The 70,939-nt window shown below is 43.8% G+C and overlaps 3 protein-coding genes, 1 long non-coding RNA gene and 1 pseudogene across 6 annotated transcripts; 3 read left to right on the top strand and 2 right to left on the bottom strand.

The window, feature by feature from the left end:
• Positions 1-17,840: 17,840 nt before the first annotated feature.
• On the bottom strand, positions 17,841-27,296 carry TRIM15 (tripartite motif containing 15). The gene is made up of 7 exons (XM_003897289.5): positions 26,742-27,296; positions 23,522-23,617; positions 22,276-22,506; positions 21,543-21,565; positions 19,873-19,988; positions 19,480-19,512; positions 17,841-18,700 (listed from the first exon to the last, which is right to left on the bottom strand). The coding sequence occupies exons 1-7, from the start codon at positions 27,120-27,122 to the stop codon at positions 18,183-18,185; spliced, it is 1,398 nt and encodes a 465-aa protein (XP_003897338.2). The 5' UTR covers positions 27,123-27,296; the 3' UTR covers positions 17,841-18,182.
• On the top strand, positions 18,108-19,111 carry LOC108585412. Of its 2 annotated transcripts, none has more exons than XR_004184537.1 (2): positions 18,108-18,195; positions 18,663-19,111. It is a non-coding gene; the product is annotated as an uncharacterized LOC108585412 (long non-coding RNA). The 2 variants fall into 2 exon arrangements; XR_001901678.2 differs by having other exon boundaries at positions 18,185-18,264.
• A 1,544-nt stretch (positions 27,297-28,840) lies between the features above and the next one.
• Positions 28,841-37,182, top strand: TRIM10 (tripartite motif containing 10). Of its 2 annotated transcripts, XM_009204705.4 has the most exons (8): positions 28,841-30,266; positions 31,436-31,531; positions 32,054-32,284; positions 33,271-33,293; positions 33,607-33,722; positions 34,901-34,933; positions 36,155-36,330; positions 36,870-37,182. In XM_009204705.4, exons 1-8 carry the CDS (start codon positions 29,838-29,840, stop codon positions 36,951-36,953), a joined length of 1,188 nt encoding a protein of 395 aa, XP_009202969.2. In that variant the 5' UTR covers positions 28,841-29,837; the 3' UTR covers positions 36,954-37,182. The 2 variants fall into 2 exon arrangements, with proteins under 2 accessions (XP_009202969.2, XP_003897337.2); XM_003897288.5 differs by having other exon boundaries at positions 36,155-37,182.
• A 5,298-nt stretch (positions 37,183-42,480) lies between these two features.
• On the bottom strand, positions 42,481-54,211 carry TRIM40 (tripartite motif containing 40). The gene is made up of 5 exons (XM_017957732.3): positions 52,857-54,211; positions 44,241-44,336; positions 43,446-43,670; positions 43,113-43,135; positions 42,481-42,919 (listed from the first exon to the last, which is right to left on the bottom strand). The coding sequence occupies exons 1-5, from the start codon at positions 53,199-53,201 to the stop codon at positions 42,664-42,666; spliced, it is 945 nt and encodes a 314-aa protein (XP_017813221.3). The 5' UTR covers positions 53,202-54,211; the 3' UTR covers positions 42,481-42,663.
• A 3,149-nt stretch (positions 54,212-57,360) lies between these two features.
• Positions 57,361-57,457, top strand: LOC116275580 (annotated as a pseudogene).
• The last annotated feature ends 13,482 nt before the right edge of the window (positions 57,458-70,939 follow it).

Raw genomic sequence — 70,939 nt, 5'->3', positions numbered from 1 at the left:
CCTCCAGGATCCATACTCCCACCACAGGCTTTTACAGTCTTAGCAATGAGAGAATTTCTCAATCCTTGTGGGCTTCGAGCCTAACACAGGGAGCTGCCTAGAAATCAACAGAAACATTGCTCCAGAGAAGGAAGTCACGCAGAGTCCCACAGGCATCTGAGCCCACAGCAGCTTCAGTTCGGTGCCATTCTGAGAACCTCGCTGCCTGGGGTCTATGTCTTACCCTGAGGCCAGACTGATGTGGCACTGCTGTTTCTGCTGCTACTGCTGCCACCATGCAAAAAAGAGAGGGGAGACTGAGTACTCCCATGCATCCCCTGGAAAAATCCCATCGCCACTGCTACAGGCTGCAGTGAGACCAGGGCATGAGAAGATAGCACTCCCTGTGGCTACTTGTCCATGCTGTTCCACCTGAGAGGGGTCCTGCCCTCCTGGTGGCAAACCCATAGTCATTATTCTGAGAGCTCAACCACCTGGGTCTGCATTCTGCCCTTGGGCCTGGCTGGGGCTGCTGTCGCCAAGCCAAGTCGAAGTTGAGGAGGGAGAGTAGAGACCGGGACTTCCACACATTCCTAGGACAAATCCCACCACTGCTGCTATGGGCTGCTGTGGACAAAGGTGTGAGCAGACTACACTCCCCACAGCTACTTGCTCATGATGCTCCCGCTGAGAGTGGTCTTCCCTGGTTGCAGGACTACAGTGCAACCACTACAGCCAGCCCACACCTATGCATTCTGCCAGTGGTCTGGGGACCTCCCCATCTCTGCCTATCATAGCTAGCACTTGAATGCATTGCAGGGGGGCCTGAGGACAGGTCTGCTGACCTGATGCCATCCCTCCAGTACACAAGCACATCAGCCAGGGGCCTGGAAATTGCCCAGCCCAATCTACTACCACTGGCATCTGAATCATTCCTGCCAGGGTCTGAGGTCAGCCCAACTCAACCTACCAATACCACCACAGCTGACACCCACCCACACATGCTACCAGTGGGTCAGGGTACTAGCCTGCCCAACTTGTCACAGCCACCACCAACACCAGCACAGACTGCTTAGGTCCTAGTGGGTTGTTCCACCACTGCTACTGCCATTACCCATTTCACACCAGCTGCCCAGGAGAAGTTGCCCACAAGCCTCGCCCACTGCTGCCACTGCTAACATCTAAGCAAGTCACCTGAAGGCCCAAGAATGGGCTGTCCAAGACCCACTAACACTGGTGTCAGTTTAAGCCACTCTGTGGCCCAAGCACAGGCTCATTCAACCCACTGCTGCCATCAGTAGGGCCTGAAGACTGGCCCACCTAACATCTTAGTTCCCAGCCAAACTTCACCACAGCCTTCACTAGTAAGTGCACCTTAAGTCAATGAGGAAGTCACAGATACCACTGATGTTGTATACTGCCAAATAAATCATACAGAGATCACACTACTATAGGCACTCAGAATCAAAGCCAAAGCACCCTACTCAACAAATAACATGTAAAATCTTCAGGAAAAAAAATCCTCCCCTATGAAAGCAATTTCAAAAATGGAAGAAGTGACTGTTGCACTAAGAAGTGCAGATATCAACGTAAGGACACAGGAAACAAAAGAACAAAGAAATATGACACCAACAAAGGAACACAATATCTCTCCAGCTACAGTTATTAATCAGAAAGAAATTCATGAAATTCTAGATAAAGAATTCAAAATACTGATTTTAAAGAAACTCAGTGATATTTAAGAGAATTCTGAAAAACAATAGAAACAAAAATAATAATGTAGGATATGAATGAGGAATTTACTGAAGCAATAGATTGTTCTTTAAAAGAACCAAATAAAAATTCTGGATATGAAGAATTTATTAAAGGAAATACAAAATACATTTGAAAGCTTCAACAATAGAACTAGATTGGGGAAAAGAAAGAATCTCAGAGCGTGAAGGCAGCTCTTTTGAAATAACCTAGTCAGACAAAAATAAAAAATAATTTTAAAAAAATTCCATTTACTTTGCCTAGATAAAAAAAATTAGCAAAGACTTCATGATATTTGGGACAGCATAAAGCAACTGAATATATGAATTGTTAGTATCCCTGAGGATGAAGAAGAAATGAAAGGATTAGAAAATCTGTTTAATGAAATAATAGATGAAAACTTCCGAAGCCTAGCAAGGGATTTGGACATGCAGGTATAGGAGGCTCAGTGTTTCCCAGGCAGATGCAATGCAAAAGGTCTTCTCCATAGCACATTATAATTAGACTGTCTAAAGTCAAAAACAAAGAGCAAATTCTAAAAACAGCAACAGAATAGTGCCTAGTCACCTAAAAGGACAACTCATCAGATTAACAGTGAATTTCTCTGCAGAAACCCTACAGGACAAAAGATAATGGGATGGTATATTCAAAATGATGAAAGAAAATAACTGCCAGCCAAGAATATTAGATCCAGTCAAATTAAACTATAAAGGAAAGAGAAATAAAGTATTTCCCAGACAGGCAAATACTGAGGGAATTTGTTATCACTAGATCAGTCCTACAAGAAATGCTCAAGAGAGTCCTAAACCTGGAAGTGATAGGATGACATTTACCATCATAAAAACACACAAAAGTATAAAACTCTCTAGTAAAGCAATCGCACAAGGGAAGAAGAGAAAGGACTCAAATAGTGCCTCTACAGAAATCCACCAAACCACAATAACATCAAGAAGAAAGGAACAAAGAATATATAAAACAATCTGAAAACAACAATATGACAGGAACAAAATCTCATATATCAATAATAATCTTCAATGTAAATGGATTAAATTCTTCACTTGAAAGATGTAGAATGGCTGGATTTATTTAAAGAGATAATCCACCTGTAAGCTGCTTCAAGAAACTCAGTAAAGTTTCTTACCAGTAAAGACAAATACAGACAAAGTAAAGGGTTGGAAAAAGATATTCCATACAAACGGAGACAAAAAGTGAGAAGGAAGGAGTAGCTATACTTATATCAGATACAACAGACTTTAAGTCAAGAATTGTGAGAAAAAAAAAAAAAAGCCAAAAATGTCATTATATAATGATAAAGAGATCAATCCAGCAAGAAGATACAACAGTTCTAAATATATATACACCAAACACCAGAGCACCAAGATTCATAAAGCAAATATTACTAGCTCTAAAAAGAGAGACAGATTGGAATACAATAATAGTGGGGGACTTTAACACCTCATGCTCAGTGTTAGACAGATTATCTAGACAGAAAATCAACAGAGAAACATTGGATTTTAACTGGACTTTAGACCAAATGAACCTAATGTTTACAGAACATTCTATTCAACGATTGCAGAATATACATTCTTTTCATCAGAACATGGAAACTTCTCCAACATAGACCATATATTAGATGACAAAACAACTCTCAACAAATTTTTAAAAATTGAAATCATGTCAAGTATTTTCTCAGACCGCAATAGAATAAAATGAGAAGTCAATACCAAGAAAAACTTTGGAAACTATACAAATACATAGACGTTAAACCACATGAATGACCACTGTGTCAATGAAGAAATTAAGATGGAAGGCCAGGCATCGTGGCTCACACCTGTAATCCCAGCACTTGGGTGGCTGAGGCGGGTGGATCACCTGAGGTCAGAAGTTTGAGACCAGCCTAGACAGCATGGTGAAACCCCGTCTCTATGAAAAATACAAAAAAACAGGCTGGGCGCAGTGGCTCACGCCTGTAATTCCAGCACTTTGGGAGGCCGAGGCGGGCGGATCACGAGGTCAGGAGATAGAGACCATCCTGGCTAATACGGTAAAAACCTGTCTCTACTAAAAATACAAAAAAAAAAAAAAAAAAATTAGCCCGGCGTGTTGGCGAGCGCCTGTAGTCCCAGCTACTCGGGAGTCTGAGGCAGGAGAATGGCGTGAACCCGAGAGGCGGAGCTTGCAGTGAGCCAAGATGGAGCCCCTGCACTCCAGCCTGGGCGACAGAGCCAGACTCCGTCAAAACAAAACAAACACAAAAAAATTAGCTGGGCGTGCTGGCGAGAGCCTGTAATCCCAGCTACGTGGGAGGCTGAGGCAGGAGAACCGCTTGAACCCAGGAGGCGGAGGTTGCAGTGAGCTGAGTTTACACCATTGCACTCCAGCCTGGGCAACAAAAGCAAAACTCCATTTAAAAAAAGAAAAAAAAAATTAAGATGGAAATTTTAAAAAATCTAAAAACAAATGAAAATGGAAACACAAAAAAACCCTGTGGGATTCAGCAAAGGCAGTGCTAAGAGGAAAGTTTACAGCAATAAATGCGTGTGTTAAAAAAGTAGAAAGATTACAAATTAACAATCCAACAATGGACCTGAAGGAGCTAGAAAAGCAAGAACAAACCAAACCCCAAATTAGCAGAAGAAAAGAAATAATAAAGATCAGAGCAGAAAATAAGAGACTTAAAGAAATACAAAGGATCAATGAGATGAAAATTTGGTTCTTTGAAAAGATATACAGAATCGATAAGCTACTAGCTAGACTAACCAAGAAGACAGAAGACCCATATGAACAAAATCAGAATTGAAAAAGGAGACATTACAACTGACATCACAGAAATATTAAAGATCATCAGAGACTGTTATAAACAACTAGATAAAATTGGAAAACCTAGAGGAAGTGGATAAATTCCTGGAAGCATACAACCTACCAAGACTGAATCAGAAAGAAATAGAAAACCTGAGCAGACCAATAATTAATAGCAAGACTGAATCAGTAATTAAAAGTCTCTCAAAGAAGAAAAACCCAGGACTGGAGGGATTAACAGCTGAATTCTACTAAACATACAAAGAAGAACTAATACCGATCCTCCTGAAACTGTTCAAACAAGTCAAAGAGGAAGGAATTTTCCCTAACTAATTATATGAGGTCGGCATCACCCTGATACCAAAGCCAGACAGATACACCACAACACCAACACAAAGAAAATTATAGGTCAATATCCCTAATGAACATAGATACAAAAATCCTCAACAAAATACTAGCAAACCAAATCCAACAGCACATAGAAAAATACTACATCACAATCAAGTGGGATTTATAGTAGAGATGCAAAGATGGTTCAATATAAATAAATAAGCATGATACATATTATCAATAGAATGTAGAGCAAAAACCATATGATCATCTTAATAGATGCAGAAAAAGCATTTGATAAAATTTAACGTCCTTTTAAGATAAAAACATACAACACAGTAGGCGTAGATGGAACATACCTCAAAAAATCATATGAGCCATATATGACAACCCATAGCTAACATGCTGAATGAGGAAAAGCATAAAGCTTTTCCTCTAAGCACTGGAACAAGGCAAGGATGTCTACTCTCAACACTCTTATTCAACATAGTACTAAAAATCCTAGCTATAAGAACCAGGCAAAAGAAAGAAACACAAGGTATGATTTCACCAAAAAACCCTTAGATCTTGTAAATGAATTCAGTACAGTTTCAGGCTACAAAATTAATATGCAAAAATCAGTAGCATTTCTTTACATCAATAATGATCTAGTCAACAAATAAATCAAGAAGGCAATCTCATTTAGAGATTTTTGTTAACAAAAACAATTTAGGATTGAATTTAACCAAGGAGGTGAAAGATCTTTACAAGGAAAACTACAAAATACTGTTGAGAGAAATTCAAAACGACACAAATGGAAAAACACCCTGTGCTCATGGATTGGAAGGAATATCAATATCACTAAAATGACCATATTGTTCAAAGTAATCTGCAGATTCAATGCAATCCCTAACAAAATACCAACATCATTCTTCACAGCATTTGAAAAAAAAAATCCTAAAATTCATATGGACCAACCCCCGTTCCCCCAAAAAGCCCAAATAGCCAAAGAAATCCTGAGCACCAAGAACAAAGCGTTACATTAAATGACTTCAAAATATATTACAGCCCGGTGCCATGGCTCATGCCTGTAAGTATTTTGGTAGGCCGAGGTGGGAGGATCAATGGAGCCCAGGAGTTGAGACCAGTCTGGGCTACATAGTAAGACTTCATTTCTACAACAAATCAAAAAATTAGCCAGGCATGTTGGCATACACCTGTGGTCCCAGCTACTTGGGAGGCTCAGGGCAGAGGATCAGATCAGTCTGAGGCCAGGAGGTGGAGGCTGCAGTGAGCTGCGATCATGCCACTGCACTCCAGCCTGGGTGACAGAACAAGACCCTGTCTCAAGAAAAAAAAAAAAACAAAAAACAAGGCTATAGTAACCCAAACATCATGATATTGGTATAAAAATAAACACATAGCCCAACGGAACAGAATACAGATCCCAGCAATAAAGCCACATATTTACAGCCAACTGATCTCTGACAAAGTTGACAAGGACTTAAATTGGGGAAACGATGGCCTCTTTAATAAATGGTGCTAGGAAATTTGGATAGCCAGATGCAGAAGAATGAATCTGACTTTATGTCTCAAGACACAAAATGATGAGAAACATTTTGTACAAAATTAACTTAAAATGGATTAAAGACTTAACTGTGAGACCTGAAACTACAAAAATCCTAGAAGAAAACCTAGAGAAAACTCTCCTGGACGTTGGGCTAGGCAAAGAATTTATGACTAAGACCTAAAAAGCACAGGCAACAAAAATAGACACATGGTACTTAATTAAACTAAAACCTTCTGCACAGCAAAAGAAACTATCAACAGAGTGAACAGACAACCTGCAAAACTGGAGAAAGTATTTGCAAACTATTCATGTGACAGAGGACTAATATCCAGAATATACAAGATAATCAAACAACTCAACAGGTAAACAACACATAATCCCATTAAAAAGTGTGCAAAAGATATGAATAGACATTTCTCAAAAGAAGACATGCAAACAGCCAAGAAGTATATGAAGAAATGTTCACCATGACTAGTCACCAGATAAATACAAATCAAAACCACAACAAGATAATATCTTACTCCAGTCAGAATGGTTATTATTAAAAAAGACAAAAAATCGCAGATGTTGGCAAGGAGACAGAGAAAAGAGAACTCATATACACTGTTGGTGGTAATGTAAACTAGTAAAGCCTCTATGGAAAATAGTATAGGGATTTCTCAAAAAACTGAAAATAGAACTACCGTTCAATCCAGCAACCCCACTACTGGGTATCTATGCAAAGGAAATGAAATCAAAATATCAAAGAAATACCTGCACTCACATGTTTATTGCAGTACTACTCACAATAGAAAAGATAAGGAATTAACCTAAGTGTTCATCAGTGGATGAATGGATAAAGAAAATATGCTATATATACACAGTAGAATAATATTTGGCCATTGAAAAGAATAAAATTGGCCAGGTACAGTGGCTCACGTCTGTAATCCCAGCGCTTTGGGAGGGCAAGGCGGGTGGATCACGAGGTCAGGAGATGGAGACCATCCTGGCCAACATGGTGAAACCCTATTTCTACTAAAAATACAAAAATTAGCTGGGTGTGGTGGCATGTGCCTGTAATCCCAGCTACTCGGGAGGCTGAGGCATGAGAATCACTTGAACCTGGGAGGCGGAGGTTGCAGTGAGCCAAGATCGCACCATTGTACTCCAGCCTGGGTGACAGAGTGAGACTCTGTCTCAAAAAAAAAAAAAAAAAAAAAAAAAAAAGAATGAAATTTTTCTTTTTTTTGAAAAATTGAAAATGAAAATGAAAAGAATGTCATTTGCAGCAACATGGATGGAACTGAAGGTCATTATCTTAAATTAAACAAGCCAGGCACAAAAAGACAAACATCGCATGTTCTCACTTATATGTGGGAATTTAAAAATTTGATCACATGGAGGCAGAGTGAAAAGATAGAGAATCAGAAACTGAGAAGGGTGAGCAGGGCAGAGGGAGCGGGTGGATGAAGAGAAACGGGTTAAAGGATGCGAGCACACAGTTAGATAGGAGGCATAAATTCAGCGATTGCAGATTAGAGTTACTATAAAACAAAAATGCATGTGGAATCTGTAAATACCCTAACTTGATCACTATGTACTATATACATGTAACAAAATGTCACATATACTCCATAAAAGTGTATAATCCAAATCTTAAAGAGATATATTTGTTTGGAGAAATTATTGCAGAGGGAGAGAGGACTGAGAGGTGTTTAGTGGCAAGGCTTTTGTGGTCAACCAAGTGAGATGATGCTGGTTTTGACTACAGTGATAGGAGGAGAGATGGAGAGAGGTGAACATATTTGGAATAGGTTTTGAGGGTAGAATCAACAGAGCTTGCTAGTTAGAATGAATAGATTGGAGATGGTCAGAAGAAAAAAAATGGATACCTACTAGATTTGGGGTTTGATCAGGGAGAAAAATATGAAAGTTTAGAATGACTGAAGAATAGGTTTGAAACTAGAGGTGGTAAAAGTAAAGTTCCATTTTGCTCACGTTAAACTTGACATATCTACTGGACATCTAAGTGGAGAAGTTAGGCAGATAATTGGCTGTAAGAGGGCGGAAGTAAAAAATAAGTAGGTGTAACAAAGTGTATAGGTACCGCTTAGGGCCATGGGGTGAGTGTGAAGATCAGACTGGGGCCCGTACTGATCCCTGGACACTCCATCTACAGGCCAGGCAGAGGAGGAGCCAAAAAAGACAACAAGCAGCAACCAGTTAGATAGAAGAAGCCCAGTAAAGTAGGGGATGATCCCCAGAGGAGATGTTTAAAGGAGGAAGTGGTCGGGTCGACTGTGCCAAATACTGCGGAGAGATCATGGGCATAAGAGCAGAAGTGACTGATGGATCTGGCAATATGGAAAGGATGAAAGATGAAGTGGAGAGAGAGCAATTACAACTCATTCAAAGAATTTAGATGAAGGGAGTGCTAATGAATTGGGACAATAGGTGGCAGGTCATGGGGAGGGCTGTGGGATGTGTTGGATATTGTTTGCCACACAAGATTCTCTCCCCCTCTGTGCCTATAAAGATGAGCTCTACGGAATGTAGAGGCTCTCTTGCCTTCTGGCTTCTGATTCCGTTTAGCCAACAGATGGCATCTGCAGAAGATAATAGGACCGGAGTAGAGAGAGACTGGTTGTTCCCCTTCCCTCCGGGGCCGTGGGTTGGCTGATGCCACTGTCTCCTGCCTTACACTGCAGCTTCTGTGGAAGCTACAGCTCTCTCTGGGTTCAATATTGCTTCTTCACTTCCCCTTTCAGGGCTGGGGTGGTAGTTGCTCTTGTTAGCCCAAGAATGCTTCACCATTTCTTGTTGGTTTGCCTTCATCCTACACACATCTTTGTAGCCAGTCTGTCCATTAAACTCTCCTTTTGGGCAATGGCAGTGACAGCGAGCCAACTATTGGTTGTGGGTGATGGGGGAAAGAGGAAGAAAGGAGGAAATGGGATGCTGCTGGGATGAAGCTGTTGGACCTAGGAGACTGAATTGTTATATATATACATTGGGGAGGGTGGGGAGAAAAGGTCCTTAAAGCCTAACCTTGTTTTAATATACCTCTAATTGTCACTACGTTTTTTACTGTTCTATGAAGCTAAGCTTCTTTATTTTTACTCACGCATTTACCAATTTATTTGCTTATTACTGCTTCTTGCATCCCCTCCTGTCCTTCTGGATTTTACTTCCCTCTTCCTGAGTGGTCAATGTTAGCACGTCTCTCAGCAAGTGTTTGTAGTCAGCTACCTTTTTGTCTCTGTAATTTCGTTTCATTCCCAGTCTGTCTGGAGCTATAGTTTTGCCAAGAACAGATGTTTAGTTAAATGGTTATTATCATTATTGTTTTTTATAAGTTTGAAGAGACTATTTCCTGACCTCTTTTGTTGCTGTCCAAAAGTCTGCCTAAGAAAGTTGAATTGCTCCTTGGGAGTAATCCATTTTCTCCCTCAGACTGCTTTTCAGATTTTTATCTTAGTCTTTGTTTTCTTCAGTTCTGTGTGTGTGAGGGGATGTCAGGGAGACATGTAGATTTGTCATTATTTATCCTATTCAGGACTTGTGTTTCTTGAATCTATAGATGGTATCTCTTATCAGTTCTGGAAAATTCAGTCAGTATCACTGTCTTAGTTCATTCAGGCTACTACAGCACAATACAAGCTGGAGAGCTTATAAACAACAGAACTTTATTTCTCACAGTTCTGGAGGCTGGGAAGTCCAAGATTCAGACACCAGCAGATTCCATATCTGATGAGGGCCAGTTCCTCATAGATGATACCTTCTTGCTGTGTCCTCACATGGTGGAAAGGGCAAACGAGCTCCCTCCAGTCTGTTTTATAAGGGCAGCAATGCTATTCATGAAGGCTCTGCTCTCAGGACCTTGTCACCTCCCAAAGGCCTCATCTCCTAATACTGTTACAGGAAAGGGGTCTCAATCCAGATCCCAAGAGAGGGTGCTTGGATCTTGCACAAGAAAGAATTCAGGGTGAGTCCATAGTGCAAAGTATAAGCAAGCTGATTTAGAAAATAAAGTGGAGAAAGAATAGTTACTCCACAGGCAGAGTAGGGTGTTCCCGAAAGTAAAATGAGAAACGCGTCCACCCTAGGTACAGTGCTTGTATATACAGGATAAAAAAGAGAATGGGGAGATGTGCTCTGCTACAAGGGTGTGTGATAAAGGATTAATTTTCTTAATTGCTAGTTTTGCAATAATCAATATTATTATCTCTAAAGCAAAATTAGGAAGGCCTTTCTTTTCAAGATATTGGGATATTAGGACACTCCCAAGTCTGGGTCTGTTTAGTAAACATTATCAATCTGTTCCCTTAACCATAAACATATAGAGCTAGGAACACCTGACTTTCTGGAAATGCAGCCCAGCAAGTCCCAGCCTCATTTTCCTAGCCCTCACTCAAGATGGAGTCGCTTTGGTTCAAATGCCTCTGACAATACCATCACATTGAGGATTAGTTCAACATATAAATTTTTGGGGGACACAAACATTCAGACCATAGCAGAATCACTTAAATTATTGTTCCACCCAATTTCCTTTCTTTTTTTCTCCCATAACTCATATAAGTCATATTTTGGAGCTTCACATTCCATTTGTCCAAATCTCCTAACTTTTCTTCTATTTTCCTTCTCCCTGTTTCTCTGTGCTGCATTTTGGTTCATTTCTTCAGAGTTCAAAAACTCTCTCTGCAGCTGCTTTACTTTGCTCTTTAGCCAAGTCAATAAGATTTTGTTTCATTCGCCATATTTTTATGTGTAGAAGTTCTTGTTGATTCTTTACACTAGATTTTCATGTTATTATTATTATTATTTTTAACATCTCAGTTATTTAATCATTCAAAAATGTTAGTCTCTTTTACAGTATTCTATAGTTGGGGTTTTAGGGGTTGTACTCCTCCAAATTTATGTCTTCTGATGGAGAGGGGGTCATTTCTTCATGTGTTTTTAATAATTTATTTTGAGCTCACCTTCAGCAGGGCTTTCTGAGGACATTCCATGCAGTGCTCCTGCCAGCAAACCCAGGTGCAATACTACCAGTTCAATACAATTTTATGTTTATTGTTTGGCTTGGGCAGGGGATGGGGAGTTTCTACACCACATACCAAAATTCTGTGCATGCCCTAGGCGAGGGATCCTGTTTCTCAGAAGGATTCTCAGGGAAAGCTTCCTTCCTGTCTCCCTGTGACTGAGTGATCTCCCCTAACCTACCCTTTCTCTGACTATGCAGTCCTCACAAGGTCCTGAATTTATGCCAACCTCAGTTGTAACTCCATGCCTATTATTGGTCCAAGGCTTCATGCACTGACCGTTCAAGGTCGGTCAGCCTAATTCCTGAGGCATGGAGTCTGGAGTAAGAGAAAATCACACTTGCTCACTGCAGCCTTAACTCTCACAGCCACTCAGAATTTTTGTATAGTTAAAAAAAAAAAAGGTTCTTTTTTTTCTTTAAAAAATTAAAAAATTCCTTGAGCATGTCACCAGTACTTACCTATATTTTTTTGCAAAACTGCAAACAAATTTTAACCTACCACTTAACTCATAGTACCACTGGCAGAAACAAGTTGTTAACATGGTGGTGAGCTTACAATGTGGTGAAGCTTGTAATGAGTTATGCTCAACTGTAAATTTAATTCAATATACAATATACAAACCCTCAAAACCCCTGCAGCAACTCTGCAGTGGCTCTGTGAACCTGCCCCAGAGGATTTCATAACAAGGAAGATCACGTGATCCTGAGACATGCCCTAGTATGAGAGAAGGAGGCCTTGGAGGAACACCTAGCACCTGGGAACTCTTAATTGCTAGTTTTGCAATAATCTTAAAAAAAAAAAGAGAGATTGCCCTTTCTCCCAGCTCTCATTTATTGGAGGAAATAATTCATTTTCCTCATTATTTAAACTTTCTATGTTTTAATTGCTCTCTCTGTAAAATGGACACCATTAGATATTTGCCTAAAGGCAAAAGTCTGGATCTTATGAACTTTGAGGTTCTTTCCAGCACATCCTCTTCACTAACTGCTTATGCTGTGCCAGGCAATGCACCAAGCGCTTTTACATACATTATCTCTTTTAGTCCTTATAACAGTCCTCAGGTAGGCACTTGTTCCCACTTTTCAGACCAAGAGTCTGGAAGCTCAGAGAGTTAAGTAAACCTCCCTAAGGTCACACAACTAAAACATGTTGGGATTTGAACCAGGGACTTCCTGTTTCTAGAGCCCATGCTTTCACTGTTGGGCACAGAGGTGGGAGGTCATTTCTTTCCCATGAGAACTGTAAGAAAGTATATAAAATTGACCCCCAGTCATATGAGTAACAAGGTGATACCCAGAGGGTATAAGCAGCACCCTCCCTCCCTTAGATGAACAGCTCCTTGAGGTTAGGGTTTAAGTCACAAATCTCAGAGTTAGAAGGGATCCTCAGTGCTGTTTAGGCCCTGAGGAAGTGAGATAATTTTCTCAAGGTCAAAGTCATTGGCAGAGTCAAGACTACAAGAGGCCTTCACATTCACACAGCTGGGCATCTTAACTTGTTTGCATTTACTGTTAATTCTGCATGGTTCTTCTCCCCCAGTCTCAGAACTCCTCCACAAAGAGGCTTCTGTGAGGAGATGATTCTGGTGGCAATGGCTTTATTGTCATAATAAGAATAATTAGCTCCTGTCTTCTAGACACAAGAGTGTAGTGGGGAGCAGGACATTTACAAATAATATTCACTGGTGATAGCCCCACAATCCTTAATTAAAGGCAATCTGCCCTGCAATTTTCATTAGTGTTTTTTGTTTCTCTGTGAATTTGAATACACCTTTGTTTTTTTTAATTCCCTACTCTGGTATCCAGACAATGAAGCCGCACTTCTCTTTGCATTCTAGGGACACCTAGCCCTAGAGATGCAGGGAAAGCTGGCCTTGACCAGAGTCCATCCTTGGCCCCACTCCTTCCTTCGTCTGTTATTCTGAGTATGAGCTCTGCTACCTTGGTTGTCTTTGTCTCAGACTGCTGGGCTATACTTGTGCCAAATTTCAGACTTTGACCACAGACTTCTTGATCACACATAAGAAAAAGAATAGGTAAGAGAGAATTGTTCTGCTCCCAACTAGGTTTTGTTTAGTGCTTGGGGAATTCTTTCTCCATTGCTTATTTTCGTCAGGTTTGTCAAGTATCAGATGGTTATAGGTGAAAATCAAATCAAAACCACAATGAGATACTATCTCGCACCAGTCAAAATGGCTATTATTAAAAAGTCAAAAAGCAACAGATGCTGGCAAGGTTGTGAAGAAAAAGGAATGCTTTGACACTGTTGGTGTGAGTGTAAATTAGTTCAACCATTGTGGAAGACTGTGTGGCGATTCCTCAAAGACCTAGAGGCAGATATACCATTCAGCCCAGCAATCTCATTACTGGGTATATACCCAAAGGAATAGAAATCGTTCTCTATAAAGACACATGCCTGTGTATGTTCATTGCGGTAGTATTCACAATAGCAAAGACATGAAGTCAAACTAAATGCCCGTCAATGATAGACTGGATAAAGAAAATGTGGTATACATATACCATGGAATACTATACAGCCAAAAAAAGGAATGGGATCATGTCCTTTGCAGGGACATGAATGGAACTGAAGGCCGTTATCCTTAGCAAACTAAAGTAGGAACAGAAAACCAAGTACAGCATGTTTTCACTTATAAGTAGGATCTAAATAATGAGAACACATGAACACATGACGGGAGGTGGTGGGGAGCAACACACACTGGGCCCTGTTGGAAGGCAGGGGTGGGAGGAGGGAGAGGATCAGGAAGAATAGCTAATGGGTGCTGGGCTTAATTCCAGGGTGATAGGATGATCTGTGTAGCTGACTACAATGGCACACATTTACCTGTGTAACAAACCTGCACATCTTGCACATGTATCCCCAAACTTAAAAGTTGAAAATTTTTTTTAAAAAAGAAAAACATTAGGGAGTAACTGCCTACGGGAGTGAGGAGAATGGGAATAAAAATTGGAGAGAGAGGAGAAAATACAAATAAAACAATAAGACCTTGCATGAACTGATGATGATCATGTTCCAAGAACCGAGAAGTATGATTGAGTCAATGCTCTACACTGGAAGTCTGAAAGAAGAAAAGAACTGAAAATGAAAGAGAAAATAAAGGCCATGAGTAGAGTCAGGAAGCTTCCTTATAGACAGGAGAACGGACCCCACATCCAGAGCGAAGTAAGCTGACCAGAGAGACAATGCATCTGTCTTGGCTCTAGTTCCCATTACAACCAGCTCACTGTCATCACGGTCCCTGGGCTCCAGAGAGATTCCCTTATAGGTCCCACCTTGGTCCTTACAATAACCCCTCTGGTTCTCTGAGGCACCTCAGTGTGGCTGCTCCTCACATAGTCCAGCAGCCCAGCAGTTCTTTCGTGGGGTCTCTTTTCCTCCTGCCCAGTAGTGGACAGAACTCAGCACCTGGAACTCAGGAACACTTACAAAAAGCATTAGGGGCAAGATAGGTTATGCGGAGGATCCTGTAGGGGAGATAGAGGACAGTTTTACATCACAAACACAGGAACACAGCCCTCCTGCGGCTCCAGCTGGACCACCAAATGAATCCATTTCCTCTGCTTTTCCTTCAGGCAGCTCCCAGTCCTCACCCTGAGGTCTTAGCCACTCCCAAATTTCTTTTGGCTTCTAAATTTCTCTTTCCTTTCTTATGCAGAACAATTTATTAATATAGGCACAGAGCCTCCAAATGTGCATATCCACACTTTTAAATTATCTGGACCGCTCTAAAATTAGAAGTACCAGAGACTTGGAAATACAGTGTGCTTATGGTTCATCGATTCGTCTTTTTTTTTTTTTTTTTCTGTTTCATATGGAACCAAAAATGCCCTGTCTGTCTAAAACGTGAATTCAGTGGGTAGCAAATGAAAGAAAGCCCCTTTGGGATGTGTCTGTTTTAGAAGTCTGAGTGTGGTGGAAAGGTGACTGCGCTGAGCTCCAGGACGGGTAGATTCTACTTCAGCAGGTCACAAGGACCAGCTGTGAAACTTGTTAGACAAGTTCATTTACTGTGTGCCAGTTTTCTCAACCACCAAATGAGAAAAACAAAATAGGTCTTATGTATTTCACAGGCTTGTTGTAAGGTTCAAATGAAGATATAATTAAAACAAATCTGTTTTAACTTTATAGCCTTGTGTAATGTTTGACCAATGTTACAATTAGCATGTGCCGCACATAGTTTTTCTTTTGGAGGGGTTGCAAAGAGTATTTATGGCATAATCTAATTTACGTAAAAAAAAAAAAAAGAAAACAATGTATATTTGTATTCAAAGCTTGCAGGATATACAAAAAATTGATATCAATGATTAACTATGGGGAGTGGCAAGGGGAAGTGTTGAGTGGGTGGGGAAAGAGGTTTTTATCTGTACACTTTGAAAATGTTTGAATTTTCTTAACCATGAGCATATACAACTTTTATAATAAGCACTGGGCAATACTACTACTACTACTACTACTACTACTACTACTACTACTACTACTAGGTTGGACTACCAAGCCACTTAGGTCGGACAAGGATGGCTCTGCTCACCACATTGAGGGGGCAGAAGAAACCCCACATTGTCTGGTTTCTTTTATATCAAGAACCTCTATTTGTCCAACAGTCAAGTTAGGGTTAATTATTTACATCACAATGATTCATGTTACAATTTTTATTTTTATTTTATTTTTATTATTTATTTATTTATTTATTTTGAGACGGAATCTTGCTCTGTCTCCCAGGCTGGAGTGCAGTGGTGCGATCTCTGCTCACTGCAAGCTCCGCCTCCTGACTTCCCACCATTCTCCTGCCTCAGCCTCCCGAGTAGCCGGGACTACAGGTGCCTGCCACAGTGTCCGGCTAATTTTTTTGTATTTGGTAGTAGAGACGGGGTTTCGCCGTATTAGCCAGGATGGTCTTGATTTCCTGACCTCGTGATCCACCCACTTTGGTCTCCCAAAGTGCTGGGATTACAGGAGTGAGCCACTGTGCTCGGCCATGTTACAATTTTTAAATAAAATTCACATATGGTCCAAACTCTTTGAGTGCCTTTGAAACATCTGACCCATGCTTTAGGAGCAGGGCTCACGCAATAATGAAGATGTTCTTTGTTTTGTTTGTTTGTTTGTTTCTTGGAGACGGAGTCTTACTCTGTCACCCAGGCTGGGGTGCAGTGGTGCAATCTCAGCTCACTGCAACTTCTGCCTCCGGGTTCAAGTGATTCCCCTGCCTCAGCCTTCCAAGTAGCTGGGATCACAGGTGTCCGCCACCACACCCAGCTAATTTTTGTATATTTAGTAGAGATGGGGTTTCACCTGTTGGCCAGGCTGGTCTCGAACTCCTGATCTCAGGTGACCCACCTGCCTCGGCATACTGGCATGACCACAACACCCAGCCTGTTTTGTTTGTTTGTTTGTTTGTTTGTTTTTGAGATGGAGTCTCACTCTGTCACTTGGGCTGGAATGCAGTGGCTCGATATTAGCTCACTGCAACCTCTTTCTCCCTGGTTTAAGTGATTCTCCTGCCTCAGCCTCCTGAGTAGCTGGGATTACAGGCGCCTGCCATCATGCCCAGCTAATTTTTATATTTTTAGTAGAGACAGGGTTTCACCATGTTGTCCAGGCTGGTATCGAACTCCTGACCTTAAGTGATCCACCCGCCTCAGCCTCCCAAAGTGCTGGGATTACTGGCGTGAGCCACCGTGCTGACACTAAAGTGTTCTTGCACACAGAGTATTGTCTTACAGTACAGGGAACCTGGATTGGAGTTGAAGGCAGATTTTTTTCAGAGGTTGGGGTGGAAGGATGAGAATGTGAGTATTCAACTTGAGAGGAGAAAGGGTAGGGGTTGGGGAAACCATCACTTGTATAGTGATTCATACTTCGCTTTGTAAAGTTATTTTTACCTGTGGTCTGTTTCTGTGTCCACATAATAACTGCAATAATAACAAATATTTGAGAGGTTAGACCTGAGCAAAAGCCTCATTTTATTAAACAGTGGGGCCTGGTGATTGTCCCATAGTCTGTCATCAGGGGTGTCCTGACTAAAAGAAGGGAAAGGATTGTGTCTTGGTCACAGAGGGATCATCACCCTTCCTCTCTGCTTCTACTCCCTCCAGCCATCTCGGCCCTAAATTGCCAACACAGGCAGCTTCCATTGGATTTAAGCCTTTCCTTCAGTCCCATCAGCACTAATTGGGCATATGGAATCCAGAGGTCTGTGAGTCACACTTTCTTAGGGCACTCTCTACAAGTCTAGAGAAATGACCAGAAGGGGAAGGAAAGGAAGGGGCCCTGGGGTCCACCCAGAGCTGATGAAGAGGCCCTAAGCCGTGCAAAGGTGGAGGCATCTTCAGGTGTGTGTCAAAGTACGAAGTGAACTGTATAAATTAGTGCAAGTCCAGCAACACCCTGGATTTCCCACGATGATTATTTTGAAACAGTTTAAACATTTTATTTTAGATCTCTTTTTCTGTTTTTTCCCCGAAAGCCCGCTGGCTCCTAGGTTGGCTGTTGCCCTAGGCACAGCTGAGCCCGCCAGTGGTTCTGCACTCGGAGGTGCAGAGAAGGCCGGAGCGTCACAGAGAGGCTCAGGACGTCAGGGAGCTGAGGGCCTAAGATAAATAAAGTATAAACAACCGCTGTTCGAGACTCAAGCCCCTGTCCTTTCGCCTCACGCGGGCCGCGCGCTGGCCAGGGGCGGAGCTGGATCCCAGGGAGCCGCTGTCTCCGCTTCGCCGCCTTTCGCGCGCCCCACTTCAGCCTTTCAGGGTAAGGCAGGAACCCTTTTTCCAGACGGCAAAGAAAGGAAAGACTTTGCCGGAGAAAGAGGCAGCGAAGGTGAAGATGGGCTCCTGGGTCTGGGCGTTGAGGAGGGTCACCCGTCCGGCCTCGTAGTCCAGGGCGACGCCCACATAGCGCGGGATCTCGCTCAGCGGCAGGTCGGTGCCCGGGGAGGTGCTGGCCCAGCACTGCTGGTGCGAGATGATCACGGCCCAGACGCCGTCCTCGGCGCTAAGGCCCATCTCCCCCTTCCTCCTCACCCCCTCCCCGGCCACCCCCACGGTGCAGCCGCCGCCGTCGCCGAGCTGCAGGTCAACCTGCCAGCGGTGGCGCCCCGAGGAGAAACCCGGGAAGCCCAGCACCGCCGGGAGGCCGTCGAAGCGCAGGGGGCTGTCTGGCAGGTTCTTCTTCTGCCGGGTGTACCTCACTGACTTCCTGTCTTCCGAGAGAACCAGGCTCCGGCTGGCGGTCTGAGGGTCCAGAGTGATGACCCCTAGAGGGAGGAGAGCGCAGACATCAACAGCGGGCAGCAACCACAGATGTTCCTAGAGCAGGCCACGCGCGTGGGAGGCAGAAGGAATACTGGACTTGGGCAGCCTGCCATTGGGCCACTTCTCTGAACCGCCCTTCTACCTAATCAGCCAGTGGTGCTGTAAGGATTTGCTTCTCAAAGTGCAGAGGGAGGGACCAGCAGCATCCCCATCGCCTGGGAGCTTGTTAGAAATGCAGAATATTGGGCCCGATCCCACCCTACTAAATCAGAATCTGCATTTTAACAGGATCCCTAGGAGAACTTTCTGCATGTTAAGTTTGAAAAGCACTGATCTATACCAGAGTGAGTGAGGTGATGCTTATGGAAACAATTTCGAAATTAAGCACCAATTTAAAAATAAATGTGATTTTTAAAAAAATTGCACATTTGTTCAAATCAATAAAGAGTCCAGCACAATGCTGCTCAAAAAACTAGGACTTGATAAGTATTTTTCAACCAGTAATATCTATACAAGTAGATGACATTAATTGAGCACTTACTATGAGTCAGGTAATACACTAAGCTCTCTGCATGTATTAATTCATTTAGTCCTCACAGCTACTTTTTTTTCATTTTACTGATGAAGAAAATATTGCGGGACAGAGGCTTAATAACTTGCCCAGTGTCTCAGAGAACTCAAGCAATGAGGCTCCAGAATTCATGCATTTTATTGCTCTGTTTGCTGCCATGGACTGAATGGGCGAATGGAAGAATGACTCCCCAAGTCCCAAGCTGTTTACCTGAATCTATTTCCAGATGATGCGCCAAGTTTTCTGAGGGAAGCAGAAATAGAAAAAGAGATCTGTGACTTATTACTTCTTATAGGCACCCCCAGGGGCAAGGTGTCTTGAGTACAATGTGAAGATGAGGACAGAAGCCTTGGCTTCTGCTGTGGTCTAGTGGAGGAGAAGTGGTCCTCACCCTCCTGGAATCTCAGTCCCGCACCTGTCCTTAGGGAGTGGAGGAGATGCTCTGGGAATGGTGCCCCTGAATTAACTGAGATCACTAAGGGAAGGCTCTGGGGAGGGAAGATGTCTTGAGCTGGGTTTCGAGGGCAGAGAAGGATGGAGATGGGTGGAAGGCAGGAGGGCAGCTAACGGGACTGGGGAAAACTGCGGCCCCTTCCCCTTTACCTGAGAACATCCTCATCATCTCTGGGAGGGTGAGTATTTTCCTGTGGAAATCACGGATCTTCTTGACAAGGTCAGGAGAGATGGCCTCAGGACTCACAAAAGTCTTCATCTCACACCTGCAGACAGGTTTGGTAACCAGTTAGGTCCAAATTCCAAAAACAAATGTTTGGGTGAGACCAAGTGAGGCTAAAATCAGACTAAAGAATGATCTTGGCGTCTGTGGTGAATAATCAGATTGAGTATCGTTTCTTTACTTTTGCTGGAAATGTGTAGTTACTAAAGTAGTAGGCATTTCAGTTAAACCTAAGAGGAACTAATGATAATTACTTCTCAAGAATTGGAGGTAGGCCCCTTTAGGAGAATGTTTGAGTCTGTCGGGGCCGAGGGACAGAGATCATTACCCCTTTTGACCTCTAGAGGGCAACAGGGTACCATTTGGAAACAGCCTTAAACTACCCTTGTGTATGCTGCTATTTGTAAAGGAAAAGAGGCTAGAAGGGAAGAAAAAAAAGGATAAACGAAAATACATATTGCAATGAAAAAAACTCCTGATTCTGGTCCCAGCTCAGTCCTCATCAGACACTTGCTGCGTTACCTTGAACACTCTTCACCCCCCGTGGTCTCAGTTTCTTCATCAGACTGGAAGATCCCCAAGCCCTTCTAGATCTAAACCTCTAATGCTCTTTGAAAAGCATGTTTGGAGACACTTCCTGATTCATGGACCCTGGGTTTATCTTCCCTGCATGTAAATAGGCACAAAGCACGTGACAAGTGTTCCCTAGTCACTACACCTCTCCTCATCTCAGTGCAGACTGCTAATGCTTATAGCAGACAGGGAAGGAAAAGGCCATGCGTTTACAATGCCTCTGGCTCCTGGTGGTTGTCCTTTTACAGTAGCATTAGAAAATCCTGAAGGAGGCCGGGCGCGGTGGCTCACGCCTGTAATCCCAGCACTTTGGAAGGCCGAGGCGGGCGGATCACAAGGTCAGGAGATCGAGACCATGGTGAAACCCCGTCTCTACTAAAAATAGAAAAAAATTAGCCGGGCGCAGTGGCGGGCGCCTGTAGTCCCAGCTACTCGGGAGGCTGAGGCCCGAGAATGGCGTGAACCCGGGAGGCGGAGCTTGCAGTGAGCAGAGATTGCGCCACTGCACTCCAGCCTGGGCGACAGAGCGAGACTCCGTCTCAAAAAAAAAAAAAAAAAAAAAAAAAAAGAAAATCCTGAAGGAAACTAGAGATGTGTGTAAAAAATGAATGAATGAAAGAACAGGCTGGTATTCCCGGTTTCCATGCTTCTCACAGTCTACAGAAAGTATTCCTCCTTTGAATTACATTTTAAATGGTGTTAGATACTGACTCAAGTACTAATAATTTCATAGATTAAATAAATGTTCCTGGATCAACCTAAAAACATGATTATTATTTATAACTTCACTTCTAGGGGAAAAATGTGTCCCCAGTACCAACCAATTTAAAAATGAACCTTTAGAACGCAAATCTTTAGTGAGTTTGGACTGTTTGTGGATAGTTGAATGAGACAATGTGTCTGCCAGAGTGCCTTTGCTTTCCTGGAAGAGGGGAAGTAAGTGGGTGGCAGTAAGTGACCCTGCCCCTTCGCCTTCAGTCGTGGTGTTGAGTAAAAGGAGGCAGGACTGGGGAGTGGGCCCTACCTGCTCTGGTTGACTCTGACGTCCTACAAAAGAAAGACAAGAACATACCTTTAGTTTCCATAAGTCCTTCCTGTCAGGGATTCTGTACATCCTTTTTTCCTTAAAATATGAGCTCAAAACTCTCCTTCTGCAGAGAGTTGTCCTGTTTAATTACCTACTCATTAGATTGTTCTTTAACACCATGTTTTCTTACTAATTTGGGTCTCTGTAGTCAGTTCATTTGTGCTGGTTTCCCTGTTTCAGCCTTATCGTGGGAGTGGGTTGTGTCTGCAATGATTAGGAGGTGGTGGAGAGCAGGGGCCTGTCTTCATTTATCAGCTGGACCTGATATGAACCAGGATCACATATTCATAACCACAGCAGACACCAGTTATTGAGTTCTTTCTGTGTACCAGTAACCATGCCAAGCATTTTATATGGATTGTTTCTTATAATTCTGCAACAACTTTGTGAGGGAGATGCTATTGTTTTCCCCATGCTTAGAGAGGTTAAGAGACTCAGTCAAGTCACACGATTGGAAGAGCCAACATTCAAATCCAAGACTGTCTGACCCTAAAGCCCTTAACATGACCACAGTGTATGACTTGGGCAATTCTCCAGCCCCTCTGGGTCTGCACTCCCTTAACCTCTCTCCACTTCCCTTTCCTGCCTCTCTCCAGCCCACAGCATGGTGCCCACCCCCTTCCCCGTGGAGTCCCTCTCCTATCACATGAAGTAATAAGGTGTCTCTCACTTGTAGAAGCTCACTTGCTGGCTGCTGACACTTCTCCTCCAGCTCCTTGACCTGGGCTCCAAGCCGGGTGACTTCCTCAGAGACCTTTGTGATATATTCATCCCTCTCCTTCCAAATCTGCTGTTCCAGCTCCCGCAGCCTGGCCAGCAGGAGACACCGCTGTTGCTCCAGCTCCTGCTGCAGCCTCTCAAAAGCTGCTTCCACCTGATGCTTCTTGTTTTCAATCTGAGTCTGCAAGGGATAAAAAGTAGACATGGTTAGGAAGGGGCTCAGAGATAGCTTCTAGGATGATCATCTATATATTTGTTCTTGATTAACAGGGATAGAGAGTAACTAGTTCCAAAACTTATTCTATTTACTAATACACCTAGAAGTAGATAGGTCTCAGGATGAACTTACAAGTGATGAGGACTGTGCTACTGTCTTAGCTAGAGATTCTAATAATAATACTACATTATGCTCTCAGAATTATGTTGAAATTTTCAAAAATATTTCCACAACTACAATACCATCTTAACCCTACTATACCTTCTTAAAGTTAGGGGGGAAGACTGTAGTCATTTCTTAGAGGCAAAAGGAAGTTGTGATACGAGTCAACACAACTTAGTGGGAGAGTGTGTAATTTTGGTTTTAGCCATGGAAATCACCAACTACAGGGCATACTTTGATGAGAGCTGAGGGATAGTGGAGAAGTTGTTTTGTCCCCACACTCTCTCCTTGGTCAAGGTACTAGAAATCCCCACACTGTGATTCCTCCATAACTTTATAGCATGAAAAAAGAGGCATGAGGGACCCAGATGTAGCCACACCATCAGCCTACTGTCCTCAAGGTCAGCCTGTGGTCAGGACTAGAATCCAGACACTAATATACACCTTCTGACCCCAAGCTTCCCATCTGAAGGTGGTGTGTTCAGGCAGACAGACAAAGATGGAAAGAACAATGAATTAAGGGTCAAGAAATCCAGGTTCATTATGAAATTGCACTTTGCTATGTGGCCTTGGGAGCATTGCTTTTCTGGACCTCAGTTTTCTGCTCTGTAAAATGTGATATATAAGATGGATCTTGGATTGCAAGACATCAGAACCACTTCTAGTGCCCATGGTCTGAGATCCCAAATGCCTTTGTGCAGCCACAGGAAGGTGAATGAGAACAGTTTGCCAGGAAACAGATACCAGCCAACAGGTTTCCCCAGAGTCTCTTAAGAAAACCTTCAAAGGAAAAGGTAGCCAGTGAAGTGGCCTGTACCAGCAGCACTTGAAGCTTCTGGTCTTCTCGACACTTTACATCCTCAATCTCATCTCTCTCCATGCTCAGAGCTTCCAGTCGACTCCTGAGACGATCCTATGGAGAGAAGAATGGGTGGATAGAGGTGACTGAATTAATAATTCAACTCACAATTATTAACTATCGCATCCTGGGCACACTGTTAAGTGCTGAGGGATTCAAAGGTGGAAAAGGCCCAGTCCTTGTACCTAAAGAGAGATCACCATCTCAGGAAGAAGTCAGTGTCGAGTGGCTAAAATACAGACAGACAAATGCAGTAGTCCAGAGGTACACACAGTAAGATGGGAACACAGAGGACAGCTCTGCCTGTAGGCCTAAGGGAAGGTTTGGAAAGCAGAAAACATTTACAGTGCACCTTGAAAGATAAGATAAATTTCCAGTTGAATAGACAGGGAGAGAAAAGGACTTAGTGCCCACAGATGTGAAGGACCTCTTCAAGGAGAACTACAAACCACTGCTCAAGGAAATCAGAGAGGACACAAACAAATGGAAAAAACATTCCATGTTCATGGATAGGAAGAATCAATATTGTGAAAATGGCCATACTGCCCAAAGTAATTTATAGATTCAATGCTATCCCCATTAAGCTACCATTGACTTTCTTCACAGAATTAGAAAAAACTACTTTATATTTCATATGGAACCAAAAAAGAGCCCACATAGCCAAGACAATCCTAAGCAAAAAGAACAAAGCTGGAGGCATCATGCTACCTGACTTCAAACTATACTACAAGGCTACAATAACCAAAACAGCATGGTACTGGTACCAAAATAGACATATAGACCAATGGAACAGAATAGGGGCCTCAGAAATAACTCCACACATCTACAACCATCTAATCTTTGACAAACCTGACAAAAACAAGCAATGGGGAAAGGATTCCCTGTTTAATAAATTGTGTTGCGAAAACTGGCTAGCTATATGCAGAAAACTGAAACTGGACTCCTTCCTTACACCTGATATAAAAATTAACTCAAGATGGATTAAAGACTTAAATGTAAGACCTAAAACCATAAAAACCCTAGAAGAAAACCTAGGCAATACCATTCAGGACATAGGCATGGGCAAAGACTTCATGACTAAAACACCAAAAGCAATGGCAACAAAAGCCAAAATTGACAAATGGGATCTAAACTAAAGAGCTTCTGCACAGCAAAAAAACTATCATCAGAGTGAACAGGCAGCCTACAGAATGGGAGAAAAAAAAATTGCAATCTATCCATCTGACAAATGGCTAATATCTAGAATCTACAAAGAACTTAAACAAATTTGCAAGAAAAAAACAAACAACCCCATCAAAAAGTGGGTGAAGGATATGAACAGATACTTCTCAAAAGAAGACATTTATGCGGCCAACAAACACACAAAAAAAGCTCATCATCACTGGTCATTAGAGAAATGTAAATCAAAACCACAATCAAATACCATCTCATGTCAGTTAGAATGGCGATCATTAAAAAGTCAGGAAACAACAAATTCTGGAGACGAAGTGGAGAAATAGAAATGCTTTTACACTGTTGGTGGGAGTGTAAATTAGTTCAACCATTGTGGAAGACAGTGTAGCGACTCCTCAAGGATCTAGGACCAGAAATGCCATTTGATCCAGCAATCCCATTACTGGGTATATACCCAAAGGATTATAAATCATGCTGCTATAAAGACACATGCATACGTATGTTTATTGCAGCACTGTTCACAATAGCAAAGACTTGGAACCAACCCAAATGCCCGTCAATGATAGACTGGATAAAGAAAACGTGGCACATATACACCATGGAATACTATGCAGCCATAAAAAAGGATGAGTTCATGTCCTTTGCAGGGACATGAATGAAGCTGGAAACCATCATTCTCAACAAACTAACACAAGAATAGAAAACCAAACACCACATGTTCTCACTTGTAAGTGGGAGTTGAACAATGAGAGCACATGGACACAGGGAGGGGAACATCACACATCAGGGCCTGTCAGGTCATGGGGGGCTAGGGGAAGGATAGCATTAGGAGAAATATCTAATGTAGATAATGGGTTGATGGGTACGGCAAACCACCATGGCCCGTGTATACCTGTGTAACAAACCTGCATGTTCTGCACATGTATCCCAGAACTTAAAACATAATAAATTTTTTTTTTTTATAAAAGAAGAAGACTTAGTGCCCCTGAATTGTATACTTAAAAAGAGAGAGGTGGAAGAAGGTGAGAAGAGTATTCTAGGAGGAAGAGACTATGTTCAAAAAGTACTGGAAGCAGGAATGAATAAGACAGTTCGGGAAAATAACAGCAAACGCAGCTCAGTCTGGCTAGACATATGGTGCCTTGAGGAGGGTGGCTGAGCGATGAGGCTGGATGGGGAGGAAGGATCCCGACTACAAAGGGCCTTGAATGTCTTGCTAAAGACATTGGACTTTCTTTGGGCACTAGGGATACATGGGAGGATTTTGAGCAGAGGAGTGACTTTATGTTTTAGGAGGATCTGTCTCCCAGCAGATTGAAAGGTGACTGGAAAGGGTGGGAATGGAGACAGGGAATGCAGCTGAGACTGCAAAGTCTGGGCAAGAGATAGGGAGAACCTGGCTGACAGGATAAGGCAGAATTAAAGATTTGGGAGATGTTTCTAAGGAAACCACTTCCAGATCTGGTGACTGGTTGACAAGAGAGAGATCTGAGAGGCTGACGGAAAAGTGCCCCAAGATCAGATGGAAAACTCTCACAATTCTGGACGACTGCCGCCCTCCCTTTCTCAAGAAGGAGAGTAGTGCTAGCAGGTTCCCCAGCTCCTCCCTCCCCTCTGCGCCCTGGCAGTCAGGGCCCTAGAAATCCCATTTCCAGTCTGGATCCTGGGAGAACAAATTCACCCTGCCCATAATCTACAGAAGATTCCACTTGCACTGCAGCTTTCTTTCCATAGTGAGTGAAGCCAAGGCTACAGTTCTTTGCACTCCATCTCTGAGGGGTCCTCTGAGAGCTGGAGCTGAAGTTCCCCCCAGACCAGGAACTAGCACACATCCAAGTGGAGCCTATCTGCCTTCAGTCTGGGAATGCCTCCAAAGTCCCTATAACCTTAGGGTTCCCTGATGTGGAAGCCAGGTCTTTCATCCAGATCCCCACCCGATTTCCTCCCATCATAACAGGACATCATCCTGCCCCAAACAAGCCCTAGGTAAAGTGACACTTCTTACCCGGTAGGGCTGAATGGCTTCGTCCAGGAATCCCACGGTGTGCGCCTGGTGGGTGGGACCTTCTCTGCAGAACACACAGAGAAACTCGGCGTCGTTCTCGCAGAAGAAGTAGATCTTCTCCCCGTGCTCCTCGCAGTAAGTCTCTCCCAGCGGGCCCAGGGGCACAGGGGCCATGGGAGTCTCTGCCTGCTCCTCCTCTTGGCAGAGCGGGCAGAGCAGGATCTTGCCCGAGGACTGGGCCCCCATCTGGGAGAGCGTGGGGAGGCAGAGCCGGCAGAAGGTGTGTCCACAGGGAGCGGTCACCGCATCCTCCAGCGGCCCCACACAGAGGGTACAGGCGGGCAGCTCGTGGACCACCTTCAGGGACGGGGTTGAGGGCATCACGGTGCCTTCCCCAGCCCGTCCACTCCGGCCTCCTTCTCAGACCACGCGAATTCCCTTTCCCTGAAATCGAGTCACACTTACACGAATCGCAGAGTGAAAGGGCTGCAAGGCAGAGAGAGAGAGAGAGAGAGACAGGAATGCCAGCACAGGGAAGCCACCTGGCTCCGCCTCCTGTGCTCCCTAGAACACTGGCCACCACCTATCAGCGGAGTGGGTCCAAATTCCAGGGCGTCTTGAATTACCCAGAATTTCCCAGTGGCGGCCAAGTAAACCAGTTCTTTACTCCTGGCTCCTTCTGGTCCCTAGGGTGGAGAACAGAGCACACCATGAGGTCACAGGGAACCGGGGTTTCCTGGAATCTCTAGACCACAGTGGCTGGGGAGAACTGGGGAGCAGACGCTTCCTGTCAGATTGAGCAGGTGGGTGCCATAAACTTCTAGCTTTGAGGCGTGCCCACAGCATCAAAGTCCAAGCTGGAGTGAGAGGTGTGGACGGCGGGAGATTCTGTGGGAAGTGTGTGGGCGGGACGCTGTTTCCACACTGCGGGTCGGGTGTAAGGATTGCTCATCGGGACCCCTCTTCTCCCCTTTCCTCCCTCGCCACATCTGCCCATGGTGGCCCCTCCTACGGTCCCAAATCCCCCACTACCTGGCACAACAGTCCCCGCAGGGGTTCGGGTAACACTGGACGATCTTATTTATTTATTTATATATTTTTTACTGTAGCAGGGAGAAGGCAAGAAACCGTAATGCAAATGATTTATGTTGATACACGTTAGAAAATGATTAGTCAAAAAGATAAACAGTTTCAGCCACATTTATCTAGGGTTTAGTATTTTTATATTACTACATTCAATTTTAATAACCCTCTAGGCAAACATTATTACCTTCATTTTTACAGAGAAAGAAATGTAAACTGACTTTCCAAATGTAAAGTGACTTTCCAGAGGTCACAGGGCTAGAAAGTATCATGTCAGGGACGATCCCAGTCTCCTGGAGTAAAGCCCTACGCTCCTCCCACACCCCACGCCAGGACCAAGATCAGCTGCCACGGTCTTTCATCCACGCGCTCACATCTGTGGATAAAACCAGGCCTTCCCCCATTCTCCCACTGGGTGATCAGCCTAGCCCCTTGTGGTTGCTCCCTTTTTACTCTAATCACTTCATCTCCTCCCTTTCCCACCCGATATCTGCTTTTCCTGCCATGAGTGCAGCCCAGGAGCCAATTTGTCCAATACAGAAGCCACCAGTCACATGTGTCTACTGAGCACTGAAATGTGGCCGGTCTGAATGGCGGCGTGCTGTATATGTAAAATACACACTGGATTTTTTTTTCTTTTTCTTTTTCTTTTTTTTGAGATGGAGTCTCGCTCTGTTGTCTAGGCTGGAGTGCATTGGTGCGATCTCGACTCACTGTAAGCTCTGCCTCCCGGGTTCACACCATTCTCCTGCCTCAGCTTCCCGAGTAGCTGGTACTACAGGTGCCCGCCACTACGCCCGGCTAATATTTTTTGGTATTTTTAATAGAGACAGGGTTTCACCATGTTAGCCAGGATGGTCTCGATCTCCTGACCTTGTGATCCACCCACCTCGGCCTCCCAAAGTGCTGGGATTACAGGCATGAGTCACCGCGCCTGGCCAACACACTGGATTTCAAAGGCTTTGCACAAATTAAAAAATGTAAAATGTCTTATTAATAACTTTTTATAAGGATCACATATTGAAATGATAATATTTTGGAAATATAGGACCAAATAAAAAAATCATTAAAATTACTTTCACCTGTTTAGACTATTTTTATATGGCTCCTAGGAAATTTTAAATTGCATATGTGGCTCACATTGCATTTATGTTGAATGGCATTGCTTGGAAGACATAGATCTGACAGCAAATTATTTATGGTCACTCACCTTCTTACTTGTGTGCCTTGGGCAAGTTGAATAACCTGGCTGGGCCTCAGCTTTCTCATTTATGAAATGGAGGTCCTAATAGCACTGATGTTGCAGAGCAGACACAAAAATAAGATCATACTTTTAAATTGCTTATATCAATGTAAAATGTACCGTCATTGTAAATAAATTCTGGCCATTGCTAGTTTTCTTTCTCCTTCCCAGCATAGGGAATATTCCAGCCTTTTTTGAGGCTTGCGGCAGGCCAGTTGAGGCATCACCATTTAAGTTGCTGGTGCAGTGTACACCCTGGCACAAGGACCTTATCTGAGCCTCACACTCTCCTACTTGCTGATGGGCAAGCCCTGGGCTGGCTGATACCTCCAATCTCTTTGGAGACAGCTGGCCATATTGCAGGAAGGCTGGAGTGGCATCTCCACTCTGTGACCCAGTCTCCCACCTGCCCCCAAAAGAATATTTCTTTTGACAGTGGACAGCTGACATATCACCACTTTCCTTCTACTGTGAGTGTATTTAGATGGACGGAAAGGAATGGCCAGCCCCTGGTTATGGTCATCTAAGATCACCTCTGAAATGCTGTGAGCCCCTCTTCCTTCCTCTCCTCTGCTATTTCCCATCTCTGCTGTTGGCAGGAGAATAGAATCCTGGCTGCCAGATATGCAAGTGTGTGACGATATGGGTGCTGGTGCGTATTTAATATGTACCTGTGTCCAGCCATGTGCACATGTGGGTGTGTGAGTGTGTGGCCCAGCCCTTCCCCCGTGGCCAAGCAGAGAGGGTGGCCTTGAGGAAGCCATAGCAGCATGGCCTCTGCTGCCTCTGTGACCAGCCTGGCAGATGAAGTCAACTGCCCCATCTGCCAGGGTACCCTGAGGGAGCCGGTCACTATCGACTGCGGCCACAACTTCTGCCGGGGCTGCCTTACTCGCTACTGTGAGATCCCAGGCCCAGACCTGGAGGAGTCCCCTACTTGCCCACTCTGCAAAGAACCCTTCCGTCCTGGGAGCTTCCGGCCCAACTGGCAGCTGGCTAACGTGGTGGAGAACATCGAGCGCCTCCAGCTGGTGTCCACACTGGGTTTGGGAGAGGAGGATGCCTGCCAGGAGCACGGAGAGAAGATCTACTTCTTCTGTGAGGATGATGAGATGCAGTTGTGCGTGGTGTGCCGGGAGGCTGGAGAGCACGCCACCCACACCATGCGCTTCCTGGAGGATGCGGCGGCTCCCTATAGGGTAGGAAAGGGGAACTGGGGGATCCCAGGGTGGACTGGACAGCACTAACAGAAACAGCAGAGTTGTGGATTATTTAGGCTGCCCAGAGGCCAAATTCTTTCTCCTTATTTACATGATCACCCAGGCAATAGACCCAGGCATGGAAAATTATGTTTATGTTTTATGTTTTTTTGAGTGTGTTCTGTATTCACTTGTGGCCAACAGATAATGGGAGTTCAACAAATACTTGTTGAATGAATGAGTGACCAAAACATGAGTGTGTGTGTCTGTGCCATGGATCAGGTGTGTCTGAAGTTTATATCTGAGGGAATGATTGTACAAACAGTGTGTATATGTGTTAACGTTTGCGTGTTTAGAAGTGTGTCTGGTGTGTTTGTGTGGGAGTCTGAGTATGTACGTATTTGAGTGTGTGAGTGTAACTGAGAGCTCCTGTTTGTGAAAAATTCATGTTTACATATATTCAGGTTGGGTAAATACATGTGGCATGCCATTTTATCTGTCATTAAATGAGTGTGTGCTAGTTTTAGTTGTTTATGAATTGTGTTTTAGTACAAGTCTGTGTGTGGATGTCTTAATTAGTTAATTAGCAACTGATAGTGAGAATTCTAATATATATTTGAACACACATATTTATAATGTGTGTGTACCTGTTCCTAACTCTATTCTGGAGCAAATAATTTTGAAAACAATTTATCAATTATTTTTACATTACCCAAGTTTCTTCTCGCCTTTGGAGTCATACACAGATAATTGGTTCCAGTAACAAGGGAGGGTTATTATTTACACATGTGCCTTTGGGATGTGTCGGAAACTGGAATGATTTCAGTGCAGGGCATATCAAACTCAGGACAGACCCCAGATACCACTTACCGAAGCAAAACACAATAGAATGTTTAACCTGAAGAAAGACTCAAGTGGGAAAACCAAGTCACAGCCTCTAGTGGCACAGGGTAAAGGGGAAAGTCCTGACCCAAAGTCGTGGAGACAAATCAAGAGGAACAGACCTAAAGGGAGGAAGCTGTCAGGGCGGAGAAGGCTCGGGGATTGTCAGCTAAGGAAGAGACTCCTCTCCTGGGGCCACTTCATTCCTGGAGGCAGAGGCTCAGATGACAAGACAACCCTGAACAAATCAATATCCATCTTGAGTATTTTATGTTCCTTCTCCCCAGGAACAAATACATAAGTGTCTTAAATGTCTAAGAAAAGAGAGAGAGGAGATTCAAGAAATCCAGTCAAGAGAAAATAAAAGGATGCAAGTCCTCCTGGTAAGTCATCACCCCTTCCCCACATTCCTCCCCTTCCTCAGGGTCTAATGTCTTCCTGAAACTGAGGCAACATAGATTATAGGGCTTTGAAGTTATTATGAGTTTAAATCCTGACTCTGACACTAACTCTATGACCTCAAGCAACTCTAACTTCAGTTTACTTATCTGTAAAATGGAGAGTAAAAATCATCATGATCTCATTGAATTACTGTAAGTATTAAATGAGACTGTGACTGTAAAGTAGCTCAGGGCTGTGCATATAATGTGCTTTTCATACAAGACAGGAGGTAGGGTGTCCCCACCACCTCCTCCTACACCTCCTCTAAGCCCTACCCTCTTTTAGAAGCTGCAGCAGATGGTGCTGAGACAGCACTGTGAGTCTTGCTCCCTGAAATGGGATGACAGGTGAAGAGGAAACCATGATGCAGTTCCAGATCTACCTGGGGACAGGGTAGGAGGAAGAGGAGCAGAGGGAGAAGGAGGAAGCAAACTTTCTCTTGGGCTCTCCTCCTGCCCCCTCAGACTCAGGTGTCCACCAAGAGACAACAGGTGATTTCTGAGTTCGCACACCTGAGGAAGTTTCTAGAGGAACAGCAGAGCATCCTCTTAGCACAACTGGAGAGCCTGGATGGAGACATCTTGAAGCAACAGGATGAATTTGATTTCCTGGTTGCTGGAGAGATCTGCCGGTTTAGTACTCTTATTGAAGAACTGGAGGAGAAGAATGAGAGGCCAGCAAGGGAGCTCCTGACGGTGAGGCCTGAACCTGAACCCTGCCCCACCTGTGCTGTCCTGTGACTCTTGTATCTTTGCCTTGCCTAAGTCATGTCTCCCTGACTCACACATCTCTGTATCCCAGATGGAGGTGGGTCAGAGGACCAGAAGGTCTCAATTCTGGTTCATGCTTTTCCAAGTGTTCCCTGGTCACTTTTTGCTCTTTGGTCTCCGCCTCTCCATCCCACCATCTGCCAAAAAGGGAGGATACTTCCCTTAAATATTTCACAGGGCTTTTGTGAGGATCCAACAGTGAGATGGAAGTGAAAGTAGCACTTTGAAAAGTATTAAGTACATTGCAAACCATTCTCTATAGCCTACATGTCACCATCCACCAGTCAGGAAGTTTGTGCTGGTCTATTTCACTTCCTCACACTGGAGGAGAGATATTGGGGTCCCCATAAGGTTTTGGATAGGCAGCATGACTTAGAAGGATGCCCTCAGGACTGAGAAACAGGAGACCTTGGTATGAGACTTACTTTGCCTCTAATGAGCAGGGGAAGGTCACCTCATCATCTTTATCTAAAAAATAAAGGCTTTGGGCTCTGATCCCCAGAGGTGGGTGAGTCCTAATGCTCTGTGACTCTACACATCTGGTATCCTTTTCCTGTTCAGGGCTAGAAATATATTTTGTATTTTCCAGTCATAAGAAAAGTGGGAGGTACCTGGGCAACATAACAAAATCCCATCTCTACAAAAAAAAAAAAAAAAAAAATTAGCCAGGCATGGTGGCACACCCTTGTAGTCCCAGCTACTCAGGATGCTGAGGTGGGAGGATCCCTTGAGCCCAGGAGGTTGAGGCTGCAGTGAGCCGTGATCACGCCACTGTATTCCAGCCTGGGCACCGGAGTGAGACCCTTTCTCAAACAAACAAACAAAAAATAAATAAATAAAATAAAAATTTAAAAAAGAAAAAATGGAAAGGAGAAGCTGGAAACTGAATCCCTGGTTTCTCTTTCTCCTAGGATATCAGAAGCACTCTAATAAGGTAAGCAATATAATTTCTCTCTTTTCTTTTTCCATATAAATATACACGCATGTACCGCATGCCTAGTTATTGCCACACAAGTATATAACATTCTCACTTAAGAATGTAAATTTATGTATAAACCTCTATATACCCAAATGCCTTCTCAGGTATACCCATAGATGCCCAAAAATGGGCAGTGGGATTCATCCATAGGAAGTATGTCTGCCTGCGGGAACTAGCACCTTCATGCCGTTTTAGAAGATGACCGGCTGAGTCTGGAGACATTATTAAGGATGATAATTCCCAGACCCAATCATTTCTGTGCCCCTAGATGTGAAACCAGAAAGTGCCGGAAACCAGTGGCTGTGTCCCCAGAGCTGGGCCAGAGGATTCGGGACTTTCCCCAGCAGGCCCTCCCGCTACAGAGGGAGATGAAGATGTTTCTGGGTAAGAGAATCCCAGGCCTCCACAGAGCACAGGTGGCCATGAAGCCCGGGTTTAGGAGTGGACCCCACCCTCCACTGCTGAAAGGTGTGACTTTGGCAAGGTTTATTCGTTCCTGTGCCTTGATTTTCTTATTTGCAGATTTTTATAAAATCTGCCTATTAGGATACTGTGACGATGAAGAAAGAGAATAAAGGTGAATATTTCTGGTGAAAAAGTTAAACTGATCTTAAAATAATTCAACAAATCTGATCAGTGGTCATTAAGCAATATGAAAGATAATGATTAACAGTATATCATTCTTAATAAATTAAAAAATCCCACAGCAACATTTGTAATACGTGATAAGTTTTTGATGATGAGCATTGTTAATTAATAGCCAGCCACAGTATTTATCTTGACCCTGTGGTAGCTGGCCCGTCCCTCCCTCCTTCTCACTTTCCTTCTGTAAGTCTGGCTCTCAGAGTTGGACGGTCCTGCGGGGACTGTGCTCCATTTCCTTTTCTGGAACAGGGAGTGGTGGTAAGGGGCGGGAGAGGGTTTGGAACGAGAGTCAGGAATGGGATATGGCTCTCTGCCAACCACCTCCTCACTAACCGTGACAGAATGAATGATGACACCAATTTTTAAATGACTCACCCACAGTGATGTCACCCTAGAAGGACTTTTCCCATAAGTCCATTTCCTGCAAATACTTCCAGTGGCCTGACAGTGAAAGAAATTTTACTCTAATCAAAGACTGACCTTTGACTCTCCCCAAAATTATTTCCAAGTGGAATAATAAATAAATGAACCCATTTCTCTATTCATTAAGCTGATATTTCTTCAGCATTTACTATGTCCTGGGCTCTGCGGGTACAGAGGTGAGCAAGGCAGACATGGTCCCTGTTTGCTCAGGGCTAGGGCAGTGGGGCTCCCAGCAGCAGCAGCATTGCCCAGGAACTTGTTACAAATACAGATGTTCAGCTTCACCCCAGAGCACCTGAATCTGAAACAGGCGTGTTTTAGCAAAAGTGCTCCAGATGATTCTGATGCAAGCTTGGAACCACTGGCCTAGAGGATTCCAGCTTCCATTCTTCTTGTTGTCGCTTCCCTCTTCTGGGCCTCAGTTTCCTCGTCATTAAGTGTCTGATGGTTTTGTAAAACTAATAAAATCTCATCCTGGTTTATTTTCTTTACAGAAAAACTACACTTTGAGTTGGACTATGAGCCAGGTAAGCAGCCTATGTCAGGATGGGAGAGAATGAGAAGTCCTTGAAAAGGAGAGACAATTTTGCAGGATTCTATCTGGGCACTACAATAGTCATAATATACACCCATGCATACATATGCACATCATATATATTATATATGCACATATGTGCTTGTGTAGAATACGTGTGTGTATATATGTGTGGGTGTGTGTCACATTCTTTGTAAGGCTCTCAGGAGAACCATGAAGAAAGGACAAGCACATACACATACTACATTCGTGGTACAAAGCTCACATCCTGATCTGCACATGCTGAGTAGATAGAAAGATTAACACAGAATGGGATAAGGTCCATTTGGGAATGCTTTCTGCATAAAGGGGACTTTGATCTGGGTTTATAATCACATCTTTAGAACTGTGAAGAACCCCTGCTTCCTCTCAGATGTCATTTCACAGATGACAGAAGGAGGGTGGCCTGTGGGTGGGAAAGAAATGAACAGAAGGGACCCCTTCAAGGCTGTCGTTTCTCAATCAACCAGCCTAAGAACCTGGGAGTCACAGAGTTGTTGGAGGGGGTTCTCTAACCCATGGATGGGCCTAAATTTATGGAAGCTTCTCAATTTATGAATACTAAAAGTAACAAAATGCAAAGCTCTGCAGCAGCTTTTGGTGTTAGAAAGTGGTCCTCAGACTCTGACAGTTTCAGAATTACTGAGGCAGAGTGAATAACCCAGGCGTGAGCCAGAGAGCCTGCCAAGAGGGAAGACTATACATGAGTCACCGGTGCCCTGGGAGGAAAGCAGGGAGGAATCATGAAGTTTGGAGTGAAGGGAGAAATGTCTCTGCACTCCGGGATAGAGACAGGAGGAGGGGAGAATGTGGTGTATTGGCCCCAGGAGAGCCGAGCTGGCACACACAGCTGTGGAAACTAACCAATTTACGATGAGCAGAAGAGCTTTCCCAAGGACCACATGGAACTAAACGAGAGCTTTCACATCCTCTGAGGCAGGCTTTTCAGGCTTTACATGTGCACGAATCACCTGGGCATCTTGTTAGGATGCAGATTCTGAGAGTGTATATCAAACAAGTTCCCAGGTGATGCCACACTGTTGGTCCATGTAGGCACTAGACCTGTTTTTGGTAATAATAACACTGACAGGTGGGGCCCAGGGGGAGTTTCTAGGCCTTCCTTGGAGGTGATGGCATGTCTGCTGACATCTGTCCCTTTTGGTTATCCCCACAGCTCACATTTCTCTAGACCCTCAGACTTCCCACCCCAAGCTCCTCTTGTCCGAGGACCGCCAGCGGGCTCAGTTCTCCTACAAATGGCAGAACTCTCCAGACAATCCCCAACGTTTTGACCGGGCCACCTGTGTTCTGGCCCACACTGGCATCACAGGGGGGAGACACACGTGGGTGGTGAGTATAGACCTGGCACACGGGGGCAGTTGCACCGTGGGCGTGGTGAGTGAGGATGTGCAGCGGAAGGGAGAGCTTCGACTGCGGCCAGAGGAGGGCGTGTGGGCTGTGAGGCTGGCCTGGGGCTTCGTCTCGGCTCTGGGCTCCTTTCCCACACGGCTGACCCTGAAGGAGCAGCCCCGGCAGGTGCGGGTGTCTCTTGACTATGAGGTGGGCTGGGTGACCTTCACCAATGCTGCCACCCGAGAGCCCATCTACACCTTCACTGCCTCCTTCACTAGGAAGGTCATTCCCTTCTTTGGGCTCTGGGGCCGAGGGTCCAGTTTCTCCCTGAGCTCCTGAGAAGGAGCAGTTACCTACCCTCCTCTAAGTACAGGACTCAAATCAACCCAAGAACCACGTGGACTTGATCCCTGGCTGAGTTACCTGGACGACTTGGAATAGAAATGACTGCTTTAGAAGATGGGATGGGGCCGGTTGGTAAGGGATAGAGGAGAGGACACTCAATCTACTGATCAAGCCCTTTCTTCAATGCCCAGTGGATGGCCAGGGTACCTGGGTACTCAGGCTGCTGCCAGCTCTCCTCACCACCATCCTTGCTAGGCACGGAAGTAGCTGCATAGACAGAGCACTGGATTTGAAGTCAGAAGACCTGGGTTCTTGAAGAAGCCTTGTAACCAGTTGTATGATTTTAAACAAGATATCTCACCTCTTTTCATCTTGTTTTCTTCCAATAATGTTAGAGTTCATGTAATCACATTCTCTAGAACCATTTATTTTGTGTTAACTATGAACCAAGCAATGTGGTAGCTACTGGTGATTTGAAAAAAATATATATATTTAAAAACCTGTTATGTATCTGAAAGAGCTCTTGGGAAGACAGAGAAACATAAAGAGGAAATTACAGCACAGTATGGTGGGTGCTATGGGAGGTCCAACCACAGCATTATGGGAGCTCAGAGGAAGGAGTGTAGCCCAACCTGGAGGGAGAGGGTGAGTGGGGGATGGCTTTCTGAAAAGGGTGGTCTGAAGGATGTCTGTGGTCAATAGGGAAAGAGGGGAAGAAGTATCTTAAGAAGAGGAAACAGCAGAGAACTGGCTGGATGACCTGTGACCCATGGAGCACTGGGTCATCTCCATTGTCCTCATGGGCAGATGTGTGCCATCCCTAGCTGGCACCACTCACTGCCTCCTTCCTCCTGGTGGTGCCACTTCTGGCTGAGATGAAGGTGCAGGGCCTGGGGGCAGGCGGGCATAAGGCATAGCCATAAATCGTAACCCAAGAACCACACTCAGCCCCTGGGGAAATTGTCTTCCTGATCAGTTGATTACCATCTGAGGTCAAGAAATGAGATAGTGGAAGCAAATGGGTCACAAATAGCTCAGCTGTGGGCTCAGAAATTGCTAGGTAAAAGAATTCCAGAAGGCCAGGGCATAAGTTGGATGACCTATGACCTTTAGCCTAAAGACTTGAGACTACCGTAGTTGTGACTACAGTAGTGACATCTGAGAAATGGGATGGAAGAGTGACCATATTTTATTTTCTAGTTCTTATCAATATTGTATTTCATTTTGCATAATCATGCCCTTCACTGACAGACTCTTTAACATCATCTCTGTTTACTCTGCTCAGATGTAAACTACAATGCTCTGTCATCTCCCTACTGGGTCTCCTGGGAGGAGGGGAGCCATCCAGGGTGCAGTCTCTAAGGCAGAAGGCACAGCGTGCTTAGGCCCAAGCTTAGAATTCAATTGAGAAGTTCTGTTGTTCATCCTTAGCTCAGCAGGTAGAAAAGAGGGGGAGATCAGAAGCCAGGGATTAGAGATTGAATTGCTTTCCCTGAAAGTGTGCAGTATCTCATTAAAATGTTGTATATTCAAAAAAATATAGACACACACAAGTGCCTATATAATGATAAAACATATCCAAAACACCCAAACCTGTGATTCCACTCAAAAGTAGATCCTATTTTTCTGTTTATTTTTATTGGCTTTAGCCATGTCTTTTGAAAGGACTATTATCCTCTAAAATGTATGTGTATGAAGATCCTGGCTTGCTGTTGGGGAGCTTTACACACCTTGTGTCACTTTATCTTGGTAACTAGCCAAGATGACGCAACCAGTTCATCCGTGTCTGACCCAGGAACTCTTAACTGCTGTGCTGCGCTGCCTCATTCAGAGAGAGATGCCTGCATGGGTCCTGGTGATTATTTTAATGCTGGCTACACCCCCACAAGTGACTTGGATTCAGAAATACAATTTATATTTCTTCTTTTTAAATTATTTTATTTTTTTTAATAGTCATATGTCAGTGAAAACAATTTATATGTCTTACACTGAGAAATAAAACTGCTCATAAGTGAAAACACTCACATTGGTCTGTCAGTACCTGCTTCTCCCCTAGGGTAATTTTACTTGAAGTTTACTTGTTTTCAGAGTACGGAGTCAGCACAAGGGAAGTTGACAGATCCTAAAACCTGGTAACTTCAAGATAAGGCAGCTTAATGAACCTCCTCGCTCTGCTGGCCGGAAGTGGGACTCTGGGTTCACTCCCCAGGAAGTGCTCAAGTCTAGAGGCCCCAGAGTCCCAGCTGCCCTTTCCGATTCTGAAGGACTGTTGCACACTTGTAACGTCCACAGTTTACATCTCATTTTTCACAGCTTACATGGTAGCAACCCTTTCTATTGCAAAGAAGTGAGACCCACTCAAATTAGTTCAAATAATAGGTAAGTTTATTATAAGGGCAGAAATAAGGAAAATGGGATTTTCCACCATGAACCAGTCCTCGTGAGAAGCTATGTCAGGGGTGAGTGAGTTGGTGGGGTCACCACTTGTTCGTGTAGGAAGAACTAGAGATTCCAAAAATGTTGATAACAATAACACACATAGAACTCATTTTGGCCAAACACCATAATAAATATTTGTATATATCAACTCATTTAATCCTCACAACAACCCTAGGAGGTAGGTGCTGTTATTAATATGCCCATCTTGTACATAACAGAACTAAGACATGTGGAGGCTGAGCAGCTGGTCTCAAATCAGCCGATAGTGAGTAGCAGAGCCAGCATTTGAATTCTTGTGGTTCGGCTCCTGAGTCTCTGCTCATGACCGTTGGTATGTTGTATGCCCAGGACCTACCGGTAAGAAGTGGGCTTGAAGTCCAAAGAAACGTGAAGACTGGATCTTCCTGTGGCTCTCAGTAGCATGGGTTGTGGACACCTGTTCCAATACATCGTGGCTGCACATGCAGCTCTGATTCTCTCTGTGTCTGCTCTTCTTGCCAACTAATGACACATTCATCAAGGATCCCTTCTGAATCTCCAAGAGGACCTGATGGTTTCAGTTAATTACTATTGTCCCTCTTTGATAAGGTCTTCCTTGACAGGTGACCTCACAGACTTGTTTGGCCAATTATCTGCTGTTCAGACTCCCACCCCAGCCCGATCATCTGCAGTCATGTCAGAAGGGACCAAGGGGGGCCTGGAAGGCATCTTCAGTATAACTGACTTCTCTCCTGTGGAGAGACCCTGGGGACTGTCAGTCTCCTCCCACTCCTGGTACAAGTTCTCTTGGTGACATTAACTCCATCTGGGATGCAGGAATTGCTAGCTGTCACCTTCAGGGGTGTTCTTTCCTTGGCTAATGTCTTGCTCTTAGATTTGGGATCTTATATTTCTCTGAGATCTGCAGCTTCGTGCCAAATAACTAGACATTTTTTCTGAACATCTACACTAGGCTCTTTCTCCTCCCCTCTCCTTCCAACCCCCAACTCTCTGCCCCAGTACTTCTTGTGCAAACGATCCAGACTGGCTTTCCTTAAACACCACTTCTCCCTTCATTCCTGACTCAGAAACCTCACTATGTCTTGGTGTCATCCATTTAGTCTGTTGACTTCTGGTCTTCCCCATTCCTGAACATTCCAGCCTAACCAGGTCGGTTTCCTCACACTCCTACAAAGGTGCCGTGGCTTTTTCCTACCTCTATGCTTTCATTCATGTGGTTATCATGACCTAGAATGTTCTCACCTTCCTCTCCCACTTGTCCAATCCCCACCTCCCCCACAAAACCTACCCTGACTTTCCCAGCCTCTCTGTGTCTTTCCTCTGAATTCCCAGAGCACTTAGCCCCTGTGATACCTAATTCAGTGCAGTTACACACTCTCTTCTTATTCTGTATGTGTTTAGTCGTAGTTCCACAGCTAAATTATAAACTTCTGGATGGGGAAGTGGAATTTATTTGAATTTTTTTAATCATTCCATATTTCATTTCAAAAGGGGAAGTGGCTTTTTAAAAAAAAGATGAAATGAAAAAGGATGCGTTCATGTCCTTTGTAGGGACATCAATGAAGCTGGAAACCATCATTCTCAGCCAGCTGTTGCAAGGACAGAAAACCAAACACTGCATGTTCTCACTCACTGATGGGAATTGAACAATGAGAACCCTTGGACACACACAGGGTGGGGAACATCACACACCGGGGCCTGTCGTGAGGTGGGGGGAGGGGGAGGGATAGCATTAGGAGAAATACCTAATGTAAATGACGAGTTAATGGGTGCAGCACACCAACATGACACATGTAAACATATGTAACAAACCTGCATGTTGTGCACATGTACCCTAGAACTTAAAGTATAATAAAAAAACAAAAATAAAAAGAAAGCCAGAATACACCAAAAAAAAAAAAAAATGAAATGAACATACCTGAATGTTTACGTTTTAGACACTTTAGCAGACACCCAGCATGTATTTAATTCTGACAGCAATCCCAGGTCACAGATACCATTACCCTTATTTTAGAGGGGGGAGTACAGAGGTTCAGAGAGGCTAAGTAATTTGCCCAAGGTTACAGAGGCGTTAGGTGTCAGGACCCAGACCTAAACTCAAGTCTGACTCTGTAGCTTTCACTCTTTGCACCACCACGTGGCTTGTTTTATTCTTGTGGCCATGTTTTATTCCTTATACCTCTCAGTACGGTATTGACTACTTTGGCAAGGGCTCAATAAATACTGAGCAAAAGGTAATTGATGACTCCTTTTAATCAGAGGATTGAGAAGAGCCTTTATGCTTTCTTATTAATTCATTTATACATACATTTAAAATGTTATTGGACACCAATTATGAGCCAGACTCTGTTCTAGACATGAGGACACAGACAGAGTATGATGCCTGCTCACCCAAAGAAGTGAGGCTTATACAAAAATAACTAATATACAATTGTATTCATTATCCATTACTCCATAAAAATTACCACAAATTTACTGCCTTAAAACAACACACGGCAAGGGGCAGTGGCTCACGCCTGTAATCCCAGCATTTTGGGAGGCCAAGGTGGGCGGATCACCTGAGGTCAGAAATTCAAGGCCAGCCTGGCCAACATGGTGAAACCCCGTCTCTACCCAAAACACAAAAGATTAGCTGGGTGTGGTGGCAGGCGCCTACAATCCCAGCTGCTAGGGAGGCTGAGATAGAAGAATTGCTTGAACCTGGGAGACAGAGGTTGCAGTGAGCCAACACTGCACTTCAGCCTGGGCCACAGAGTGAGACTCCATCTCAAAAAACAAAAAAACAAAAACACACACACATATTTTGTCTCACCGTTTCTGTGGGTGAGAAATTTTGGCACAGCTTCACTGGGTCCTCAGCTTAGGTACTCATAAGACTATAATCAAGGTGTTGGCTGGACTGGGTTCTCAACCGGCTCAGCTGGGGAAGAATCTGCTTCCAAGCTCACTCAGGTTGTTGGCAGAATTCAGGTTCTTGCAGCCACAAGACTGAGGGCCTCTGCTTGTTGGCTGGAGGCTGGAGGCTGGAGACTGCTCTTGGCTCCTAGGAGGGGCTCTAAATGGGCAGGCCAGCAAGGAGGAGTTCTATACAATGCAACACAGTTGCCAGAGTGACACCCTATCACTTTTCCCTTATTCTATTGATTTGAAGTGAGTCACAGATCCCACTTACACTCAAGGGGAGGGGACCAAACAAGGGCATTAATTCTAAGAGGTGAGGATCACGAAGGGAGGTTGTCTTTGAGTCTGTCTTCCACAACAATAATAAATAAGTGCCAGGTGATTGGTGCAGACAACAAGTATTGCAGGAGCTCAGTTGGGCTCCATATGTGAGGTGGCGTCACTGCTGATGAGCTCAGGCCATTCAGAGGCCTGGAGGATCTTATTTTAATGAGATTATGAGAGATGGGCACTACTGTCAGTTCACAGGCAAAATGGAGATTTCACAAATGGTCCTGGAGACCATGGGACCCGACCTCCACAGTGGCAGCCCCAAGCATGAGCCTGTCCTAGAAGGGGGCTGACCATTGTCCAAGAGTCAGAGGGTCAGGCATCAGGTGATGATGGTGGGCATGAAGAAATGGGGACATGTTCAGGAGCTGGCAAGCCCGAAGATGCACTGGGTAGACCTAATGGGGGCCTGGACAGGTTGGAGAAAGGAGAGCGAGGAGGCTGAGGTGAGCCTGAAGTGAGGTGTCCCAGGGATGAACAGGTCAGAGCTTCTGAGGATGGCTGAAGAAGCAATTCATTGACTCTTTTCTCCAACTGGGGATAAATAATCTCTAATTTCTGTGGAGCGCTCCTAGAAACAAAGAAATCCTTCATATATTAATAAGTATTCATGTATTTCATTGACTCTTCCATTGGCCATGTAGCATGCAGACACAAAAGCTAATGGAGCAGTGGGTCTCCTTGACCGTGACGAAGACCCTGTGCATGTCTGTGATGTGTGGGTTTATATGCACATGTGGGAAAGAAGAAGGGACAGCTCATACCTGTTCAGTAAGTCACCAGCATTCTAGAAGACAGAAAAAGCGAGAATCATAATTGGTTCTCAGGTTCCTATCACCTCCAAATTCCTTTCCCAATTCACTCTTGGAGGCCACTCTGGGGTGCCACCTTGAGAACTGGGGGAACATAGCAACACCCCTCTTCTGTGCCCATTCTGCCGCAGCAGCACTCTGTAGCCTGGAACAAGCCACGTCTACCACAACTCACCACATATCACACTGGCCCCTCCCTCTTACACCTCCCAGAAGGGTGATGCAGATGGGCTGCCTACAATCGGGGAGAAACCCAGCCCTTGGGGGAAGCCTCAGGGTATGCACCTTCAGTGTGTTGGTGTCTAATTCCTTGGCCGTCCTCTCCAGATCAATGACCAGGCTGCTGAGCTGTGTTACTGCCCTGGAGATGTCAAGGATTCTGGCCACTTCTGCTGGCATGTGCTCCAGCTGGCCCAGCCACTGCTGAGGGAGGGCATCCAGCTGTTCCCTGGTTTGGTGCTGGCTCTCCAGCCCAGCCTCCAGCCTGTGGTTCCCATGGTCTACCTGAAACTACAGGAAAGGGGCTCCCTAAGACTCAGTGTCAGGTGGCTCCCTCCTGGCCATTCACAGTCTCTGAATGTCTGAGCAGGAAAGGGGATTCCTCAATCCTCTTCCCCTCATGATGTTGCCTCTGTGTGTCACAGGTATTGCAGAAGCAGCTGTGATTCTCATAAAGGCAGGGACACTTCCCCTTTCCACCTCACTCTCTGAATATCTACAGATGCCACGTGACCAAGAGGAATAGAAAGGGAGACTGTCAGAGACAGAAACGGAGGCCTATTGCTTGTGTAGTAATTTTCAATTGACGAGACACTGGTCTCCGTTGATCCTTACTGTGAGCCAGGCAGAGTAGGACTGGTTCTCATTTAACATATAAGTCGCATAAAGATCAGAGGGCTTAACTTGCGTAGGTCACTCAGCCAGCAAACTTTGACACCAAGGCCAAAACCCAGGTTTTCAGCCTCCACGACTATCTGCCCACACCAGGCTTTTCCAGGGACAGACAGATGTCCAGAACAGTTAAGTAAGGGCCCCTGAGAACACTCCAGGGAGTTCTTCCCGGGAACCTGAAAGACCCACCTGCAGAGCCTGCAGTTTCTTTTCCTCCTGAGCCTTGAGTCGCTGAAGTTCTGCAATGTCCTTTCTGAGCTTCCTGCTCCGGCGGTTGAGTCGTTCCTAAAGAGACAGACACACCCGCTTGTCAGACTGGGAGTGAGGGGGGCACTGGGAGGAGTCAGTGGAACACAGTAGGGGTCCTGATCTCAGGATGAAAGTAATGTAAAATTCTGCCTACAAAGAAATGTTTTGTTAACAAGTGGCTGGGAGTAGGAACTGAGAAGCATTATTTATTTGGGTAAATGGATGGTGGAAAGAATTAGGAAGGGTAATTTTTATAGCCTTAGAGCTAAGCAGAAAATAACATATAGCAATAGAATACTCTGTATTTGACTTAGGTGCTTCAATATATGAAAGTTATATGACGGTCTTCTAGCACTCTACTATTTTACATTAACAAGTGAAGCCAGTCTGGGAGAGAATCTCTGGGTTTTAAAGAGGAGATGTGAAGCCTCTGCTACCACTGCCCTGGTCCCTACTAGGATGTGGGAGGGATGGGATAGAGCTCCCCTTACTAGGTGCAACTCCATGGCCTAGGTGGTGGCAGTGCTCTCTAATCTTAAATCAGTATCTGGATGGGTCACTGTGTCCTTGAAGCTATGGAGATAATGAATGATTTGAGGCTCTAAAAGCCTTGGCTTCTGTGGCCTTTGATGACCTAAGAGAAGCAACAAATGAAATGCTTTAAATGGCTGCCCATGGTTCAGGGGGGCGGTTGGAGGGTGGATGATAAAATGGAAAACAAAACGAGAGAGATTTGTGAATGAAGCACAGATGTACTATTAGCTGAAAAGTGTGTGTTTCACTAAATATTTCCCACTTCAGATTTTTTAAAAAAATCTTTTTTGAGGACACTTTGGAGATGTACAGGTAGAAGTCAGGGGATGGTGAAGACAACTGAAACTTCTTTCGGGCCTGAGACTTTGCTGGTGAAATCAAGGTCAAAGGACTGTGTGTGTGAGGGGTCAGCAAGGGCATTTGGCAAACAGAAAGCTGCAGTAAGCAGAGAAGACAGTGATGTCACCACGAAGATACTAAAAATGTGTCATGTCACTGGGTGTTACCTGAAGGCATTTCCCAGCAGAGAGGAAATAAAAAAGTCATAGGAGTGGGAGGTAATAAATGGGAACCATGGATGTCGCTCATGAGTCTCGCTGAAGAAGGTGACAGGCTGGGTTGGTGTGGAATTGTTTGTGTGAGCACAAGAGTTCAGGTCCTGAAAAGTACGAATAGCCTCCACCCCTTGCATCTACTCACTTTCTGCCCTCACAGTCAAGTTGTTTGGTGTTGCTATCTTCACCTCCTCACTGTCGTCATTCCTCAGCCAGCCGCCTTGTTTCTCATCACTCCTTTGAAGCATCTCTCTCCAGGGTCACCTGCGATTTCCAGCCATGAAATCCACAGGTGCCTTTCTGCACCTCCTCTCCACCCCATCCTTCCTAGATCTGTGCCTTTTGCCACTGCTTCTTTGCCTCTTCATTTTTCCTGTAAAAAGGAGCCTTGAAGTTGGCTCTTCAACCCTTTTCTATCTCAAATTACGTCCTTAGCTTTCCTTTCTGAAGGCTTCAGATCTCAGAATTCCAAAACCAAATATTTCTTCCTAGCAGTCCATCTCATGCTTCCAAGTGAGAGCTAAGTACTGCCTACTGCCCTGTTGGCAGCTCAAAATCAATATGCTAGATTCAAACATGCTGCCCAGTTCCCCACCCTCTTCTGCAGTCCACTCCTCTTGACCTTAGTGTTTCTGACACTGGGACTGCCATTCTGCCTGCCATTCAGCTTGAAATCTGTTATATTTCCCCTTTGTTGATGTTACTCCTCCTTCAAAATGGCTTCTCAGTAACAAAGATAAGCCCAAACTCCTTCACCCAGCATCCAAGGACCCAGCACCCAGCCCCAGGACCCAGCCCCAGTTGATATTGTCCGGGATTCTCTCTCTGCTTGCTCTCAACTCTCTTCGCCAGCCCACAACATTGCTTTCTGCTTCCTGAACACACCCGTGCAGCCACACCTCCTCATGGCCTATCTTTTACTTCCCTCTGTCAGGAATGCTTTCTTTTTCTGCCTGCCAAAGTCAGGCCTATCAAGGTCCAGTTCAAAAAGCCACAGTCCTATCATCTGGCAGTTTAAAATTTAATAAACCCGACTACAGACACTGTGTAAATGGCAAAGATAACAGCAATAAAGATAAAGGCATAGAACAACTGAAGATAATACAGACATATTGTTTATAATATTCGAAATGAGTAAGGTAAAGTCCTCTGTTTCTAAAAAATACTTTTTCACCAATTTTTGCATTAAAATATTTAATGGGTGCATATCATATAAATAAGACACTAATTAGAATTGAAACGCCAAATTCTGTACACTTTCACCTACCAAAATATTCCTTTGAGAAAAAAAGACAAGTTGAAACCTAGAAAATAGTCAAAGACATGTTTTGTCTAAATGAGTATTTTAAAATTATGTCAGACTTTCAGATTAAATCATATTAAATTTTTAAAATCTGACAAAAAAGAGCATTAAATTTGTTCTAAAACAACTTGCTAACACAACGTTGGTACAAAAGAAAAGTGGTTAACAGACAAGAAGTACCTATCCCAGACACTTAAAAAAAAAAAAAAAAGAAAGAAAAAAAAGAAAAATTAACAGCTTTCAAAATGCGTGCTCCTTACAGAACTGTGTCCAAAAATATGGATTAAAAATAACATCACTCACATGATTATGATCTAGAAAATGTCAGAAAATTTTAAAAAAAATGTATGAGTAAATACATGAGCTCAGCAAAGAATCTCATTTGAATCTACAAGTAAAAATTGTCAAAAAAAAATAACGTTACAAAATACATAGCTATCCTCAATAGAGTCAGGGCACATGAGGTTTAAGTAAAGACAATTTAATATCTGATTCAGATACACAGTGGAAAACTGTTAGTGATATATCTGGGTACTAGTTGAGAAGACTAACTAAACCCCCAAAAGTCATGATTCTTAAAGTAATCAACAAATTTAATGCAATAATCATTAAAATCTTATGGAATGCTCTATAAAATTTAGAAACATTGTAAAAAAGCACTCATCTTAAATGACAGCAAAAATATCAGATAATAAAAATTATTAAATGGCAAAAATGCTGTTAGATTTAAAAGTAAACCATAAAGTAACATGTATCAAAACCATAATAATAACAGGAAGAATAATCAATGGACTAGAGTAAAAAAAGCAGCCCATCAGAAGAACATAATTGATGTCAAGCGAGAAACAACACATAAATGTGGAAAAGATTCACTATCATATAAATATTTTGGGAACGACTGGATACCAGAATAAAGAAAAATTAACCTGAAGTCATTCTTCATACAACATACTACATGAAATTCCAAGTAAGCCAGGAATTAATAAATCTTTAAAAATAAAACAGAGCAGCACACTCTTATCAAACAAATTTCTGTGTATTTAAGACATGGAGATTATATTATGAAAAAGAATAGAGCCAATTTGAATACAAATTTCTAAAATTTTGCCCAAAAATATAATTAAGAAGAAATAACAGAATAAAAAATGTAGGTTAAACACAATTAATGGAGCTCATGATCCAAAAGATAAACTACTTTGATGCAGTCATGTAGAATGTATGCCCTGATTCTAGGGGAAAATGCAGGCTGCGAGTCTTCATGGATAAAAGCCTCACCACTACTAGCAGTCATAATCAAGCAAAGTCAAACAACGTACATCACTGTCACACACTTACTAAACCAGCAAAATACATTAAAGTGATTGACACTGGCATTGGTTGGTCAGTGAGGAAACAGGTACACAAATAAGAATTTGTAGGTTTCATAAATGTTTCAGTCTTTCTAGAGACAGTCAGGGATTATATGATTCTTTTAAAAGAACATCATTTACAATACTTAATCTACAAAGTTTAATTCAAATAAATAGAGATATGGTGAAAAAAATCAGTAAAAAAATCCTCCTTAATTTTAAAAGTATGCTATCAATATCAATGAGTACACATACGGTCCACCATTATAATCACTTCTTCAGAAATACACTCAACTCCCTTACCCTCTCTCTCTGTATTGCTTTCAGACAACTCCTTATCCATGGTAAAATGTGCCCTCACCTTCTTGTTTGCTGTCTGTCCTCAAGCAGCCTCCTGAAACATGTTAAACATTTCAGACCTCAAATTGGTGCCACATACTGTCTGCCAACCCTACATAGTTTCTCTTGTAAGCGCTATCCCACACTGCATCATATCATCTTCTTTCTTTTCAAACCTTTCGCATCCATCCTGATCCCACCCATACTGCTGATGTTCCTTCCTCACATATTATTGAGAAAATAAAAACCAGAACAAAACCTGCACTTCCAAAACTGCAAAACTACGTATGCTTGCAGACACCTTCTCTTGTTTGCTGTTATTACTATGGAAGAAGTGTGCCTCCTCACAACCCAGCTCTCATGCCTCTGCCACCATCTTACTGAAGTGTTACCATCGTTCAATGCAATCTAGTGTCATCTCTTAAAATACCCTTCTCTCTTAGCAACTGGGACACCATTCCCCTTGTTTTTCTCCTGCCTTTCTGACAACTCATCCTGTCTCCTTTGCTGGGTCCTCCTCTGCCTACATCTAAATGACAGCCTTTCCCAGAAACTTGCCCCAAAACTTCTTTTCTATCTAGCCTCTTTTGAGGCTATTACATCAATTTCCTTGGTTGTTTGTTTCTTTGCTTGAGACAGGGTCTTGCTCTGTCGTCCTGGCTGCAGTGCAGTGGTACAATCACAGCTCACTGCAGCCTCACTCTGTTCGGCTCAAACAATCCTCCCACCTCAACTTTCCAAGCAGCTGGGACTACAGGCGTGAGCCACTGCACCCAGCCCCAAATTGTCACATTCTTTTTTTTTAAATCCTGTTAATTTCACTTTGTTGTTGTTCTAGAGATAGTGTCTCACTGTGTTGCCTAAGTGTGCTGGTCTTGAACTCCTGGGCTCAAGCAATCCTCCCACTTTGGCTTCCCAAAGTGCTGGGATTACAGGTGTGAGCCACCGTGTGCACTTTCCTTGGATTTAAATATTGTCTTTGTCCTGATGGATCTTTGTTCTAGGTTCTAGGAATATGACTCTGGAGATCTAAATTTGTGATCCAGCTGCATATGTAAGATCCTATTTTGATGTATCTCAACTTGGACTCAACTTGTCTTGAATGAAACTCTTGGTGTTGCATTCAAACCTGTTCTACCAAGTTCTTATCTTTTACATCATCCATTCAGTTTCTCAAGCCAGAAACTCATGAAGTCATTTTTGACCTTCCTCTTTCCTTCAACCCATATATATATGTGCGTGTGTGTGTGTGTGTGTGTGTGTGTATGCTATCCTTCCCCTACCCCCCATGCCCTGACAGCCTGACAGGCCCTGGTGTGTGATGTTCCCCTCCCTGTGTCCATGTGTTCTCATTGTTCAGCTCCCACATACGGGTGAGAACATGTGGGGTTTGGTTTTCTGTTCTTGTGTTAGTTTACTGAGAATGATGGTTTCCAGCTTCATCCATGTCCCTGCAAAGGACATGAACTCATCTGTTTTTATGGCTGCATAGTATTCCATGGTGTATATGTGCCATATTTTCATTATCCAGTCTATCGTTGATGGGCATTTGGGTTGGTTCCAAGTCTTTGCTATTGTGAACTGTGCCGCAATAAACATACGTGTGCATGTGTTTTTATAGTAGAATATTTTATAATCCTTTGGGTATATACCCAGTAATGGGATTGCTGGGTCAAATGGTATTTCTGGTTCTAGGTCCTTGAAGAATCGTCACGCTGTCTTCCACAATGGTTGAACTAATTTACACTCCCACCAACAGTGTAAAAGCATTCCTATTTCTCCACTTCGTCCCCAGAATTTGTTTCCTGACTTTTTAATGATCGCCATTCTAACTGGCATGAAATTGTATCTCATTATGGTTTTGATGTACATTTCTGTAATGACCAGTGGTGATGAGCTTTTTTTCATATGTTTGTTGGCCACATAAATGTCTTCTTTTGAGAAGTATCTGTTCATATCCTTCACCCACTTTTTGATGGGGTTGTTTTTTTCTTACAAAGAACCACTTCTAATCTATCAGTAAGTCCTGTTGATTCAAACTCTAATGATAAATTCTTCACATATAACAAGACTTATCAGGTGTGGGCATCTGCATGCACTCCCTACCCCCTGTCTTTGCACAGGTTGATTTCTCTTCTGCCAGCCCTTAGCTTCAAGGTCACTTCCTCTATGAGGCCCTCACTGACCAAATGGACATGGGCCACCAATTACTGTTCATCCCAGACCCTTGTTTATTTTCTTCCTAACTAATAAAAAGTTACAGTTCTTTTGGGAGGCTGAGGCAGATGGATGACAAGGTCAGTAGTTCAAGACCACCCCGGCCAAGATGGGGAAACCCCATTTCTACAAATACAAAAATTAGTTGGGCATGGTGGCGGGTGCCTGTAATCCCAGTTACTCAGGAGGCTGAGGCGGAGAATTGCTTGAACCCGGAAGGTGGAGGTTGCAGTGAGCCAAGATCACGCCACTGCACTCCAACCTGGGTGACAGAGTGAGATTCTGTCTCAAAAAAAAAAAAAAAAAGTTTACAGTTCTTTGATTACTTGTTTGTGTCTCCCTTACTAAACTGCAAACTCCTGGCAGAAGGAATGGCATCTGTCTTCATTGATTTCTAACATATACTGCAGTTTCTCACACACAGCAGGAACTTATTAAGTTTTTACTTAATGAACAAGTGTCATTGTTATTTATTTGTTTTAGGTTTCTTGTCATTATTTAAAGACAGATTTGAAGCAAGAATTGTGAATCATCTTTTTACTTCCTACAATGCCTAGCATGACATCTAACACAAAGTACAGAACTGAATAAATCACTTATTGAGGAAATAAATTTCTCCATCTTATGCTGCTTCATCGGCAGGTGAGAAATCCCTCCCCACTCTCCTGTGGACACTGCACCTAGAGGGAATGATATTACAACCAAGTAGAACTTTGCCTCCGGCTTTTTGAATTATTTCTCTACCTTTCCATAGTTACTTTACATCTGGATTCCCCACTTTCTCATTCTGCATCATAACATGTTCTCCGAAAGTCAAGTATTTCAAAGCTACATCAGCTTTGGAAATTCAGCCTTCACTATTGGATAGAAGGATGCCATGTGAAAATATTGTCAGTTGTCCAGTCAAATACTAACTGGATTGGGGTCAGGGGAAAGGTTGATAAAAATAATTCTAAAGCTAATTGACAAAATAAAGATATACAAACATCTGCACAAATTCTGAAAAATAAGAGTATTGTGAGGATTCTATCAAAATACCTGACATTGAAATATATGGTAAAGATAAAATCTCTAAAATACCTTGGCTTATAGGCAAGCATAAACAGAATAGAACAGAACAGAGAATCAAGGAAATATGCAAGAAAATATGCATATATGGTATATTATGACATTGGCATTCAAATCAATGGGGAAACTATATGAATCATTCAATAAATGGTGATCGGACAAATTGATTATAACTTGGAAAAACTAAAGTTAGATTTCTACCTTATGCTTTCACCAAAATATATCTTGGATATTCTAGGTCCTCCTATATATCTGTTGAAGGATATTCATTAGAACATTCTGTGTAATCCTAAAACAAAACAATAGCTTGAAAATAATCCAATGTCTACCAATTTATGGTACATTCATAGAATTCAATACCACACAGTTGTTGAAAATAATTCAGAAGATTTATACATGCTGATGAGAAAATGTTCAAGCCATACTTTTAGATAATAAAAATGGGTTACAGAAAAAAAATACAGAGAGAATCCTTTGAAAGAGAGAGAGCGCGCGCGCGCGCGCGTGTGTGTGTAAGAGTGCATTCACAAACACATTTTTTGGAAGGATGTACAAAAATCGAACAATATACCTCTGAGGACTATGAACGGAGGGAGAAAGGAAGACAAGTTTTTAGTCTTGACTTTATACCTTTCAGTGCTTTCTGAATGTATTACCTACAGCAGGTAACTTTTATGATAGAAAATTTAACAGAATAAGATAAAATAATTGCCATAGCAAAGAAAGGAAAAGGGAAGAAAGACAAATGCAGAAGGAAGAGAAAGAGAGAAAAAAATTATGTACTAACTTTCAAGTTTTAATGTATTTGCAGGATAATTACTAGTTTATATAAAACCTGATTACATTTCTAGCCAAGTTTCTAGTACTATCAACCAGGAATTCACACAGTCTTAGTCCTGAAAGGGTTTTGCATTAGTTAGTGCAATTACTCCATTCTACAGATGAGCAGACTGAGACTCTGACATCACAGTGACAGTATCCTCTTTTAGACAGACTCACGTTAACGCACTGAAACATCAGCCTCAAAATATACACAGAAGCAAAGACAAGGGTCCAAAACAGGATGAAGCAGAAGAAACAAAGAGAGGTGTCCATTGTTGAGCTACTCTGAGGTGCCAGGCATGATGAACATGTAGGATGCAGTACTTCAGGGAGGTGGGGGCAGGGCCTGGCTGCAGTGACCCAGGCTTACCTTGTAGTGGCTGAGGGCATTTTCTATGGTCAGTTCATGATGAGACACGTGTTCAGGGGACACCAGGCATTCCACACATAGAAGAAGTCTGCTCTCCTCACAGAATCTGCACACCCTCTTCTGGTGGTTGGGGCAGATATAGCCTGTCCCCAGCACCTCCTCAGAACAGGGCTTCCGGCAGAGGGGGCAGCAGAAGACCCCGGAGGCTGAGGCCTTCTCCACGTGCTGTGTCAGGCACACTCGACAGAAGAGATGTCCGCAGTTGGTGCTCACGGCCTCCTTCAGGCTCTCCTGGCAGATGGGGCAGACACCCTCCTCCTGGTTGTCCTTATGCAAAGGTATCATGGCCTTATTCCTACCCTGTCAGCCTCTTGTCTACAGGGCCTCCTTCTTCACTGGTCTTCGGAAGGCCTGTCGCCCTCAACAGTCCCAGATAAGAAGGCCCAGCCGGAAGGAGGCAGCCCTGTAGCAGCCTGGAGGACAGGACACAGCCTCCAAGTTCAGGCAATTGCCCGCTCTCCATCAAGGGTGCCGTGACATAGACCACACAAACCACAATTCTGCACGAGTTTCAGAAATAGCTCATCAGCTTTGACATGGACCCTGCGGTTTCCTTGTATTTATTAAACTTGAAATTATTTTTCATACACCTAGAGGAAGCAAGTGATTCAATAACCAATTCTGTTTTCCTCTTGAGAGCTTTCAATGAATATTTTTACGGGCCCAAATTAAAAGGGCAAGGTGTCACTATCATAGCCAAAAGCCAGACCACGATAAGTTTACAATGTGAGTCTCCGCTGATTTGCCATCAGTAGAGAGAGTTCGGCGGGAGTTTGGACTGTTTTCTCCTACACTGTCACACCAGGTGGCTCACTGCTGCCCATTATTAACACCAATCATTACAGCAGCATCTCCATCAGCTGGTCATTCTCCCAACCAGCATCCCTCCCAGGGTCATATAGATTCCACACTGAAAGAATGAGAAAGAAAACAGGACACAGAACAGACCAGAAACTTATATGTTTGAAGCCACTTTGTTCCTTCCTGTCAAATCACCACCAAAGATGACCCAAAGAAGGAAGTCCCCCACCACTTGCCACTTCCCTTAGATACTGGGGATTCACTCTCATTCCCTCATGCTGCACCTCTTGCCTAGCCCCACTCCTGAAAAGCTTTCTTAGTATCCTACCTCAATTTCTCCTGCTACAATTTCAGATCATTTTCTCTGGCTGCAGACCTGGAGAGATGGCCAGCAGGTGAGTGGTTCTTAAATCGTGCCAGTCATACGTGTTCACATGTCAGTAAATCTCAGGGCGGGGGGTGGAAAGACACGCTTTCCTAGAAACACTGAATTACCAGGAAAATTACCTAGGGTAGCTGGAAGGTGAGATGGACTTTGGTGCAGGGCGTGGCTTGTTTGCTTACAGGGAGGAGGAAGGTCTTGGGCCTTTGACGTCGATGTAACAGGAACTGAGACTCAACTAAGAATGGACATCCTAGAACCCCAGCTTATGGAACCCCAGGATCCAGGTGTCACAGAACAATGGCACCCACTCAAGATGCTGGAACATCAACTGCCCACCCCATTGTCTAAGTTCCCTCCAGTCAGGCTAGTCTTGGCATTGAGTTTGAGGGAGTCCCCAAGGGGTGCCACTAACAAGGGCTGTCACTTGAAACTTTTAAGGGTTCAAGATGCTTGTGGAAAACCTCATTTCAGAGCCTCCTCCCTCAATCCCACTTTGCCACTGTTTGCTGTGGGTTGTGTGATTTTATATATATGTGTGTGTGTGTGTGTATATATATATAAAATTAGTCTTGGCACAGAGCTCCTAAAACCATTGAACAGGTGACCCTTAACTTATGATGGGGTTACGTCCCAATGAATTCACTGAAGTCAGAAATATTGCAAGGTGAAAGTGTATTCAATACCCCAGTAAACCCATTGTAAAGTCAAAAATTTTAAGTTGAATCATCCTAATTCCATTAGAATTAGATGCACCTCAACTTACCACACAGTTATGTTCCAATGAATGTATCTTTTATTATTCATAATAAGTCCTTTTCAACCATACCAGAGTTTATGCTAATGAGGACTCTTGGAGGAAGAATGGGAGCTGGTTGGCAGAAGAACCATGTGATTAGAGGGTGGGAACTTTCTTTCTTTTTTTTTTTTGAGACAGAGTTTCACTCTTGTTGCCCAAGCTAGAGTGCAATGGCACTATCTCAGCTCACCGAAACCTCTGCCTTCCAGGTTCAAGCAATTCTCCTGCCTCAGCCTCCTGAGTAGCTGGGATTACAGGTGCATACCACTATGCCCAACTAATATTTTATATTTTTAGTAGAGACGGAGTTTCACCATGTTGGCCAGGCTGGTCTCGAACTCCTGACCTCAGGTGATCTGCCTGCCTCGCCCTCCCAAAATGCTGGGATTACAGGCGTGAGCCACCACACCTGGCTGGTTGGAACTTTCAGTCTCACCTCTGACCTGTGGGGAGGGGAGAGGAGCCCAGGGGCTGAGTTAATCACCAACAGCCAGTGATTTGATCAATCATATCTACATAATAGAACCTCTGTAAGACCCTAAACAAAGAGGTTTGGAGAGATTCCAGGTTGGTGAGCGCATCCACACGCTGGGAGGGTGGCACATCCCACACTCCACCCAGGACAGAAGCTCCTGTGCTCAGGATCCTCCCAGACTTTGCCCTTCATCTGGCTGTGAAATCACCATGATCCTGGTGATTTCAAAGACTATGTACATGATCATTTAACACCAAGGCCTTTCAGTTCGTTGTCCTACTCACATCCAGTGACCTTTGCTTTTGCCACCCACCCTAGTGCCACTCTCTTGACCTTGTCAGGATTCAGATTTCATCACCTGAAATGACAAATCTAGGCATTGTACTCACTTATAGTTATCTTCCTAAGCCATTTCCGGCAACATCTGTTTTTTAACCTTCAATCCTTGACCCCTCCACAATCTACGTTCCTGTCATATCTCATGAAATAATACAAGAAACAAAAATATGGACAGATTAAGTAACCTGCCCAAGGCCACAGTGGTGTAAACACAGAGCTAGGATTCAGATCTGGGTGTCTCTCATCCCAGCCCATGGGCTTCATTACCATAAAATGTCATCTCTCTATATCTACCTTTTCTTGTTCTTAGAAAGAATTCAGTAAAAGTTTGATAAATGGATAGGTTAGTGGACAGATGGACAGATAGATTGATAATTAGATGTATGGATAGACAGATGAAGAAATAGCACTTTGTACCAACTTACAGTATTGATCATATAGTAACTTCTACTAGTTACTTAGGTACTTTTCTTGATTTTCCTACTGGCTTATTGAGCAACTTGAACGCAGAAATCCACTGTGTTTAACTAGCAGTAGTAGCTTGAGAATGTTTCAAATGTAGAAACCATAAAAGGAAAGAAAGATAAATTCAGCCACATTAAAAAAGACTTGCACGGGGGAAAAAAACCTTAAGTGCAATGTCAAGAGACAAATGACCAAATACAAATGAAAGAAGAAAAATATTTATAACTACCATCAAAATCAGAGGGCTAATTACCTTTTACATAGAGCTCTTACAAATAAGAATTTATCAACCACCAATAAGAAAATTGGGCAGAGGTATCTCAGCAGACATTTCATAGAAAAAAAAATACCAAATGTCTCTAAAGTATATTAAAAGATACTCAGTCTCACTCTCATGGAGAAAATACAAATTAAAATAACACTGGCATACTATTTTTCCCTATCAGATTGACAGAAATCCAAACGTTTGGTAACACAGTGTTGGTAAGTGTGTGAGGAAATAGGCACTCCCATATACTGCTGATGGGAATGCCAATTAGTACTCCTCCTTTAGAGGAGTAGGGATTTGAGAATTTCCTCCAAGATTACAAGTGTACATTCTCTTTGAGCCAGCAATTCTGATGTTAGAAATTTTACATATATACTCATGCATATGTGAAATGATATATGCATATACACATTGCATCAATGTTTTAGAAACATTTGCTTCAAATTTTAGAAACAAACCAAATGTTCATCAATGGAAGTTAAGTTAAATAAACTGGCTACATTCATACAATAGAACACTGTGCAGCCATTAGTAGGGGGTGGGGTGCGGAAGGGAACTTTTGCTATTGGAATAATCTCCAACATAAATTGATACATTAAAAAAAAAAAAGCTTGGCCAGGCATGGTGGCTCACGCCTGTAATCCCAATACTTTGGGAGGCCGAGGCGGGTGGATCATGAGGTCAGGAGATTGAGACCATCCTGGCTAACACGGTGAAACCCCGTCTGCACGAAAAATACAGAAATTAGCTGGGTGTGGTGGCGGGCGCCTGTAGTCCCAGCTACTCAGGAGGCTAAAGCAGGAGAATGGCATGAACCCGGGAGGCGGAGCTTGCAGTGAGCAGAGATCATGCCACTGAACTCCAGCCTGGGCGACAGAGCCAGACTCTGTCTAAAAAAAAAAAAAAAAAAAAAAGCTTGATGGTGCCCATCTCATGTCAGCCACAACCCCTTGTTTATCCCAGCTTGGCTTCTGGTCTATGCCCATGCCTGGTTTATGCTTTGGACACATAGATTACTGATTTTAAAAAACAAAAATAAATTTAAAATAAGGTACAGAACAGTGTGTACAATATGCCATTATTTGCACAGATTGGGGAAGAATAAATACATTCTTATTTGCTTTTTATGCAAAGAACATCTCTGGAAGAATACATCAATAAACTAGTAAAGGTTGTTTCTGGAGAGAGAAACTAGATGTCTGGAAACCCGGGGCAAGAGGGAGACTTTTCCCTGTGTTTTAAAAATTTTGAGCCAGTAAGTGTGCCATCTATCTAAACAATTACCTACATTTAAAAATGTTTAAGAAGAGGATGGTGAGAATGAAAGGAATTCTGGACTAGACAAAGAATCTGGATTATGGTCCTAATTGTGGAGATTTGTAGCTTCATGTTCAGGGACAGCCACAACTTCCGCCTCCTTTACAGGAAAGTGGACGAAATGTCATAGCCGGAAATGGATGTGCTTCATAAACTACAAACTAATGCGCAAGTGTCAGTGTCCTTATTTCCCTGAGTCAGCCTATTCAGCATAGCTCCTTGAATATATTAGGTGCTCAGTAACTGTTTTAAAGGAGTGATCTTATCGAATTTCTCCTGCTTTAAAAATACCGGAGCCAAGAGTCAGGTGATTTTTGTCTTCTCCCTCTCCTTTATGACTCTTAATTGCCTCTGTTTTGACATTTCCCAGCAGAAAAGACCTACCTCCTACCTCTTTCTCACAGCTGCTCCAAACCCTTCACATCAGTGGAAGCCCAGCTCAAGTCCCAGTTTCCTGAATGAAACTTTCGTAACAAGTCAGTCTTCATTCTGATTAATGGGGGCTGAGACCTAACCCACAGGTTGCTTGCCAAGCTGTGGGCTCTGGCTCAGAGCAGCAATGGCCCCAAGGAAGTGAACGGATCCATCCTAATTTGCACAAAGGTGTCAGAGGGGCCTGCAGGTTCTACATGGATCTCTCTTTCCTAAATCACTGTCTCATTTATTACCATTTGATTTTTGCCAACTTCCCTGGCTTTGGCTCATATTTAGCTCCATGAGGGATAGGACTATGTCTTTCTGTCTTTCCATACTCTCCTGTACCTAGCCCACGGCTGGGCACCTTAAACCACTCTCTAAGGGTCTCCAACTAAGTCCTAAACTCAAATCCCAGCGATATTTTCTCAGTTCACATCCAAACTGATGACTCAAACGTTAGATCATCGGCAGTCCCCTCCTTAAAATTCTCCTCTCCACTGGCTCCTGGGCTCCCTCTCACTTATTTGATCATCCATAAAAGGAGATCTAGTGCAGCGAGGTGGAGCTACGTGGACTTCACAGGCAGAGTGGCTGGATTCAGATTCCCCTTGTACCGATGCACAGTTGTTAGCACTATGCGTATCCTGTAACCTCCCTGAGGCCCGATGCCATCCTAGTATTGATATCCCTATTGAGTTTAAACTTCTGTGTATTCTTAAATGTTCCATCACTACCTCAAGTTCAATGTACCTTCTAATTATTCTTGCCTGGATTATCTGCCACCCTCCCCAGAACCGGCAATGGACAGGGTCATTCAGTTGTTTTCGGCAGCTGTCTCTTGGTGGGCAGTAGGTGGCGCTGTCTTTCAAGACAGGACACCGCTTCTCTTCACCTCCGGAAGTTGGAGCATTGTTGCCAAGACTCCAGGGCACTGGGATATTTCTTTTTTTAAATGGTGGACTAAAAACTGGTAGCGTAATTCCTCAGGGCAAGAAACATCTGACTGTGAAAAGCTAGTCATGAAATATGTAGATTGGAGATGGAAGGAGAGAGAAGGGAAGGGGAACATAAAACTGTGTAAGAGGAAGAGGGGTGGCCCAGGAGAGAGACAGAGCCTGCGGGGCTGCAGAAGGCAGGCGACCAAGGAGGAAAGTTTACCAGTGAGAAATGTCTTGGGCAGAAATAGCAAAGGAATGTTTAAGAAAGGAAATGACTAATATTGGACCTTAAGTTGTCTGCTCTGAGATTGTGTCCTCTGATGAAACCTGTCCTGTAACCCAGCACTCAATACCTTTTATCCCTAGACTTCCAGGAAACAAGCAGTCAATCCAAGCTGTCAGCTTACTAAAAGTGACTTGAGTGAAAGGAAATTTAGAGAAATCACAGGGAAGGTGCTATGCTCTATGTTTGATGATGCAGTTCTCAGAAAAACAGGCCAGATGAGCAGGGTCCAAGATCTGAGATCTAGGAGGTGAGCTGGGACTCCAGCAGAGCCTCCCTTTAAGCCGCTGATGAAAGCAACAAGTTATTGGTTGAAACCTCTGAATTCCACCCACTGGCGTGGAGGAAACAACCTCCAATACAGCATGACCCTCACCCCATACCTTCCGGAGTGCCAACCCGCAGGCCAGCATTGCTAATAATACCGCGGCCACGTCCGGCCGTTGGGCGAACTTACTCAAGTCCCAAGCAAACAGCCGCCCGCTTATAAGGCCAACAACCCACGGACCCGCGTGACATTTTGTGACGGCGAGGCCAGCAACGAACTCTATCTCGGCGGAATGCGTATGAGGGGTTGGCTTATGGTAAAATACCAACGGATATAATTTTATTTTAATAGTGATGGAGTATAACGAAGCATTTTGGGAATTTATGAGCTTCCAACTCCAAACTGAGCCACAGGGAAGAATCAAAAAGGGGTAAGCAAATGCAGAGAGTGATGTTTGGTGAGACAGACAGTAAGACTCAGCCTGAAGTGGGACCCCAGTGGAGAGACTTCAGGGATAATCCTGTTGCAGTCGTGAAGTGTGCAGAGGAAGCTCTGCCATTAAGTCCATCCCTTGCACTGGCCCTTTCCAAGACCCTGGAATTCCAGACCCTGGAATTCCAAGCAATGTGTTCAATATGGTCATGCTAAGTGTTTTGTAAACTTTGCAAAAGTAGGCCGAGCGCGGTGGCTCACGCCTGTAATCCCAGCACTTTGGGAGGCCGAGGCGAGCGGATCACCAGGTCAGGAGATCGAGACCATCCTGGTGAACATGGCGAAAGCCCGTCTCTACTAAAAATACAAAAAACATTAGCCAGGCGTGGTGGCGGGCGCCTGTAGTCCCACCTTCTTGGGAGACTGAGACAGGAGAATGGTGTGAACCAGGGAGGCGGAGCTTGCAGTGAGCGGAGATCTCACCACTGCACTCCTGCCTGAGCAACAGAGCGAGACTCTGCCTCAAAAAAAAAAAAAAAAAAAAAAAATTTGCGGAAGTAACATATTTTAATCACGGTTAGGATTACTGTCTCCTTCCATGCCAACTTCCCTCTGTCACAGTTTCTCTTGTATCGGGTAGCATTTGGGGGATCTAGCTAAGGGGAAATTAAGTTGGGATTACATTGTTTGAGCTTACTAGGACATGTGGTTCATAAGCATTTCCATATATAGTCAAGTTATTGCTACCTATCTCAGTGTAGAAGTGGCTTATAGGAAGCACCACCCACTGAGATAACTCACCTGACATCAGAGACTGAAGTGAAAGGTCAGAGATCTGTCACAATAAGAATGTATGCTGTGACATGAGGCACCAGAAGTCTGTGGACAGTGAAGCCAATAAATCCTTTTAACCCCTAGATGTAAAAAATTATAAGCGTAGTACTCAGTCTCATCAAAGTCTAGTCAAAATGGAAGTTCTCTTCTTTAGGAATATACCTAACAATTATACATATACAATTATACATATATCATGAAATAAAATGATCTCTTACATATTTGCACATGAAATTAATAGAAGTTATTCTGACATCAAAAAGGGAATTGGAAGAAGAAAAAACAGTTTGGTTCCAGCCAAAGCCAGCAACTTATTGAAGGGAAGGGATACATTTTAAATAGAATAGATGCCTAGATTGTTTGACAATCACTTGATGAAGAATGAACCGCATAAACACATTAAAACTTTAAAAAATTGTTTTGTCATAGACAAACAATTTCATACTACAACTTTACAACAAGGACTTAACAAAAAACAGGTCAATGACTTTTAGCAACTTAAAAGAGTATTTAAGATTAGTCACTGCCCAAGAAAACTTGAAATGCCCTGAAATCTCAGGCTTACATAGGAAACTCTTCACAGAGGCTTCTCCAAAATTAATAGCACTAAAAATTTGCATATTATTAACAATAACGATTGTGAAACAGGTATTAACTTTTCTAAACTTTCAATAAAAACTTTTTTTGCTTAACTATGCCGGACGAAATACCAAATTATTCATTCTCAACCAGGAAAATATATTAGAAAAGTGTTGTCAAGTGAAGAGGGAATCAAAAAACATAAAGGGGAAAATATAGGGGTGGTTCAAGCAGTTATCAGAACTGTTTTTGGATTTTTTGATGTTTGTGATATGTCAGTTTTTAAACATTTATCATTTGCTGTCACTGCTTTTCCTCATTCTAAGTCATATTTGCATTTATTCTTAATTTTGTCAAATTTTGTATCCTTTTTCTTTTTCTTTTTCTTTTTTTTTTTTGAGACGGAGTCTTGCTCTGTCCCAGGCCTGAGTACAGCGGCACGATCTTGGCTCACTGCCTCACTGCAAACTCCGCCTCCCTGGTTCAAAGGATTCTCCCGGCTCAGCCGCCCTAGTAGCTAGGATTACAGCCACGCGCCACTGCCCAGCTAATTTTTTTGTATTTTTAGTAGAGGCGGGGTTTCACCATGTTGGCAAGGACGGTCTCGATCTCCTGACCTCGTGATCCACCCATCTCGGCCACCCAAAGTACTGGGATTACAGGCGTGAGCCACTGCGCCCGGCTGTATCCTTTTTCTTGAAAAGGTCCAACACCGTGTAAGCTTTCAAGCCCCACAAACCTGGGCCATCTCCCCGCCCCAAGAGAGTTCTCCGGCAGTGGGAGTGGCCCAGACAGGCTCCCCAGATAGGGCCGGTTTCCAACAGAAACCCTAAGGAGAGCTGAACTGGAAAACCAGTCTCTTAGTAGCGCTGGTCCTATGTGTCAGGGCTCCGTGGATAGAGGAGGAACAGGTGAGCAGCAGAGCCCCTGCCCAGTGCCCAGCGGTCAGTTCCTTTGGAAGCTCTGCTGAAAGATCGTAACCGTCCCGAGGGGCTGTGGCTCCGGGGCTCAGGCCGTTTTGAGTTCCTATCTTTGCGGCGGCTCCAGAATTCCAGGGGGCAAGGCTTGCGCTCTGTCGTTTGCAGAAAACCGTTGCATCTGGGTCCTCGGGTGTTTCCAGCCCCACCTCCTCCCAGCCTTTCTTGTAACTAACCTGATCGAATGTGTGAGTTGGGATTTCTTTTAAAAGCCCACCTCAACTGAAATTGGGACAGTATAATCAGGATTCCCCCTCCCCCCACCTTCACCCCAATCGGTTGCTTTTCAAATACAGCGTTTCTAAAACGCCGCCAGTCACCTGGGCGTGGGGGCGCGCTTCCGGCGTTCCTGGGCGCTTACCGCGTGGTCCGCGCCGCAACCTACCTAACGTTCCCCAACTGCTGTCCGAGCTGCCCCACTCTTTGCCCGGTCGCTGATGCAGAGGCTGTTAGGCCTCTCTGCGTACGAAGCCCATCACAGCACCTGGGCCTGCAGCCAGTGCGGGGCTGTCCTCTTCCCACCCCAAGGCAGTCCTCTCGCGTCTCCACACCGCCTCCTTCGGATCCCTCCTCAGCCCGCGGACGTCAAGTCGCCGGCTCCTCACTTGGGTCCTGCGCACCTGGGGCTTCTCACAGAGTAGCCGTCTCCATTCTACGGATAGGGAAACAGAGGCCCAGAGCCCCACCCCTGAGAGTGGTCTCCAAATGCTAGTACTGTGGCTATGGAAAGATTTACATTTTATTTCCTGCAACAAAGGCAGCCTCAGAGAACTGGCCTCCAAGCCTTTTCCGTGCAGACCCCCAATCCTTCAAGTCACCACAGATCAATTCAGTTGGCAAAAGCTCTAAGAACAGTACACCCCAAACCAATGGAATAAAAAAGTTTAGTTGAGCCTGCAGAACTCTTAGCTGCCTTACAGATTTCTAAGGCAGCATTTGGCACCTCTGTTTTCTGTTTGGCTCCTCTTTTGGCCTCTAGAGCTGACTGCAGCTCCAATCTCCTTGTCACATCATGGTCTGCAAACTGAGACCTCTCAGGGGCCATTACGCCGTAGGGCAACTCCTTATGCCGTTGTCACACTGAAGCTAGAATTCTCAAAGCTGGAGCACTGAGGTGTCTGCATGTCAGAGGTCCCAGCCTGAATATGTGCACAAACAGGCTTTTTGTTTCTGAGCCCAGTGAAGAGGACTGCTCTGACTCCAGTTCTTCTGAAATATTAGATGTGTAAAATGCAAGGCTCTCTTCTAGCCCTGACTGGAGGTGATGCAGCAATGTGTGTATGCAAGAAAAGTCCATGCAAATTTTATACAGACTTTACTACTACAGAAAAGAGAATCCTTCTGAAAGCTAAGGCCCAGAGAAGAGCAAACTACTGAAAAACTAAGGCCTCCATCAGAAGGGCTTCTGCTTCCATTAATGGACTGAGTAATTCAGACCAAGCCTCCAAGTGCAGACAACTAAAAATGCTAGGTAAAATATTTTTAAGTATCTTGCTTAAAATATTCAAAGGGTAGTGAGGAATTGCTGGGCCAAAATTTGGGAAAGAAAAGGAACATGGAGGTGAGCCTGCAACTGGGGTTGCTTCTGTTCTGGGAGCATTTGTTGAAGAGAGTTTAAGAATCCAAGCTGCATTTTTGGCAGCCTTGAAAGGCTTAAAGGGAGTAGAAATTGTGTCCCAAGCCCAGAAAATCTCAAGTAACCACTGAACTTGTTCAAAGTGACTCTAAACTGCTAGTGTCAAAAACAATCATTCTGGGAAGAAGATAACAGCATCTTAGGCCTCAAATGCATCTAGCAAACAAGCAAAAATAACCAAGCCCCAGAGAGGTGAGATTGCCATAAGAAAAGCAGAAACAGGCGGGGCGCGGTGGCTCATGCCTGTCATCCCAGCACTTTGGGAGGCTGAGGCTGGGGGATTACTTGAGCTCATGAGTTCGAGACCAGCCTGGGCAACATGATGAAACTCCGTCTCTACAAAAAATGCAAAAGTTAGCTGGGCATGGTGGTGCACACCTGTAGTCCCAGTAACTCGGGTGGCTAAAGTGGGTGGACAGCTTGCGCCTGGGAGGCAGAGGTTGCAATGAGCTGAGATCACGCCACTGTACTCCAGCCCGGGCTATAGAGCCAGACCTTGTCTCAAAAAGAAAAGAAAAGAAAAGAAAAAACAACAACAAACAACAGAATCAGACCCACGGGGCTTCCAGACTCTGGGGTTATTGGGCATAGACTGTATAACAACGTATATGCTATCTTCAAAAGGATAAAAGCCATGCATGAAACATTTGGCAGAGAGCTAGAAATTATAGCAAGTGACATAGCAGACTTTTTTGGGGAAAAGGAAATCTAGATTGAGACAATGATGGGCACTAGAGTTATAAAGTCATGGTAACTCAAGTATGGTGGCTGTGTTGGTCAATCTGTGAGCCTAGAGAGAAACTTGAGAGGTTATGTGACCACAGAGAGAAATGGAGAGAATAGCTTCCTATTTTTCAGTTCAGTTTTTTGCTACTACAAAATTATATAACCAAAAATAGATGATTTTAACTATGTAATTTAAAGGGTTATACATTCACTTGGCTCAAAAAATAATATATTAAAAGGTACACATTAAGTAGGATTGTGACCATCTTGCCCTTCATTCATTCCATCTACCACTACCCCCATCCCTGGCCCACCGGTACAAACTTTTGTTAGCTTTCTGTGTATCCTTTCAATGTTTCTTTATGTAAGTAGAAGTTAAATACAACTATATATTGGTATTTCTCGCTTTCATTAAGCAAGGTTTTGCATTCTAAACACTGTTTTGTCACTTAACAATGTTGCCTAAAGATTGTTGTCATTGGAATATAGAGCGCCTGTATAAAATGGCTCAGTTTAGTATGGCAACTGAAAAATTAGCTGTTTTGTGCCAGGTACCATGGTAAGTGCTGAGGATGTCAAGATGAAAAACCATGATCATGGGTAAGAGCTTTTATTTTCACAATCTTAAGTGGAAAATTTTTCTAGAATTTGGCTTTGGGAGGGATTAGATTGCTGCCCCTGGGTACTGCATCCCACTGCTTCCCATCCATCTGCAATGTGGACTCACTGGCATGGTTGGCCCGCGTTAGCTGGCTTTGTGCATTGGAGCAGCTGGACGCCAGCCCAGGAGTTTCTGGAAGGCTGGGCCCAGCAGTTCTGTGCCCACGCTGGGCCAGAGCACACCGCTGTCTTGCAGGAGAGAAGGGAGTATCAGCCTCTACTCCACAGACTCAGCAGAGGCTTGACTTCAGATGTGAGCTGACCTTGAGGCAGGACCAGTCTGACTCAGGGATCCACTTTAAGGTGCTGTCAGGTCTCTGTGGAGCTAATGAATGGAGTAGGGGACCATGGGGGCAAAGGGTAGTCAGACAAATGGAAGGAGAGGCATCTTCATTTGGAACAAAAGCTGTCTGTTTTTAAAGACCCCGTAAATGGTTCAATATTTAAAAAAAAAAAATTTTTTTTAAAAACCAATTTTTAAAAACACTCTTGGGTTAAAAACATTGACTAAGGATATTTTACATAAATTAAATAGGGGAAGATTTGAATGGATGTTCTGTATAACTAACACAGAGTTTCTTTTCTGAAGAGAACTTTGGACTTTCGCCTATACCTGACACCTGAGCCATTGTTCTCTGATTAAAGGTGACATTTTTATCTATAGGAAAGTCATAATTCAAGATCAAAAAAGGAGCCCTTTTACAACGTTTTTACAATACCCCACCCTTGTGCCCCCACCCTCTACCACCCAACCAATCTCCAGGAATATCTTCTTTTTTTTTTTGAGAGGAGTCTCACTCTGTTACCAGGCTGGAGTACAGTGGCATGATCTCGGCTCACTGCAACCTCTGCCTCCCATGTTCAAGCGATTCTCCTGCCTCAGCTTCCCGAGTAACTGGAACTACAGGCATGCGCCACCATGCCCAGCTAATTCTTGTATTTTTAGTAGACACAAGGTTTCACCATGCTGGCCAGGCTGGTCTCGAACCCCTGACCTCAGGTGATCTGCCCGCCTTGGCCTCCCAAAGTGCTGGGATTACAGGCATGAACCACCGTGCCCGGCCCCCAGGAATATCTTATATTAAATACAGGAGTTGATAGGCAGGCTTATCTTTCATTCCCACCCACATCCATCCCTCCTCCCCACCCTCTGATCAGCTGGAAAAATTTGGAAAGATGGAAAAGAGATTATTCCAGCACAGGGGAAGGAAGATCACTTGTCAGATTGCTAGGAAAAGCATACAATGCTCAGTTAAACTTGAATTTCAGATGTACAACAAATAATTTTTTAGTATGTCTCAACTATTGCATTATTCATTGTTTATCTGAAGTTCACATTTAACTGGGTGTCCTGTACTTTTATTTGCTAAATCTGACAACCCTATTTGGCAAATCTGGGTCACAGGGTATCAGGCCGACTGGAAAAGACAGTCAAGGAATGAAGGATAAGTTTAGATGAAAGGGAAGAGGCCCATGGAGGAGGAGTTGGACTGTATTCTGTAGAAAATGGGGACCAATTGAAGGTGTCAGTTTTTTTTTAAGTAACATTTATTGTGGGATTTTTTTAAATTGTAAAAGCAAGTATGCTAATTGTACTATATTTGGAAAGTACAGAAAAGTATAAAAGAATATAATTACCCTTAATTTCACCAACCAGCAGTAACAACTGTCGACACCTTGCTGTTAACTGCCTGAAAACTGATGCCAGTTTTCACATTCTCAGGCCCATTTTGACAGCTCTATTGAAAACTGGAACCATATCGCCTGCTCTTCATGCCCCCTTTCTGCTTTATTTTTTCCTCCATAATATTTATTTCCTCCTTAGAACCTTCATGTGAAAAAAAAAATATTTCTTCCTAATGTATGATTCATTTGGTTAGCTGATTTACTGCCTGGCTCTCAGTGGGTGGGGCTTCTGTCTACTTTATTCACTGTAATACGAGTGCCTAGAATTATGTCTGACACATAGTAATAAGTATCCATTGTAATGAACAAATAAATTATCCTTCTGGTTTCTTTTCTCGATTATATATGCTTTTGATTATTTCCTTATGTAACCATAATAGATTTGTTGCCCAACAGGCACAGCAAGTCAGTAAGCTGAAACCTGGTTGCAGCAGAGAAAGAGGTTTAATCGTAGGGCCACCAAATGAGGACATGGAAGGGAACTTCAAATCCATCTCCCCAAAGAATTTGGAGCTAGAGATTTTAAAGATTTTGGAGTGGACCAAAGTGATTGGCTGAAGAGTGCAGGGTGAAGTCATGGGACAGGGAGATGAAGAAGCTGTATTACCATGCTGAGAAAACAGTTCCTTCGTGGAGGTCTTAAACTAGTTGTCATCATCTGTTCTGCTGAAATTCAGGATCTGCTTAAGCAATTCTTTAAAAAAATTGTTTTTAATTTAATAATTTTGTTTTGTAGAGTTGGGATCTTGCTTTGTTGCCCAGGCTGGTCGCGAACTCCTGGCTTCAAGCAATCCTCCTGATTTGGCTGATTCTTATGTCAGAAATCCTACGTATAGCAACAACGGGGATATGACTGGTCAGTATCTAGTGTTACATAACTTTTGGTTTCAAGGAAGTGAGTCAAAGTGCAGCCTGATTAAGGCTTAATTATAACTATATTTCTGTCCAGAATGATTGTTAACCCTGTGAGGATGGCTTCACTTAGGGAAAATTTTTAGACATGAAATTGCTGGGCCAAAAGGTCTTAGGTGCATTTAAAAATGATTTTGGTATATATTGCCCACATACAGTCCAGAGGGGCTAAACTGGCTCACATTGCAGCTGCAGGATTGTGGAGTGCCTGCACTGAAGTTTGGAATAGAGGGAAGAGGAGATGAGCATGCTCCATCCAGTAGGAGGTGGAAGGGTCGGGAGACCCCTCGTGAAGAGCTGGAAACTCTGATCTGGGGTTGGGGGGATGGAAGGTGGGCTCTGCAGTGATATGGGAGTTCATCTGTGTGTTCTTTTGCCAGGACCTCCATAACAAAGTACCACAGGCTGAGTGGCTCTAGCAGCGGCAATTTATTTTCTCAAAGTTCTGGAGGCTGAAAGTCCAAGATCAAGGTTGTTGCTTGTGAGGCCTCTCTCCTTGGCTTGCAGACGGCCGTCTACTCACTGCGTCCTCACAAGGTCTTTCCTCACATGGAGCATCCCTGGCGCCTCTCTGTGTGTCCAAATCTCTTCTTATGAAGACACCAGTCAGATTAGACAAAGGCCCACTCTGATGGGCTTATTTTAACCCTAAGGACTAAACTCTGACTTTTTTCCTTCTCTTGCCCAAATTTCTACCTAAGCGGCCTGAGGAGTCATGCCCTACAAATGGTAAAGTCTCATCAGAGGGGTTTTATTTAACCCTATATAATGTGGCCTACTTTCCAAACTGGCTCTGGCATAACATAACAAATAAGGAAAGAAATCAAAACATTTTAACCCCAAATATTTTTCCTTGCCATATCTTGAAATTGCCCTGCAAAGTCGTCTCTCGTGGGGGAAAAATCTACATTCTATAGAGAATCCCCTTTTCCCTTTTTTCAGGTCCAGGAGATAATCAACTAAGAGTGTGGCACCCTTTCTGAGTCTAATAAAAACCATTTACAATCTATTCTCTCTGAAGCCTGCTACCAGAAGGCTTCCTCAGCACATTAAGAACTTTGGGCTGGGTGTGGTGGCTCACGCCTGTAATCCCAGCACTTTGGGAGGCCAAGGTGGGCGGATCACGAGGTCAGGAGATAGAGACCATCTTGGCTAACGCGGTGAAACCGTGTCTCTGCTAAAAATACAAAAAAATTAGCCAGGTGCTGTGGCGGGCGCCTGTAGTCCCAGCTACTTGGGAGGCTGAGGCAGGAGAATGGCATGAACTGGGGAGGCTGAGCGTGCAGTGAGCCGAGATTGCGCCACTGCACTCCAGCCTGGGCAACAGAGCAAGACTCTGTCTCAAAAATAAATAAATAAATAAATAAATAAAAATAATAAAACAACTTTGGTCTTGGCTGGGCGCGGTGGCTCACGCCTGTAATCCCAGCACTTCGGGAGGCCGAGGCAGACGGATCACCTGAGGTTGGGAGTTCCAGACCAGCCTGACCAACATGGAGAAATTCCACCTCTATTAAAAATACAAAAAAATTACCCGGGCGAGGTGGTGCATGCCTGTAATCCCAGCTACTCGGGAGGCTGAGGCAAGAGAATTACTTGAACCCAGGAGGCAGAGGTTGCGGTGAACTGAGATCGAGCCATTGCTCTCCAGCATGGGCAACAAGAGTGAGATTCCGTCTCAAAAAAAATAAAAAATAAAAAATAAAAATAACTTTGGTCTCTTTGGGAGGTTGAGGCAAATGGATCACAAGGTCAGGAGTTCAAGACCAGCCTGGCCAATATGGTGAAACCCTGTCTCTACTAAAAAATACAAAAATTAGCCGGGCGTGGTGGCACATGCCTGTAGTCCCAGTTACTCGGGAGGCTGAGGCAGAAGAATCGCTGGAACCTGGGAGGCGGAGGTGGCAGTGAGTCAAGATCGTGCCATTGCACTCCAGTCTGGGCAACAAAGTGAGACCTCATCTCAAAAAAAAAAAAAAAAAAAAAAAAAAAAAAAGAACTTTTCTCTCCATAGTTCTTTATCTCAGCCAAGACATTTCCTTTCCATTGATCCCAGGTCTTTAGATAAACTCAACCAACTGTCAACCAGAAAATGTTCAAATCTACCTATAACCTGGAAGCCCCCTACTTTGAGTCCTCCTGCCTTTCTGAACCTAACCAATATACATCTTAAATGTACTTGATTGATGTCTCATGTCTCCCAAAAATGTATGAAACCAGGCTGTGCCCTAACCACCTCCAGTACATGGTCTCGGAATCTCCTAAGAGCTGTGTCATGGGCCATGGTCACCCATATTTGGCTCAAAATACATCTCTTTGAATATTTTATAGAGTTTGACTCTTGTCAACAATTTAATCATCTTTTAAAGGCTCTATTTCCAAATATAGTCACATTTTGAGGTTCTTGGAGTCAGGGCTTCATCATACAAGTTGGGAGGGGTGGGTGAGAGAGGGACACAATTCAGCCGGCGGAAATCTGCAGAGAAGTGTTGAGACCATGGGAGAGACAGACATCCACCACAAACCTCCCTGCATCTGGAAGGCAGCACTCTGTACTCCTGAGTCTCTCAGGGTCAACCAGATCCTCCTCCATGCCTCCTGAAATGGGATTTCAAAGCTGCTTGCCATCCAAGTGCCCTCCTCTCAAGGCAGTCCAGTTTGTGGGTACCTTTATTAAAATGCAATTCCCAGAGTGAGTTACCAAGAGGTCTGTGTTAGGCTCTGGGCACAGTACTTCTGTGGTACAAGAATATGACATAGTCTGATGTGTTCTGATAGGGGCGTTTAGATCCTCAAACCCAAGCATATTTTTTATTTCTTCTTGCCACT

This window comes from Papio anubis, chromosome 6 (genome assembly GCF_008728515.1).
Source record: "Papio anubis isolate 15944 chromosome 6, Panubis1.0, whole genome shotgun sequence".
NCBI lineage: Eukaryota > Metazoa > Chordata > Mammalia > Primates > Cercopithecidae > Papio > Papio anubis.
This window is presented reverse-complemented; position numbering and strand designations above follow the sequence as displayed.

Coding starts and splice junctions, on each gene's coding strand:
- TRIM15 (XM_003897289.5), bottom strand. CDS start 27,122: ATGCCCTCAACCCCGTCCCTGAAGGTGGTCCACGAGCTGCCCGCCTGT. Junction 21,566..22,275: donor CAGCAAGTGAGCTTCTACAA/GTGAGAGACACC, acceptor TTTCTTTTGTAG/GACGTCAGAGTCAACCAGAG. Junction 19,513..19,872: donor GATGATGAGGATGTTCTCAG/GTAAAGGGGAAG, acceptor TGCTTCCCTCAG/AAAACTTGGCGCATCATCTG.
- TRIM10 (XM_003897288.5), top strand. CDS start 29,838: ATGGCCTCTGCTGCCTCTGTGACCAGCCTGGCAGATGAAGTCAACTGC. Junction 33,723..34,900: donor GGAGATGAAGATGTTTCTGG/GTAAGAGAATCC, acceptor TTTTCTTTACAG/AAAAACTACACTTTGAGTTG. Junction 34,934..36,154: donor TGAGTTGGACTATGAGCCAG/GTAAGCAGCCTA, acceptor TTATCCCCACAG/CTCACATTTCTCTAGACCCT.
- TRIM40 (XM_017957732.3), bottom strand. CDS start 53,201: ATGATACCTTTGCATAAGGACAACCAGGAGGAGGGTGTCTGCCCCATC. Junction 44,337..52,856: donor ATGCCCTCAGCCACTACAAG/GTAAGCCTGGGT, acceptor CTGTCTCTTTAG/GAACGACTCAACCGCCGGAG. Junction 43,136..43,445: donor TAGACACCAACACACTGAAG/GTGCATACCCTG, acceptor TCTGTCTTCTAG/AATGCTGGTGACTTACTGAA.